The sequence below is a fragment of the Cervus canadensis genome, chromosome 27, assembly GCF_019320065.1.
Source record: "Cervus canadensis isolate Bull #8, Minnesota chromosome 27, ASM1932006v1, whole genome shotgun sequence".
Classification (NCBI taxonomy): Eukaryota; Metazoa; Chordata; class Mammalia; order Artiodactyla; family Cervidae; genus Cervus; species Cervus canadensis.
Window position 1 is genome coordinate 19,382,867 of NC_057412.1, and position 72,089 is coordinate 19,454,955.

At 38.9% G+C, this 72,089-nt stretch overlaps 1 pseudogene; it reads right to left on the reverse strand.

Moving 5' to 3' along the window:
* Window positions 1-22,743: 22,743 nt before the first annotated feature.
* On the reverse strand, window positions 22,744-29,950 carry LOC122428650 (annotated as a pseudogene).
* Window positions 29,951-72,089: the final 42,139 nt, after the last annotated feature.

Below are 72,089 nucleotides of genomic sequence, written 5' to 3' on the forward strand. Positions count from 1 at the left end.
AAATGTGAGTCATAGAATGAACATGAATAAATAGCTGCACTAGAAAAAGATTTTTTCTATTAAAGTACAATTGAAAGAGAACCCTAACAATCTCAGTTTTAATTCAATGCTAATTCCCTGGTGGCTCAGATGGTAAAGAATCTGCCTGCAACGCAGGAGACCTGGTTTGATCCCTGGCTTGGGAAGATCCCCTGGAGAAGGGCATGCCAACCCATTCCAGTATTCTTGCCTGGAGAATTCCATGTACAGAGGAGCCTGGTGGGCTACAGTCCATAGGTTTGCAAAGAGTTGGACATGACTGAGTGACTAAGCACACATGTTCATTCCAGGGTATAAGTGATCTGGTCTTCATTAACTTCTTGCCCTATCTCTGACTTCTCGTTTTTACAACATAGTGATAGTTCTCACAAAATTCTTGTTCTGTCAGGCAGCCCATCTCATTGACACATATTCAAACATAAATGTATGCCCTATTTCTTAGAATGGAGATAAATTTGTAAAACTTTCTTATTGCTTTTCAGTGTTACAGGCATCTGAACCATACTTTGACAAATAAATGGATTTTTGTAACATGGGGGAAATATTGCCCAGTTATTTGAAACTAAATGAGAAATAATCATTAATAACAACTTTAGAAGACAACCACTACCAGTTAGGTATTATATATACATATATATATATATGTACACACACACATATATGTATATTATATATACATATTTATATATTTCTTAAAGTTTATTTTCCTAATGAGGGCATGGCAGCTGGGGATATATGAAATTATGGAATTATTTTTAATTAAGGAAATCCTGTTTGTCAGAGGAATTTGTAAGAATTTTTATTTGTAAGAAAATTTATTTGTAAGAATAAAGACTTAAAATTTCTTTAAATTAAGGTTTATTTAAAGTTGTTTTTTTTTTCCTTTTGAGACCTCAGAGAGCTTTTTCAGACTTCATGAAGCACTTGAAAATTACACCTTTATCCTATAATGTGCTACTGATACTGGTTCTGACTAAACTAGCAATATGTATACTTACCTGAGACACTTTAAAAGTAAAATATGAGTAAAAAGAAGATTTATGGCATATTAACTCTTCTCAAGCAGAGTTATGCCATAATGCAGGCTGTACACCTAGGCAATTTTTCTTTCATCAAAGTCTGTTGTCATTTAAGATTGGAAAAATGCATACAAGGGAGTTCCCATTCAAAGATTCAAAGGATATTTACACTAGTAAGACAGTGGCTGATGTTCAAGTGTAAATAAGAAAAAGAGTCCTTATTGTCAAAAAGCTTATTATCTATGAAAGGTAAAACATAGGTAAATACAAGTGATATTGGTGTGATGATAGGATTATGTTTAGGGTAACAAAGACAGATGAGATCACTTCTAATGTGGAAGGCCAATATGCACTAGATTGAATGTGTGTGTGTGTGTGTGTGTGTGTGTGTGCTCAGTCATGGCTTACTCTTTGCAGCCCCATGGACTGTGCCCACCAGGCTCCTCTGTCCATGGAATTTTCCAGGCAAGAATACTGTAGTGGGTTACCATTTCCTCCTCCAGGGGATGTTCTAGACCCAGGGATCAAATCTGCATCTCTTTTGTCTCCTGCATTGGCAGATGAATTCTTTACTGCTGGTGCCACCTGGGAAGCCCCGTTTGTGTCCCCCAACAAAAAATCTGTATGTTGAAATCCTAATCTCTTATATAATGATTTTAGGAAGCTGGGGACTTTGGGAAGTGACTAGGTATTCAGGGCAGAGCCCTCATAAATTAACTAATCCTCATGTATAGAACTGTGTCCTTATAAAAGAGACCAGAGCACTCTTTTGCCCTCTTTCCACCATAGGAGGACGCAATAAGAAGTCAGCAGTCTGTAACCTAGGGGAGGGCTCTCATCAGAATTCCACCATGTTGTCATTCTGATCTTGGAATTCCAGCCTCTGGGACTGTGAGCAAATAAAGTATTAGGTGTTTATGCCACCCCGTCTATGGTGCTTTGTTTCAGCAGCCAGAACTAACACAGTGATGGCCTCACAGCAGCAGTAACACAAAAATTGTGTCTCAAGCTGGATATAAGTGCTCCCTAGGTAAATGGACAAGGTAGCACAAGCAAAGGCAGAAGCTTGAAGCACTGTGCGCCTTTGGGGAACCCCAAGAGCGCAGGCTGACAGCATCGGGACGGGGGAGGGTAAGACAAGAACAGTGGGAGTTGAGGCTGGGAATGCTGGCCAAGGCCAGAGAGATTGCTGTGTTATGCAGAGAAGTTTGCATTCAGATGGTACTGACGAACTATTTGCAGGGCAGCAATGGAAACGCAGATATAAACAGACTGTGGACACAGAGAGGGCAAGAAGAGGGTGGGGCAAATTGAGAGAACAGTATGGAAACATACACAATACTGTATGTAAAACTGATATCAAGTGGGAATTTGGTGTGTGACATAGGGAGCTCAACCCAGTGCTCTGTGACATCCTAGAAGGGGGGGATGGGGTGGGAGATGGGAGAGGGGTTCAGGAGGGAGGGGACACATGTATACCTGTGGCTGATGGACGTTGATGTATGGCAGGAACCAACTCAATATTATAAAGCAACTATTTTCCAATTAAAAAAAAAATTAAAACAAGACTTTATCTTGTTTGTCACTTATTTTTGATATTTTTAAAACTGTTTTTTGTCCCTTCTCTATGTCAACATGTCTATTCCTGCCCTGGAAACAGGTTCATCTATTTCACCTATAGATTTCACATATTTGCATGACTACATGATATTTATATTTATCTTTCTGACTTACTTCACTCTGTATGACAGACTCTAGGTCCATTCACACCTCTACAAATGACCCAGTTTAATTCCTTTTTATGGCTGAGTAATATTCCAGTATATATTCCATTCATTCATTTGTCGTTGGACATTGAGGCTGTTTCGTGTCCTGGCTATTGCAATTAGAGTGGGACAAATGGAAAGATTAGGATTGACATATATACACTAATGGGGCTTCCCATGTGGCTCAGTGGGAAAGAATCTACTTGACCATTCAAGACACACAGGAGATGCATCTTCCATCCCTGGGTTAGGAAGATCCCCTGGAGGAGGAAATGGCAGCCCACTCCAGTATGCTTGCCTGGAAAATCTCACGGACAGACGAGTCTAGAGGGCTACAGTCCATAGTGTCATTAAGAATCCAATACGACTGAATGAGTACACACACACACAAATATACACTATCACGTGTAAAATAGATAGATAGTGGGAAGATGCTATATAGCACAGGGAGCTCAACTCTGCTCTAAGATGACCTAGATGGGTGGGATAGAGGTGGGATGGGAGGGACGTCCAGGAGGAAGGGGATATATGCATACATATGACTGATTCACTTTATTGTATAGCAGAAATTAACACAACATTGTAAAGCAACTATACTCCAATAAAAAAATAAAAATAAAACTGCTTCTTGAATTGGACCTCCTTTCCTAAGAAATATCATGTGGAAACTCAATATATAAATGTGTGTGTGTATGTATGTGTGTGTATATATATATATATATATTTATATTTATATAACATAATATAATATAATAATGTATATATATATATGTATATGTATATATATATATATATGTATATGTATAACCTCTTGATCTTGACCCAGACTTGCCAGTGAGTGCCCAGGGGTTTCCGGCAGAGGCGTGGGTTGGTGGTGGCTGCTGCAGGATTGGGGCCACTGAGTGTAGCAGTGCATGCATGGGATCTTTTGAAGGAGGTCATCATTATCTTCATATCTTCATTACTCCACCATAGTTTGGCCTCAGGTCAAATAACAGGGAGGGAACACAGCCCCACCCATCAAAAGAAAATTGGATTAAAGATTTACGGAGCATGGCCTCACCCATTAGACCCAGTTTCCCCCTCAATCAGTCTCTCCCATTGGGAAGGTTCCATAAGCCTCTTATCCTTCTCCATCAGAGGGCAGACAAAACGAAAACCACAATCACAGAAAACTAACCAATCTGATCACATGGACCACAGCCTTGTCTAACCCAATGGAACAATGAGCCATGCTGTGTAGGGCCAGCCAAGATGGACAGGCCATGGTGGAGAGTTCTGACAAAACGTGGTCCACTGGAGAAGGGAACGGCAAACCACTTCAGTATTCTTGCCTTGAGAACCCCATGAACAGTACAACAAGACAAAAATATCAGACACTGAAAGATGAACTCCCAGGTCAGTAGGTGCCCAATATGCTGATGGAGATCAGTGGAGAGATAACTCCAGAAAGAATGAAGAGATGGAGCCAATGCAAAAACAACACCCAGCTGTGGATGTGACTGTTGATGGAAGTAAAGCCCAATGCTGTAAAGAGCAATAATATACAGGAACCTGCAATGTTAGATCCATGAATCAAGGTGAATTGGAAGTGGTCAAACAGGAGATGGCAAGGGTGAACACTGACATTTTAGGAATCAGCGAACTAAAATGGACTGGAATGGGTGAATTTAACTCATTTGAACATCATATCTACTACTGTGGGCAAGAATCCCTTAGAAGAAATGAAGTAGCCATCATAGTCAACAAGAGTCCAAATGCAGTACTTGGATGTAGTCTCAAAAATGACAGAATGGTCTCTGTTTGTTTCCAAGGCAAACCATTAAACATCACAGTAATCCAAGTCTATGCCACAACCAGTAATGCTGAAGAAGTTGAAGTTGAATGATTTTATGAAGACCTACAAGACCTTCTATAATTAACACACAAAAAAAGATGTCCTTTTCATTATAGGCAACTGGAATGCAAAAGTAGGAAGTCAAGAAACACCTGGGGTAACAGGCAAATTTGGCCTTGGAGTACAGAATAAAGTGGGGCAAAGGCTAATAGAGTTTTGCCAAGGGAATGTACTGGTCATAGCAAACACCCTCTTTCAACAACACAAGAGAAGACTCTACACATGGTCACCACCAATTGGTCAATACTGAAATCAGATTGATTATATTCTTTGCAGACAAAGATGGAGAAGCTCTACACAGTAAGCAAAAACAAGACCAGGAGCTGAGTGTGGCTCAGTTCATGAACTCCTTATTGCCAAATTCAGACTTAAATTGAAGAAAGTAGGGAAAACCACTAGACCATTTAGGTATAACATAAATCAAATCCCTTACAATTATACAGTGGAAGCGACAAATAGATTCAAGGGATTAGACCTGATAGAGTACCTGAAGAACTATGGACAGAGGTTTGTGACATTGTACAGGAAGCTGTGATCAAGACCATCCCCAAGAAAAAAAAATACAAAAAGCAAAATGGTTGTCTGAGGAAGCCTTACAAATAGTTGTGAAAAGAAGAGAAGTGAAAGGCAAAGGATAAAAGGAAAGATATACCCACTTGAATGCAGAGTTCCAAAGAATAGCAAGGAGAGATAGAAACCCTTCCTCAGCGATCAATGAAAAGAATTAAAGGAAAACAATAGAAATGGAAAGACTAGAGATCTCTTCAAGAAAATTAGAGATACCAAGGGAACATTTCACGCAAAGATGGACACAATAAAGGACAGAAATGCTATGGACCTAGCAGTAGCAGAAGATATTAAGAATAGGGGGCAAGAATACACAGAAGAACTACACAAAAAACATCTTCACAACCCAGATAACCACAATGGTGTGATCACTCACTTAGAGCCAGACATGCTGGAGTTCAAAGTCAAGTGGGCCTTAGGAAGCATCACTACAAACAAAGCTAGTGGAGGTGATGTAATTCCAGTTGAACTATTTCAAATCCTGAAAGATGATGCTGTGAAAGTGCTGCACTCAATATGCCAGCAAATTTGAAAAACTCAGCAGTGGCCACAGGACTGAAAAATGTTAGTTTTCATTCCAATCCCAAGGAAATGCCATGCCAAAGAATATTCAAACTACCACACAGTTGTAATCATCTCACTTGCTAGCAGAGTAATGCTCAAAATTCTTCAAGCCAGACTTCAACAGTACATGAACTGTGAACTTCCATATGTTCAAGCTGAATTTAGATAAGGCAGAGGAACCAGAGATCAAATTGCCAAAATCTGTTGGATCATCAGAAAAGCAAGAGAGTTCCAGAAAAACATCTACTTTTGCTTTCTTGACTATGCCAAAGCCTTTGACTGTGTGGATCACAACAAACTGTGGAAAATTCTTAAAGAGATGGGAATATCAGACCACCTGACCTGCCTCCTGAGAAATCTGTATGCAGGTCAGGAAGCAACAGTTAGAACTGGACATGGAACAAGAGACAGGTTCTAAATAGGGAAAAGAGTATGTCAAGGCTATATATTGTCACCCTGTTTATTTAAATTATATGCAGAGTACATCATGAGAAATGCTGGAGTGGATGTAGCACAAGCTGGAATCAAGATTGCCGGGAGAAATATCAATAACCTCAGATATGCAGATGACACCACCCTTATGGCAGAAAGTGAAGAAGAACTAAAGAGCTTCTTTATGAAAGTGAAAGAGAAGAGTGAAAAAATTGGCCTAAAGTTCAACATTCAGAAAATGAAGATCATGGCATCTGGTCCCATCACTTCATGGCAAATAGACGAGGAAACAACGGAAACAGTGAGAGACTTTATTTTGGGGGGCTCGAAAATCACTGCAGATGGTGACTGCAGTCATGAAATTAAAAGAGACTTGCTCCTTGGAAGAATAGTTATGACCAACTGGAAAGCATATTAAAAAGCAGAGATGTTACTTTGCCAACAAAGTTCTGTCTAGTCAAAGCTATGGTTTTCCCAGTAGTTGTGTAATGATGTGAGAGTTGGACCACAAAGAAAGCTGAGCACTGACGAACTGATAGTTTTGAACTGTGGTGTTGGAGAAAACTCTTGAGAGTCCCTTGGACTGCAAGGAGATCCAACCAGTCCATCCTAAAGGAAATCAGTCCTGAATATTCATTGGAAGGACTGATGTTGAAGCTGAAACTCCAATACTTTGGCCACCTGATATGAAGAACTGACTCATTTGAAAAGACCCTGATGCTGGGAAAGATTGAAGGTGGGAGAAGAAAGGGATGACAGAGGATGAGATGGTTGGATGGCATCACCGTCTCAATGGACATGAGTTTTAGTAGGCTCCACGAGTTGATGATGGACAGGGAAGCCTGGCATGCTGCAGACTCTGCAGTTGCAAAGAGTCAGACACAACTGAGTGACTGATCAGAAGAGATGTGCGGCCTCTTGATTAACTGTATGTGTTGTACCCAGAGTCACTGAAGTATACAAACACCTGCTTCAAATGCTTGTCACATAGATGCATCCTTCCACTGAACAAGCACCTTGTCTTGTGAATGTTGAGGATGGCATGTCCACTCAGTCCTTTGTCAGTAGGATAAGAATTTTATACTTATTTATATAAAAAGAATTTAGTACCACAACAGAGGAGAAAGCAGCACTGGGGAGAAACTTGTTATTTTCTTAACAACAGACATCCTTGCCTCTGGCTAGGAATAGACATGCCTTTGTTTGGCAGGGTCCTGAGAATGAGCTTGGACGCTATAGATTGTAAAACCAGCTGGAAAATGTATGACTCTTTTCTGAACTCTCCAGTCTATGTTTTGCCTAGGTTATTTAAATTTTGAGCTCATGCTGGTAACAATAGAGAAGTTAGACACTATGAGAAAGAAGAACGGAAAGAGAGAAAGAAAGAGAGAAAGAAAAGGAAAGGAAAGCTAGATTGGGAAGAAAGCATTTGAGAAAGAGAGACATGAGTCCTCATGTCTAATGAGGATTTTGCTTAAGTTTCTGCCACGTGGTGTATGATGTAACACATTCTCCCCCTGTTTGCACCATCTCTATAAACCATCCATTTATTATTACTGCTTGGCTGAGTTTTGAGCTCTCTATGAGAGAAAAGTACTAGAAACAGCTTCCAGGTGAGTTAGGAGCTAAGATTGAGGCTGGCCCAAGAAGTCTTTATGAGTGAATTTCATAAACATGAATGATTTACAATTTATCCTTAAATCTGCCTGTTTCTCCCATATTAACTTAGAAGATGCATGTCACCTAAACTCACTGTTAAGATTGGGATGTGTAATTGTGATGTCAACTAGCGTTGTACTGACATGTAATCCCCAACTCTCCCTGTTATCATACTTGATCTCTAAATCATAGCTGCTTCCATCCCTTCCTCCTGCTTATCTGCCTGTGATGCTAAATTAACACCAAGTTTGGACCACTAGGGGTTATTCTGAACATCAGTCCCCTACTTCCTCTTCAGTTCGGTTCAGTTCAGTTGCTCAGTCATGTCTGACTCTTTGCAACCTCATGGACTGCAACAAACCAGGCCTCCCTGTCCATCACCAACTCCTGGAGTTTACTCAAACTCATGTCTATAGAGTTGATGATGCCATCCAACAATCTCATTCTTTGTTATCCCCTTCTTCTCCCACCCTCAATTTTTCCCAGCATCAGGGTCTTTTCCAACGAGTCAGTTCTTCACATCAGGTGGCCAAAGGATTGGAGTTTCAGCTTCAGCATCAGTCCTTCCCAGTCCTGAATATTCAGGACTGATTTCCTTTAGGATGAACTGGTTGGATCTCCTTGCAGTCCAAGGGACTCTCAAGAGTCTTCTCCAACACCACAGTTTCAAAAAAAGTTATTTGGCACTCAGCTTTCTTTAGAGTCCAACTCTCACATCCATATATGACTACTGGAAAAACCATAGCCTTGACTAGATGGATCTTTGTTAACAAAGAATGTCTCTGCTTTTTAATCTGCTGCCTAGGTTGGTCATAACTTTTCTTCCAAGGAGTAAGCATCTTTTAATTTCATTTCAGGAGCTATAAAATTCACCTACCTCAAGAAGTGATTAGAATAGTACTGTTAACATAACCAGTTTATACTTCTCCTGACCAGAAAAGTTCTAGCTTCTTAATTTCCTGTCTTAAATATACTGAGAGTATCAGATGTCATGTTCAAGACAAATGATGAAATAGTCATAGAAGGAGGAGTGTTCAGAAATGCTCAGCTCACTCCTGATAACTCATCTTCAGAGATTACATCTTGCTATCATTCCTCTGGTGAAATGTAAAGGAGCAAGATTTGCAGGTGTTGTTTGTTTTTTACAAGCTCATAAAAAAGAATAGTCAGCCCATGTGTCTAAAGAAGAAAAAAAAAGTCTATTACTGATATATGCGCCACTTGGCAAGCCTGATAGTTAAGAACCCAGATTCAAAAACAATGTTGAAAGAACACACACATCACTCAGAAATCTTGTAGAAAGTCAAATTCTGATTGAGCAGGTCTGGGAAGGGGGCAGAGGGCCTGCATTTTAAATAATATCACCAGTGATACAATTCTGCTACTGATAGCTATGTATCCCACTCTGAGGGCTTCCCACGTGGTGCTAGTGGCAAAGAACCCACCTGCCAATGCAGGAAATGATGTGGATTTGATCCCTGGGTCAGGAAGATCCCCTGCTGGAGGGTATGGCAACTCACTCTAGTATTCTTGCCTGGAGACTCTTATGGACAGAGGAGCCTGGCAAGATACAGTCCTGCCAGGGGTTGCAAAGAACTGGGCATGACAGAAGGGATTTAGCGTACATGCACACATCCCACTTTGAGTAGCAAAATCCTAGAGTCAAAATACATGAGTTCAAGTCCTGGTTCTTGACTTCACCAAGCTGAATAACCTTGGGTAATTTATTGTCTATATCACTTAATTTCCTCCTTTGTAAAGTGGGAATAATAATATTACTTACATATATGAGTTGTTGTGAAAGTTAAAAGACTTCATGTGTAGTAGCACTGAAAAGACTATCTTGCCTTTGGTGGTTGCTCAATAAGTTAAATACTTGGTGAATGAATTACTTAGCAGTAGGATAGAAGTGGGGGAAGGGCCTGTGCTTTTGAACCCAACTCTGTCTTCTTTTTACTTTGGCCAGGCCGTACAATTTGTGGAAGTTTTAGTTCCTCCACCAGGGATTGAACCCAGGCCCTTGGCAGTGAGAACACAGAGTCCTAACCACTGGACCAACAGGGAATTCCCCCAATTCTCTTTTTTTCCCCATAAAATAGTGATAGTAAAAAAAAAATCACATTAAAAAGTTCTTATTGAGGTATAATTGATTTACAAGATTATATTAGTTTCAGGTATGCAGTATAGTGATTCAGTGTTTTTTCCAGATTAACTCCATTAAAAGTTATTACAAGATAATTACTATAATTCCCTGTGCTATATACACGTACTTGTTACCTATCTATTTTATACATAGTGACTTGTACTGCTTAATCTCATATCCCTAATTTGCCCTTCTCTCCTTTGATAATCGCTAGTCTGTTTTCTCTATCTGTAAATCTGTTTATATGTGTCACAATTGAGTCCAATATGTATATTACATTTCTTTTTGCATTTATCCATTGATAGGTATTTGGGTTGCTTCCATATCTCGGCTATTGTAAATAATGCTACTAGGAATGTTAGATGCATGTATCTTTGATATTAGTGTTTTCATTTTTACTGGATATATACCCAGGAGGGGAAAAACTGAAACATATGAGAGTTTTATTTTCAATTTTTTAAGAAACCTCCATTTTGCTTTTTATAGTGGCTGTATCAATTTATAGTCCCTACAAACAGGGTATGAAGGTTCTCCTTTCTCCACATTCTCTCCTACATTTGTTATTTGTGTTCTTTTTGACGATATCCATTCTGACATGTGTGAGGTGATACTTCATTGCTCTAATTTCTCTAATAATTAGTAATGTTGAACATCTTTTCACATGTCTCTTGGCCATCTGTATGTCTTCTTTGGAAAAATGTCTATTCAGGTCTTCGGTCAATTTTTTGATTGGATTCTTTCATTTTTTTGATATTGAGTTGCATAAACTGTTTATGTATTTTGGATATTAACATTTTGTTGGTCATATCATTCGCAAGTATATTTTCCCACTCCAGTAGTTGTTTTTTTGTTTTGTCAAAGGTTTCTTTTTCTGTGCAAAAGGAAAGTTTAACTGGATGCCGTTTATCAGCTTTTGCTTTTGTTTCTTCTGGCTTAGGAGACAGATCCAAAACTCTTTCATGTTTCCTCAAAAGAGTCATCTGCCCTTTCAGCTTCTAACTTCGTATCATTGGTTGCCTTTGAGTCAACTCTGCAGAATCCTAATTCGGGCTTAAAGGAGGAAAATGGGAAGCCTCTGAAGAATGTAATAGAGTCTTTTCTTTACCACCTAAGGGCAGGAAATGGTCAGATTTGTATTGAAGAAAATCACTCTGAGAGCACGTGGGAGGCAGATAGTAGAAGCTGGACAAAACTAGGGCTGGGGAAAGACAGTTACAGATGATTATAATGGGCCAGATGAGAGAAAAAATGAACCTGAGACTAGCGTAGTTGAGAGAGTTGCGAAGAAGGGGGTCAGTAAAAACACCATTAAAGAGGTTGACTTGACAAGACAGGGCATTAAATAGTGGATACAGCTGTTGTTTAGGGAAAAGTATGGGATGGTGTCTTGTTTTCTAGTTTGGGTAAGAAGATAAATCTTGGGAATGATTTGCAAAGATTTGTGAAGGGAGAGGGAATATGTCACAAAGGGTATGAATAAAGCAAAAAGGGAATAAGATGCTAATAGGACTAACTTTGGACACATTGAAAGTGACTGCCGGAGCTAGATAACCACAGGAAATTGGAAATCTAGGTCTGGAGTTGAGGAGACATACATGTTGACCAGACAAATTGGTAAGTCAACAGCATTTGTCTGTTAAGGCCCCTGAAGTGAATGAGTCAACCCAGGGAAGTATGAGATGTAGGAAGAGGTAAATACAAAATGGGGACCATGAGGGAAACTGAGAAGGAAGAACGGAAGAAGAAAGAAAGCCGAAAGAGAGTTCTGGCAGAAAGCCAAGAGAGGCGTGCTTCTCCAGTGAGGGAATGGTCAATAGAGCCAAATCCCACAAAACAACATCTACACCACCAGAAACCAGTTCTCCCTCGTGATTCATTGACTCTGTCAACACCACATCATGATTCTAGTCTCTCAGTGTCAAAGTCCAGTATCTTTCTTTGACTCATCCTGCTTCCTCATTTGCTGTATTTAAGGCACTAAGATTTCCTTCCCATTCCTTGATATCCCTTCCTTTCTCTGTAAGCCTGGTACCATATCTATTCCCTTCACTACTTTACATTTTTTAACTTGAAAGATTGGTTTTGTTTAGAAACAGGAGCCCCTATGTATTAAAGTATCAAGAAATGTGTAGGAATAATAAACACCAAGTTTAGGATAAGAATTACCTCTGCAGTAGGTGGGACTATTATGATTCAGGAAGGGAGCAATTTCAGCTGCACAAATAATGTTCAGTACTTAAGTTGGTAAAGGATAATAGATTTAAGTGTCCTGATATTTAAATAATACAAAAAAAAAGCACCCTAAGAAATGCTTTATAATGACATCACCCTGATATTCAAGTTTCTAAGTTCTCAATTTGGGATCTTACTCCCTGTCTCAACTTACTTCCCACAATTCTTTGCAATATTCTCTTCTGAGTCTGGTTCCTCTCTATGTCATTCAAAAAGGTCAGTGTCTAGTGCATTACTTTGCCTTCTTTTAGTATTAGTGTCCTCCTGTCAGAAGGCCATCTCCAAAATCTTTCCAGTCCTTTTAGCTCAGAAACCTGTGTTGTGGATTTCTCCACTGGACATAAACTTCCCACCTTCTGAAATCTCTTGAGAGAGAGAGAGAGAGTGTGAGAGAGAGAGAGAGAGAGAAAGAAAGAGAGAGACAGAGACATCCTTTATCTATCACTTTCAAGTCTATTTGCATGATTTTTAATTAATTAATTTATTTTAATTGGAGGCTAATTACTTTACAATATCGTGGTGGTTTTTGCCATACACTGACATGAATCAGCCATGGGTGTACATGTGTCCCCCATCCTGAACCCCCCTCCCACCTCCCTCCCCATCACATCCCTCAGGGTCATCCCAGTGCACCAGCCCTGAGCACCCTGCCTCATGCATGGAACCTGGACTGGTGATCTGTTTCACACTTGATAATATACAGGTTTCAATGCTATTCTCTCAAATCATCCCACCCTCGCCTTCTCCCACAGAGTCCAAAAGACTGTTCTTTACATCTGTGTTTCTTTTGCTGTCTCACATATAGGGTCATTATTACCATCTTTCTAAATTCCATATATATGCATTAATAAACTGTATTGGTGTTGTTCTTTCTGACTTACTTCACTCTGATATTTTCATCAATATAATTAAATAACTCTAATCCTGATAACACATTAAAATTACCTGAGGAGTTCTTAAGAAATACTGGGTTGATCCAAACAGTTCATCTGTGTTTTCCCTGAACAAACTTTTTGGCTAACCCAATGTTATTTTCTGGGCTTCTGCTCAAACAAACCTGAATCACAGGATTTAAGAAAAACTTCTAAGGCAATTCTAATAGCACAATTCTAGCATGATCATGCTTTGAAGACAGGGGCCACCTCTTCTTAAATGCCTCTACACTAGTGCAGAACTTCACATCTGAGTATGTGAAATATGTGAATATGAGCTTAAATATCAATTTCATTCAATGCAATCAGGAAAAGCTAATAATCTTAAAAAACTGTTGTGCTATTCTTCTTCTGACATTATAATATATAAAGAAGTCCTCTTAGCAGTAACTTGACCTTCAATAGCTCAGTGTCATGAATATTTGGAAGCAGGTTACCTTAATGTGCACACACGAACAGCTGGACTGAAATTGAACACTGACTGAGTGACGTTAAATACTGGAGTCCGAGGAGGCAAGGCCATAAATAAGAGCTTTTAGTTCCAATGCGTGACAACTGATCCTTAATGCCAGAAAGAATCAAAGTAGCAGTAGACAAGTATAAAAAATATAGCGTGAAGAATGTAGGGCATTTAGTAAAAAGAATCACAGATGTAGAAAACAAATCTATGGTTACCAAGAGGGGAAGTGGGAGGGTGAATTGGGAGATTGGTATTGCCATATATACACTATTGACACTATGTATAAAAATAGATAATAAATGAGAACTTACTGCGTAGCACAGGGAACTCTACTGAACGCTCTGTAATGACCTAATTGGGAAGGAAATATAAAAAAGAGTGGGTATATGTATACATATAACTGATTCACTTTGCTGCACCACAGAAACAAACAAATTATTGTAAAGCAACTATACTCCAATAAAGATTAATTAAAATAAATAAAGTTATAGGTATATTAGAAAAAACTGATAATGCAAAGGAGTTTAAAAAATTGGTCAGGATAATATACAGTAGTGGGATAAATCCTGTTCTAATTCTCCAAATTAAGTCATAAATGTTTATAACTTGTGTGTCACATTGCTCTTTACTAGCAAATGATATTTAAATGCCTAAAGTTGCTTCATCTATGTTAGTTATGTCAAAATGATATGCTTCTATGTATTTGCAATAGTCTGAATGGCAAGAGTTAGGTAATTACTTATAGCACTGGTATACCATCAGAAAAGAGAAGGTATTTTTAACCCAACTTTTCAAAAGGAAACTGAGAAGATATATGAAATAACTTTTAATGTCTCTTCCAACCTTTAGAATCTTTTACTAAACTATTACTATCTATCTGTCTTCAAGCTCACTGATTCTCTCCTCACCATGTCACATCTTCTGATAGACACATTTTTTTGTTTCAGTTGCAGGGTTTCTTGACTTCTTGCATTTTCTTTCAATTTTTTCTTAAATTTCCCACCTCTGTGCTTCCACCTCTCTTGCATATTGTCCACTTTTTCCCATTAGGGCCTTTATCATATTAGTCACAGTTATTTTGTTTCATTAAAAAAAAAAAACTTGGGGGAGGAGCCAAGATGGCAGAGGAATAGGATGGGGAGACCACTCTCTCCCCTACAAATTCACTGAAAGAACAATTGAACCCTGAGCAAATTTCACAAAACAACTTCTGATTGCTAGCAGAGGACATCAGGCGCCCAGAAAAGCAACCCATTGTCTTCGAAAGGAGGTAGGACAAAATATAAAAGATAAAAAGAGAGACAAAAGAGCTAGGGATGGAGACCCGTCCCGGGAAGGGAGTCTTAATAGAGGAAGTTTCCAAACACCAGGAAACCCTGGCACTGGCGGGCCTGGGGGTAGTGTTTGAATCTCGGAGGGCAACCTGACTGGGAGGGGAAGAATAAATAAAACCCACAGATTACGTGCCTAAAAGCAACTCCCAGCAGAAAAGTACCCTAGACGCCCGCATCCGCCACCAGCAAGTGGGGGTGGAACGGAGAGGAGCCGGCGGCATTGCTTAGGGTAAGGACTGGGCCTGAGTGCCCTGAGGACAATCGGAGGGAGCTTTTGTGAGTTACCAACTTAAACTGTGGGATAGCAAAAGAGAAAGAGAAAATTAACCGGCCCGAACGCACTGCCGACTGTTCGCAGAACAAAGGGACCGAGCAAGTCCAGAGAAGAGCTGGCAGGCTGCGGACTGGCCCAGCCCCGCCGGAGGCAGGAGGCAGGAGGCAGGAGGGAGGGGAAAGGGGCAGGCTCGGCCCCAAGGACCGCATCCCCTACCGCTCTGCAAACAGGCCTCCAGTTTCTAATCAAAGACCTCCTGAGATTCTGGATGGTCGACATCCGCCTGGAGGGTCCTGGCGAGACACAGGGCGCACGCACCCGACCGGTGCGGGCGGGTACTGGGGCTGGGGACGCGGAGGGGAGAAGGCGCACGCACCCGACTGGCATGGGCGGAAACTGAGACTGGGATCGGGCAGGGGAGAAGGCGCGTCACACCCAGGGAGAGTGCGCCCGTCAAGCTCCTTGCACCTGAGCCGCTCTGACGGGGAAGGCAAAAAAAGTAGGCACAGGTTTTTGTTCCACGCTTTCGTGGAACACCGGAGGGCTGGAACCGCGCGCAGTGCGGGGGGCGCTCCATATAGAGCAGCCGGGAGCCTGAGCAGCGCAGACGGAGAAAGCAGCGCCAGCCCCTCCCCGCAGCGCCAGCCCCTCCCCACAGCACAACGAAACTAGCTACCTGAACGAGAGACCACCTCTGCCCGCCTGTGCCAGGGCGGAAATTGGGCACTGAAGAGACCGGCAAACAGAAGCCAAATAAACAAAGGGAACCGCTTCAGAAGGGACCGGTGCAACAGATTAAAATCCCTGTAGATAACACTGACTACACCGGAAGGGGCCTGTTGATATCGAGAAGTGTAAGCAGGAGCAAAGAGCTATCTGAAACTGAACCGAACCCACACTGACTGCAACAGCTCCAGAGAAACTCCTAGATATATTTTTACATTTTTTTTTTAAGTAAGAAAAAAAAATTTTTTCTCTTTTTTCTTTTTTCTCTTTTATTTTCTTTTAAAATTCCCTATTACTCCCCCATTACTCCATAACTTTCATTTTCATAGATTTTTATGATTTTTTTAATTAGGAAAATTTTTTTTTCTTGTGTTTTTTTTCTTTTTCTCTTCTATTTTCTATTTTTCTTTTTCTCTTATTTTCTTTTAAAGTCCTCTATTACTCCTCTACTATTCCTTAATTTTCATTTTCATTACACTATAACCTTACCAAAAAAAAAAAAAGAAGCCCTATTTTTAAACCGAAATTCATATATATTTCTAAAATTTTTTTGTGTGTTTTGGTTTTTGTTTTTAATATAGTATTTCTAAGAGTCTAACCTCTACTCTAGATTTTTAATCTTTGTTTTTCAGTATATGATATAAATTGTGGACATTTAAGAATCCAAAATTCAGTTCCCATTTCTATTCAGGAGTGTGTTGATTACTCTGTCCCAATCTTGACTCTCCGTTTTCTACCTCAGAACACCTCTATTTCCTCCTTTCCCCTTCTCTTCCCAATCCAATTCTGTGGATCTTTGTGGGTGTCTGGGCTACGGAGAACACTCTGGGAACAGACAACTGTATAGATCTGTCTCTCTCCTCTTGAATCCCCCCTTTTCTCCTCCTGCTCATCTCTATCTCCCTCCTCCCTCTCCTCTTCTTCATGTAACTCTGTGAACCTCTCTGGGTGTCCCTAATGGCGGAGAATCTTTTTGCCATTAACCTAGAAGTTTTATTATCAGTGCTGTATAGTTGGAGAAGTCCTGAGACTACTGGAAGAATAAAACTGAAATCCAGAGGCAGGAGACTTAAGCCCAAAACCTAAGAACACCAGAAAACTTCTGACTACATGGAACTTTAAGTAATAAGAGACCGTCCAAAAGCCTCCGTACCTACACTGAAACCAACCACCACCCAAGAGCCAATGAGTTTCAGAGCAAGACATACCACACAAATTCTCCAGCAACGCAGGAACATAGCCCTGAATGTCAACATACAGGCTGCCCAAGGTCACACCTAACACATAGACCCATCTCAAAACTCATTTTGGGCACTCCATTGCTCTCCAGAGAGAAGAAATCAAGTTCCACGCACCAGAACACCGACGCAAGCTTCCCTAACCAGGAAACCTTGACAAGCCAATCGTCCAACCCCACCCACTGGGTAAAACCTCCACAATAAAAGGGAACCACAGACCTCCAGAATACAGAAAGCCCACTCCAGACACAGCAATCTAAACAAGATGAAAAGGCAGAGAAATACCCAACAGGTAAAGGAACATGAAAAATGCCCACCAAGTCAAACAAAAGAGGAGGAGATAGGGAAACTACCTGAAAAAAAATTTAGAATAATGATAATAAAAATGATCCAAAATCTTGAAAACAAAATGGAGCTACAGATAAATAGCCTGGAGACAAAGATTGAAAAGATGAAAGAAATCTTTAATAAAGACCTAGAAGAAATAAAAAAGAGTCAATTAAAAATGAATAATGCAATGAATGAGATCAAAAACACTCTGGAGGGAACCAAGAGTAGAACAACAGAGACAGAAGATAGGATAAGTGAGGTAGAAGATAAAATGGTGGAAATAAATGAAGCAGAGAGGAGAAAAGAAAAAAGAATCAAAAGAAATGAGGACAACCTCAGGGACCTCTGGGACAATGTGAAATGCCCCAACATTCGAGTCATAGGAGTCCCAGAAGAAGAAGACAAAAAGAAAGGCCATGAGAAAATACTCGAGGAGATAATAGCTGAAAACTTCCCTAAAATGGGGAAGGAAATAGCCACCCAAGTCAAAGAAACCCAGAGAGTCCCAAACAGGATAAACCCAAGGTGAAACACCCCAAGGCACATATTAATCAAATTAACAAAGATCAAACACAAAAAACAAATATTAAAAGCAGCAAGGGAGAACAACAAATAACACACAAAGGGATTCCCTGATAAGGAAATAGAAGGGAATGGCAGGCATACTTAAAGTGATGAAAGAGAATAACCTAACCTTCTGATTACTGTACTCAGCAAGGATCTCATTCAGATATGAAGGAGAATTCAAAAGCTTTACAGACAAGCAAAAGCTGAGAGAATTCAGCACCACCAAATCAGCTCTTCAACAAATGCTAAAGGATCTTCTCTAGACAGGAAACACAGAAAGGTTGTATAAACGTGAACCCAAAACAACAAAGTAAATGGCAACGCGACCACACCTATCAATAATTACCTTAAATGTAAATGGGTTGAATGCCCCAACCAAAAGACAAAGACTGGCTGAATGGATACAAAAACAAGACCCCTATATATGCTGTCTACAAGAGACCCACCTCAAAACAAGAGACACGTACAGACTAAAAGTGAAGGGCTGGAAAAAAATATTTCAGGCAAACGGAGACCAAAAGAAAGCAGGAGTCGCAATACTCATATCAGATAAAATAGACTTTCAAATAAAGGCTGTGAAAAGAGACAAAGAAGGATACTACATAATGATCAAAGGATCAATCCAAGAAGAAGATATAACAATTATAAATATATATGCACCCAACATTGGAACACTGCAATATGTACGGCAAACGCTAACGAGTATGAAAGAGGAAATTAATAGTAACACAATAATAGTGGGAGACTTTAATACGCCACTCACAACTATGGATAGATCAACTAAACAGAAAATTAACAAGGAAACACAAACCTTAAATAACACAATGGACCAGCTAGACCTAATTGATATCTATAGGACGTTTACCCCAAAACAATCAACTTCATCTTTTTCTCAAGTGCACATGGAACCTTCTCCAGAATAGATCACATCCTGGGCCATAAATCTGGTCTTGGTAAATTCAAAAAAATTGAAATCATTCCAGTCATCTTTTCTGACCACAGTGCAGTAAGATTAGATCTCAATTACAGGAAAAAAATTGTTAAAAATTCAAACATATGGAGGCTAAATAACACGCTTCTGAATAACGAACAACTCAGAAGAAATCAAAAAAGAAATCAAAATATGCATAGAAATGAATGAAAATGAAAACACAACAACCCAAAACCTATGGGACACTGTAAAAGCAGTGCTAAGGGGAAGGTTCATAGCATTACAGGTTTATATCAAGAAACAAGAAAAAAGCCAAATAAATAACCTAACTCTACACCAAAGCAACTAGAGAAGGAAGAAATGAAGAACCCCAGGGTTAGCAGAAGGAAAGACATCTTAGAAATTACGGCAGAAATAAATGCAAAAGAAACTAAAGAGACCATAGCAAAAATCAACAAAGCTAAAAGTTTGTTTTTTGAAAAAATAAACAAAATTGACAAACCATTAGCAAGACTCATTAAGAAACAAAGAGAGAAGAATCAAATTTAAAAAAATTAGAAATGAAAATTGAGAGATCACAACAGACAACACTGAAATACAAAGGATCATAAGAGACTACTACCAGCAGCTCTATGCCAATAAAATGGACAACTTGGAAGAAATGGACAACTTCTTAGAAAAGTATAACTTTCCAAAACTGAACCAGGAAGAAATAGAAGATGTTAACAGAGCCATCACAAGCAAGGAAATCGAAGCTGTGATCAGAAATCTTCCAGCAAACAAAAGCCCAGGACCAGATGGTTTCACAGCTGAATTCTACCAAAAATTTAGAGAAGAGCTAACACCTATCTTACTCAACTCTTCCAGAAAATTGCAGAAGAAGGTAAACTTCCAAACTCATTCTATGAGGCCACCATCACCCTAATTCCAAAACCAGACAAAGATGCCACAAAAAAAGAAAACTACAGGCCAATATCACTGATGAACATAGATGCAAAAATCCTTAACAAAATTCTAGCAAACAGAATCCAACAACATATTAAAAAAATCATACACCATGACCAAGTGGGCTTTATCCCAGGAATGCAAGGATTCTTTAATATCTGCAAATCAATCAATGTAATACACCACATTAACAGATTGAAAGATAAAAACCATATGATTATCTCAATAGATGCAGAGAAAGCCTTTGACAAAATTCAACACCCATTTATGATTAAAACTCTCCAGAAAGCAGGACTAGAAGGAACATACCCGAACATAATAAAAGCTATATATGACAAACCCACAGGAAGCATTACCCTTAATGGTGAAAAATTGAAAGCCTTTCCCCTGAAATCAGGAACAAGACAAGGGTGCTCACTCTCACCACTAATATTCAACGTAGTTTTGGAAGTTTTGGCCACAGCAATCAGAGCAGAAAAAGAAGTAAAACGAATCCAGATAGGAAAAGAAGTGAAACTCTCGCTGTTTGCAGATGACATGATCCTCTACATAGAAAACCCTAAAGACTCTACCTGAAAATTACTAGAGCTAACCAACGAATATAGTAAATTTGCAGGATATAAAATTAACACACAGAAATCCCTTGCATTCCTATACACTAATAATGAGAAAACAGAAAGAGAAATTAAGGAAACAATACCATTCACTATTGCAACCACAAGAATAAAATACTTAGGAGTACATCCACCTAAAGAAACAAAAGATCTATACATAGAAAACTATAAAACACTGATGAAAGAAATCAAAGAGGACACAAACAGATGGAGAAACATACCGTGTTCATGGATTGGAAGAATCAATATTGTCAAAATGGCTATTCTACCCAAAGCAATCTATAGATTCAATGCAATCCCTATTAAGCTACCAACGGTATTTTTCACAGAACTAGAAAAAATAATTTCACAATTTGTTTGGAAATAAAAAAAACCTTGAATAGCCAAAGTAATCGTGAGAAAGAAGAGTGGAACTGAAGGAATCAACCTGCCTGACTTCAGACTCTACTACAAAGCCACAGTCATCAAGACAGTATGGTACTGGCACAAAGACAGAAATATAGATCAATGGAACAGAATAGAAAGCCCAGAGATAAATCCGCGAACCTATGGACACCTTATCTTTGACAAAGGAGGCAAGGATATACAATGGAAAAAAGACAACCTCTTTAACAGGTGGTGCTGGGAAAACTGGTCAACCACTTGTAAAAGAATGAAACTAGAACACTTTCTAACACCATACACAAAAATAAACTCAAAATGGATTAAAGATCTAAATGTAAGACCAGAAACTATAAAATTCCTAGTGGAGAACATAGGCAAAACACTCTCCAACATAAATCACAGCAGGATCCTCTATGACCCACCTCCCAGAATATTGGAAATAAAAGCAAATAAGCAAATGGGACCTAATGAAGCTTAAAAGCTTCTGCATAACAAAGGAAACTATAAGCAAGGTGAAAAGACAGTCCTCAGATTGGGAGAAAATAATAGCAAATGAAGAAACAGACAAAGTATTAATCTCAAAAATATACAAGCAACTCCTGCAGCTCAATTCCAGAAAAATAAATGACCCAATCAAAAAATGGGCCAAAGAACTAAACAGACATTTCTCCAAAGAAGACATACAGATGGCTAACAAACACATGAAAAGATGCTCAACGTCACTCATCATCAGAGAAATGCAAATCAAAACCACAATGAGGTACCATTACACGCCAGTCAGGATGGCTGCTATCCAAAAGTCTACAAGCAATAAATGCTGGAGAGGGTGTGGAGAAAAGGCAACCCTCTTACACCGTGGTGGGAATGCAAACTAGTACAGCCGCTATGGAGAACAGTGTGGAGATTTCTTAAAAAACTGGAAATAGAACTGCCATATGACCCAGCAATCCCACTTCTGGGCATACACACTGAGGAAACCAGATCTCAAAAGAGACACGTGCACCTCAGTGTTCATCGCAGCACTGTTTATAATAGCCAGGACATGGAAGCAACCTAGATGCCCATCAGCAGACGAATGGATAAAGAAGCTGTGGTACATATACACAATGGAATATTACTCATCCATTAAAAAGAATTCATTTGAATCAGTTCTAATAAGATGGATGAAACTGGAGCCCATTATACAGAGTGAAGTAAGCCAGAAAGATAAAGACCATTACAGTATACTAATGCATATATATGGAATTTAGAAAGATGGTAATGATAACCCTATAGGCAAAACAGAAACAGAGACACAGATGTACAGAACAGACTTTTGGATTCTGTGGGAGAAGGCGAGGGTGGGATGTTTCAAGAGAACAGCATCGAAACATGTATATTATCTAGGGTGAAACAGATCATCAACCCAGGTTGGATGCATGAGACAAGTGCTCGGACCTGGTGCATTGGGAAGACCCAGAGGGAATGGGAAGAGAGGGAGGTGGGAAGGGGGAGCAGGATGGGGAATACATGTAAATCCATGGCTGATTCATGTCAATGTATGACAAAAACCACTACAATATTGTAAAGTGATTGGCCTCCAACTGGTAGAAATAAATGAAAAAAAAAAAAAAAAAAACTTGTAGAAATTGCTTATTTTCCATCAATCTTATTTTCACTTTCTGTAGATGAGTCTGTGGACAAAATCAGCTTAAGGCCACTCAGTGGTTGTTCCTCCATGTTCAGTGGTGAGGCAGTGGGAACTGCAGACCAGTCATCAATAGAAAACTGCTGAAAAGGCACACCATGCCTTCAGACCAACCTGCAACCTCAGGTTGAGTAGCAGTAAACTCAGAAACCAGGGCAGTGCATTCATTCTGAAATGTCTCTTTGGTCCCAGCCTTTTCTGCAGCACCCTGCTCATCTTTTTCAATCTCTTTAGGATTTCTGTAGAAGCAGAGATTAGGCATGACCTCTCATGAGTGTACCTGGGAGATGATGCCACGCATACACAGAACTTCCAGGGCAATGTCACCACATCAGACCTGCTGAGTGATCTCCATTGTTGGTGCATGGATGGCCATGTCCACATAGCACAGAGGAGAGTCTGTGTTACACAGAGCAAGAGAAGGCAGGAGATGCCTCTGTGAGAGGTTAGTTGTCAGTATTGGGCTCAGGAACCACCAGACGTGTCAGCTCCAGGCAGCCTGGATCTGGTTCCAAGTTCCAGGAGTGAAGCAGCTAGCAGTGGAAGTCACTCTGCAGCAGCAGCAAACTTCAGCTCCACTCGTGGGTCAGTATTTCCGGATGATATGCCATCGACATCAACTGGGTTTTCAAAGGCAACAATGGCACCCGCGGCCAGCTACTCTCAGGTTTTCTTCAGATTTGTGATGTAGATGCTATGGCTCAGTGAGTAAAGAATCTACTTTCAATGCAGAAGATACAGGAGATGTGGGTTCGATCCCTGGGTCTGGGAGACACCCATGGAAGAAGAAATGGCAACCCACTCTAGTATTCTGGCCTGGAGTATCCCATGGGCAGAAGAACCTGGTGGGCTACAGTCCACAGGGTCCAAAGAGTTGGCCCCGACTGAGCACTCATGCTTGCCATCCCTTGCCTTTTGTGACTATTCCATTTAGGAGTCAGGATTGGTATCACCTAAGTAAGTTTTATGGCAAATAGTGGGGAAACAGTGGAAACAGTGGCTTACTTTATTTTTCTGGGCTCCAAAATCACTGTGGATGGTGATTGCAGCCATGAAATTAAAAGACGCTTACTCCTTGGAAGGAAAGTTATGACCAACCTAGACAGCATATTAAAAAGCAGAGACATTACTTTGTCAACAAACGTTCGTCTAGTCAAGGGTATGGTTTTTCCAGGAGTCATGTATGGATGTGAGAGTTTGACCATAAAGAAAGCTGAGCACTGAAGAATTGATGCTTTTGAACTATGGTGTTGGAGAAGACTCTTGAGAGTCCCTTGGACTGCACGGAGATCCAACCAGTCCATCCTAAAGGAGGTCAGTCCTGGGTGTTCATTGGTAGGTCTGATGTTGAAGCTTAAATCCAATACTTTGGCCACCTGATGCAAAGAGCTGACTCATTTGAAAAGACCCTGATGCTGGAAAAGATTGAGGGCTGGAGGAGAAGGGGATGACAGAGGATGAGACGGTTGGATGGCATCACCGACTCGATGGACATGGGTTTGGGTGGGCTCTGAGAGTTGGTGATGGACAGGGAGGCCTGGTGTGCTGAGGTTCATGGGGTCGCAAAGAGTCGGACACGACTGAGCGACTGAACTGAACTGAACAGAAGTGAGTTTCTGCTGAGAGTAATTTGAGGACATCTTCCTCTTTTATTTTCAGGAAACCAAGGGCTCTGAACGTTGTGAAGGTTTTCCTCTAAATTACAACAGAACCCAGAACAGTGTTGTGTGGATTCCTCTCTGGGTAGCATTTGTTGTTGTTCAGTTGCTCAGTTGTGTCCAACTCTTTGTGACCCCATGAATTGCAGCACTCCAGGCTTCCCTGTCCTATACCATCTCCCAGAGCTTGCTCAAACTCATGTCCATTGAGAAGGTAATGTCATCCAACCGTCTCGTCCTCTGTCATCATCTTCTTCCCCTGCCTTCAATCTTTCCGAGTATCAGGGTCTTTTCTAATGAGTCAGCTCTTCACCTCAGGCAGCATATAAAGAAAGACTAATCACAGTTATTTTCAATTCTGTCTGATAATTCCCAAATCTGTGTCACATCTGACTTGAGTTCTAATGCTTGACCTATGTTCACTTCATACTGTGTTTTTAATTGCCTTTGGAAGGCCTTGTAATTTTTTTGTTGAGAGGTAAATATGATGTGCATGAATAATTAGAATGAGGTAAAGAGGGCTTCGGGATGAAGATTTATGTTAATTTTTGCTGGGGCAATAGTTTCTAGAAGATTCATATTCATCAAACCTCCTTGTTTTGGTTTCCCTCCTGACATTGGGCTTCCCTGAGAATGCCTCTTCAGAGAAAGTCTGCTTTTTGTAGGACTAAGAGATGTAATCCACTGTTTCACTGGAGCTCTCTCTGTTGGTGTGGAAGTATGGCGTGGACAAGGGGAGCATTCTATAATCCTTCAATTAAATTTCAGTGTTTTAATCAGCCTTGTCCTTGAACTGTGACCTTCACAGGTGCTTCTCTGTGATAAAGCTTCACCTACCCGCCCACCTCCATGTACTTCCTTCCTTGGCTGCAGCGTTTCCAACCTATTTTCCTTGAGCCTCTGATCCCTGTTGACTATGTTTTTGTTTTTGTTTTCCCTCTCTAGGTGAACAGCTGACTCATTGAAAAAGACCCTGATGCTGGGAAAGATTGAAGGCAGAAGGAGAAGAGGGCAACAGAGGATGAGATGGTTGGATGGCATCACTGATGCAATGAACATGAACTAGGGCAAACTCCAGGAGATGGTGAAGTACAGTGTGCTGTACTTCAGTACTATACAGTGTACTGTGTGCTGTAGTCCATGCAGTCACGAAGAATCAGACACGACTTGGTGACTGAAAAACATAACAATAGGTAAAACAGGAAGCCTGGGGGGTGGGGGGAGTGGTTGGAGTGGGAGGGATTCCCTTCGACCAACTGGAATTGTTAATGTTCAGTTATTCAGTCGTGTCCAACTCTTTGCGATCTTGTGGACTGCAGCATGCCAGGCTTACCTGACCTTCACCATCTCCCAGAACTTGCTCAAACTCATGTTCATCGAGTCGGTGATGCCATCAAACCATCTCATCCTCTGTTGGCTCCTTCTCCTGCCTTCAATCTTTCCCAGCCTCAGGGTCTTTTCTAATGGGGCAGCTCTTCAGATCAGGTGGCCAAAGTACTGGAGCTTCAGCTTCAGCATCAGTCCTTCCAATGAACATTCAGGACTGATTTCCTTTAGGATGGACTGGTTTGATCTCCTTGCAGTCCAAGGGACTCTCAAGAGTTTTCTCCAATACCACAGTTCAAAAGCATCAATTCTTCAGTGCTCAGCCTTTTTTATAGTCCAACTCTCACATCCATACATGACTACTGGAAAAACCTTCAACTGGGATATGGTTCAGAAAAAAGTCTTTTTGCCAGGAGAATATCCTTTGTTATGGTTAGACTGTTGGTTTATTTCACAGTGATTACTCTTTCCTTCCCGGCAAGAGCCACAGGGATCTTTCTTGGATCTTCACAGTGAGAACCTAGTGGAGATTCAAAAACTCAAAGCGCGTGAAAATGTGGGGGCCCTTGTAAACCGGCAGCCCTAGGAGTTTCTCGCTCTTAATGCTAGTCCATATTCAGTTTCCAGCTGTTCAACAAAATTAGCATTTCAGTGTCCCTACCAGTTTATGGCTCCAGCAGCTTTTGGTCCAGGTCAGCAAGTCTTGCCTGTGTCTCTCTGGATGAATTTGCCTCTTCAGATTTTTGCCTGGCAATTTGTCCTGAAACCTCCGTTCTCTGATGGATTCAAGAGAAGACATGGCTTTTCAGTTGGGTCAGCTTTTTCTTGTTGTAGGGACAGCAGTGGCAACTTCCAAGGTTTTCATCTGTCAGAGTGAACCCAGAAGCCTAACTAAATTATATAGAATTATAGATTTCTAAACTTGTAAGCACACATAGTAATTAAACACAAGGTTTAAAAATGTTCTACTGGAACTAAATATCTTGTCATTGAAAAATAGTTTAAAACATTAGGAAAATTGTCAGTATTTAATATTTGTTGAAGGTTAATGTTTTGATTTTTGTCAGTTTTCACTGTTGACACAGTGATTATTGTCTTTAGTAATTTCATTTATGAAACTGCTGCTTCTCAATTAATAAACATAGCAATAGAAATCACTGCCAATTTCATGAAATCTTCCTCAGAGGTTACATTATTTCTACTCACATTAATCAAGAGTAATGTTTGTTCTTATTTTATTCTGTAGATTTATTTGGGGGATTAATATGTTTATTTGAATAACTCAGGATATCTGGATACTTTGATCAAGTTCAGCATTTCACTATACAGTGAAACTTTATTTATGAAACTACTCACTTTTGTTTCTTAACCTAAAATACTTTAAAAATCACCTTCAGTGTCACAATCTCAGGATTATTCTGATTATTGAAGCTTTTTGGGAATAAAGGGAACGTACTCTTACTGATGGGGTTTAGAACATGCTACCTCCAAATATGGATGCACTCTTGAATAGTGTAAGCTGAAGGAATTTGAGAAATGAAACATGCTAGAAAGACTCTCTGCTCTTCTCCTCTGAAGCAGGTCACAATGACCTCAAGTGAGAGGTGCCCTCTTTTTTTTTAGGAAAATTAATTAATTAACTGATTTTTGGCTGCCCTGTGTCTTTGTTGCTGTGAACAGGCTTTCCCTAGCTGTGGCGAGTGAGGGCTACTCTAACTGTGAGGTTCAGGCTTCTCATTGTGGTGCCTTGTCTTGTAGAGTGCAGTCTCAGGAGTTGTGGTACACAGGCTCCATGGCATGTGGAATCTTCCTGGACCAGGGATTGAACCCATGTCCCCTGCATTGGCAGGTGTATTCTTAACCACTGGACCAACAGGGAAGTCCTAAAGGTGCCCTGTCTATACCAGGAGGTAAGGAGTGTCCTACTTTTTGAATGTGAATGAATAGGTCTTGCTAAGATTCTCCCAGTTTCCTACATTTAGGTCATATCCTTTTCATCTTATGACATATTTCCACAACTTGTCACTCTTCGTCAAATTCAGCATAAAAACATGCAGGTTTATCTGGTTCTTTGGGCCTTTACTTCCTTAGGAGGGCTCTTGTGTCACATAAAACTTACATTTTTAAGCTAAATACATATGTATGCTTTCCTCTAATTAGTCTGCCTTTTGTTACAGAGATCCAGCCAAGAATCTAGAAGGGTAGAAGGAAAATGATATTTTTTTCTTCTAGACATTACAAAGACATTACATTGTTTTCTGTTAGTTTGAGGTACTCACTGACAGATGTTGCAACAAATCATTAAATTTATCCAAGTTTAGATGATTGTTATTTTGGTATATTATAATGAAGGGTTTCCTCATTTGAGTGGCTCTATGTTAATTTGATATCTTGTCTCACTGGTCAGGCCAATTGTGGGTCAGAGATGGGTGTGTGTGTGGTAAGTCATTTCAGCTGTGTCAGACTCTTTACAATCCTATGGACCATAGCCCACCAAGATCCTCTTTGTCCATGGAGATTTTCCGGGCAAGAATAGTGGAGTGTGCTGCCTCCAGGGGATCTTCCCAACTCAGGGATTGAACCCACATCTCCTACATCTCTTGCACTGGCAGGAAGGTTCTTTACCTATACCCTTTGTTTAAGGTTGTGGTTTCAATTGGCCACTTCTAGGAAGCAAGGTTGCCTCTGTGTAACTCAATCACATTGGTGGTTTCTTGAATTGCTCTATAAGTATAGGCTTAAATACACATAAATTTAAATGGGGATATATTCTTAGTTGGGCTTCCCAGGTGGCTCAGTGGTAAAGAATCTGCCTGCAATGTAGGAAACCCGAGTTCCATCCCTGAGTTGGTAAGATCCCCTGGAGGAGGGCATGGTGGCCCATGCCACTGTTCTTGGCTGGAGAATCCCAGGACAGAGGAGCCTGGGGGGACTCGGTTTATAGGTTTGCAAAGAGTTGGACATGACTGAAGTGACTGAGCACACACATACATAATCTTAGTTGAAGTAACCTGAAACCCTGAAATTCTATGGGACAATGAAGAAGGTAAAATTTGAAGCCTAGTTACTTCTGGATGCAGTTCATGAAGAATGGAAACTAGTTGGGATTTCTCACTTTTTCAGTGGAGTGAAATTTACAAAAAAAGGCCTCATTTTTTTTTTTTAATCAGTCTGAATTCCCTGTATAGGTATCTGACTTGTCTAGGAAGAGAGATGTGAAATTTCTCCAAGTCAGTTCAATCTCCTGCTTTCACATAACTATTTCACATATTCTCCTTTCTACCAAAGCTCCCAACAACTCCTCCTTTCTTCTCATTTTTAACTGATGGAGTTATTACTTATTTCATGGAAAAAAATACCAAGCTGCCAACCTTCATCTGTAATCATATACCCTGTATTCCCTCCTGTAGTTAAACGTGATGTCTCTTATCACCTCTCACCTGTTCAAAGCCTTCACTCCTGCAATTGTCCTGACCCAGCAATCCCACTTCTGGGCATACACACTGAGGAAACCAGATCTGAAAGAGACACGTACACCCCAATGTTCATCGCAGCACTGTTTATAATAGCCAGGACATGGAAGCAACCTAGATGCCCATCAGCAGATGAATGGATAAGGAAGCTGTGGTACATATACACCATGGAATATTACTCAGTCGTTAAAAAGAATTCATTTGAACCAGTCCTAATGAGATGGATGAAACTGGAGCCCCTTATACAGAGTGAAGTAAGCCAGAAAGATAAAGAACATTACAGCATACTAACGCATATATATGGAATTTAGAAAGATGGTAACGATAACCCTATATGCAAAACAGAAAAACAGACACAGAAATACAGAACAGACTATTGAACTATGTGGGAGAATGTGAGGGTGGGATATTTCAAAAGAACAGCATGTATACTATCTATGGTGAAACAGATCCCCAGCCCAGGTGGGATGCATGAGACAAGTGCTCGGGCCTGGTGCACTGGGAAGACCCAGAGGAATCGGGTGGAGAGGTAGGTGGGAGGGGGGATCGGGATGGGGAATACGTGTAAATCTATGGCTGATTCATATCAATGTATGACAAAACCCACTGAAATGTTGTGAAGTAATTAGCCTCCAACTAATAAAAAATTAAAAAAAAAAAAAAAAGAAGGGGGAAAAAAGGACAACAAACTCACCTTGATTCCACATCTTCTTCAGCAACATTTTCCATTTCTCTGCTCCCTCTTATAGCCATATCTTTTAAAAACAACTGTCTCTACCCTTTGTCTGTAATTCCTGGTTTGCCTCACTCTCTTGAACCTACTACATTCTGCTTCTTATCTCTTTTTCTCCACAAAAACTGTTCGTTCAAGGTCACCAGTTACCTCTATGCAGCCAAAATCAATAGGCAATTCTCAGTGCTGATATAGCCTTACCTGTAAGCAGCTTTTGTCCCACGACCAGCTTTTGTTATAGATGATCATCCCTTCCTTCTTGAAAGACTTTTCTTCACTCCACGTCAAGACCTTCCTTCCCAGTCTCCTTTTAGGAACTCATTTCTGCTTTACTTTGATAGTCTCTAAGTCACTCTACCCCAGAGAACTTTTTTCCTATGTATATTCACTTTTCATATAATGACATTTAGTTGCATAACTTTTGTGCTATCTTTACATTTTGTCCAAAAATTATAATCTTAATATCTGCCTACTCAACGAACAGTTTCACATGGATATTCACAAGTTCCTCACACAGAGACTCTCCAAAATTGAGCTGTTAATTAAATATTGTCCACCTCAAGTCTCTTTATTGTATATACTTCAGTGTTTTTGTTTGCCAGGTACTAAATGCCAAAAACAGAAAGGGACTTTTTTTATATATATATACAGATTAAGCTTGTCTTTGTTTATTTTTTTTTCGTTTATTTTTATTAGTTGGAGAAAGGTGGTTTTAAAATAATTTTTATAGGTAAAATTTGTTTTTTGAAACATAGTGTGATATAATCTCTCTAGTGTGATCTAAACCTCTTTAGCTTACTTTAAGGTAATGAAAACTAACTAGTATAGGACTGTTTTCTTCCTTTTCTGTTTAAACCAAGAAACACTGATTCTATTTAATCATTTAAAAGATGAGTTGGCTCATGAGTGACAGTAGGTCTGAGGGAAGGAGAGCTTTCTAGAGGAAAAAAAAAGAAAAAGTGCCCTGTGACATGGGAGTTGGGGGAGGGGGCAAAAGTCTGTCCCTGGGGATATGTTCAGAGCTGTGGGCTCCACACTCTGTTAGGGCTTGGCTTCCAGAATTCAGCTCAGTTCAGCCCAGTAGAGCTTTTGGAATTGGCTGCATCTTTATAATAAAAGATGCTTTTTGGGTAGTGGGACAAAAATTAACTTCTGCAGACAAAAGCTTTAACAATGATGCTATCTATAAAGAATATAATCATAATAAGAAAAGGTTCAAGATGGTAGGGGTCACAAAAGCTGAAGCAGTAAGACATCAGCCCCAGCTTCAGGCAGCCCAGTGATCAAATCAAGCCACCACTGCTGCTGGTTCATCCACAGCAGCAACTGTGGCTCACGTGCCAGCTTCTGTCCCTGCTTGGGCTCCCACTTCTGAACTGGTACCCGTTGCACAAGCATTGAGCCTAGCCTCTTCCGAACCCGCACTTATGACTGTAACTAAACAAGAGAAACCTGCACAACTACAAGAGGACCACTCGTGACCACCAGCCCAATACCAACTGCCTGCACGTCAGAGGAGTCTGAGCAAAGCTTACTCACTCATACAGTATCCGTATTTAAGGAGGAAGACACCACACCCTTTACATGAAAATAACTACCAATTAAAAAGTTTCTTGACTGTTAAAGACCCTGCTTAGGTTGAGAAGCATTGCGATTACAGCGTATAGTTACCATGCACAAACATGGTTTCTTGTTTACATTTTTTTGCTTGTTTTTGGTAGTTGCTTGGGTTTCAAAATAATCACTGTGGGCTTGATTTTGATGTGTCCTTTGGGGTAATGTAACTTCTGAGACCAATGAAGACATACAAAGGCCACTTTTCCTCTCAACTTTCCCTCAGCAGAAGTGTGTTTACCAGCAAGTTGTGGGTTCAAACAGTTGTCTTTCTTTTTTAAACCCACAGAATGCTGGTTGAATTAAAAAACAACCAATGGAAATGTTTCAAAACCAGGTTTCTGACATTTATCAGCTTTTTTCCTTTATTACATAAATATGTGTGACAAATAAAGTCATTGATATTATAGTAACTTTGAAAAAGAGACAGAGAACTGTATCCAGCATTTTTTTAAAAAGTCATTAGCATTCTGGTATATTTATTTCCAAATATTTATATCTATACAACTTTTTTTACTTCGTTGTGATCATACCATATATAAAATATATCTTGCTTTTCACCTGTGTTTCCTGCATCATTATAAATGACTTAGGTAATTTAAGTAACTGCACAGAAATCTGTTATGTAGCCAGCATCTTTTATCGCATCAAAAAGATAGGAGCAATCTTTGGAGACCTGAATGATGCACCTGGGAACATATTTTGAAAAATAAAAAAAATAAAAAAAGATTTTCATGACATATTAAAAGTAAAATCTTACTAAGCAAAACAATTTCCTTTTGAATGCCCTTTCAGGTATGTAAATATGATATATAATCTACATATTACCTCTTGTATGTTGTACAGGCAGCTCAAATCTAGCACTCCCTGAATAAAATTCTTAGTTTTCCTCCTAAACCAAATTATGTCCGAGGTTTTTTCACATCAGTAAATGATAGCACTAGTAATACTTATTCTAACTGATTTATGAAAGCACTTTATTAACCCTTTGTCACATATATGTTATAAATGATTTCTCAGAACTAAGCCTTCCCCTAAAATTTGATTCCACAATAAATCATGGAGAAAAGACTTAGTTTGAGCCAGACATAAAAAAAATTCATACAAAATAAGTTAGGATATAATTATTCAATTTCAAAAGAGTCAATGTTTTTGGAACATATTGAATTTATCTGGAACATTAAAAAATCATGACTTTTTACAAAATAGTTGTAAAGTACCAACACATTTCAGGGAATACTTCGATTAGGCAAAATACCATTTATCTTTAATGCGATTGCTGCACTTCTGTCGAATTTAAGTCAAATTATAAACACTGATATACCATTTGACTATTGTGTCTCCATCGACAGGGACATGTCTATATAAGCAAGTTTCTATAGCTTATGTGGAATAACTCTCTAACCATCAGAGTATTGCTGCATTGTCCAAGTCCAGGGTCTCCATTTATTCCCACTCCATTCCTTGTGCAAGACACTCTGCAGTTCTAATAGCTCCGACTATTTGATTTTTTCAACCTGTAGAGACTTTGCTTTGGCCAGATCTGTAATAAACACTTATTTTTCTTAAGAAAATAAACAATTTCGAAACCACTCTTTGTGTGGATAGAGGGCTGTGGTAGAGCCTTGAAAGTAGTAAAATGTTTCTCAATATCAGAAAAATATGCTTGACTTTTTTAAAGGATGTTTTCAATTAAAAAAAATTAGCTTCAGTCATTGGAGAGGAAATGCAATGGCAGTTTATTTGATGTTGATAATTTAATTTTTCCTTCTGTAAAATTGCTCTGATTTTTAAAAAGCATGAAGTTCCTAACCACAAGTACTTTCTATCCTCTTCTCTCCACTGCACTGTCCTACATTCTTGCACAGAATTTTTCAAATCAAGTTGGCATATTTGCTTTCCTACAACAGCAGTTACAGAAATGTCTGGGAGAAAATGTGTCTGGGGACAAGCACAAGCCATCATATTTCCCACACTCTATTCCTTATAACAAAGCTATTTGTAATCTTCATAGACTCCACTTAGTTTCCTAATTACAATGTCAACTTTCTGAAACAATACTTGAATGTTTGAAGCAAACTTTTAAAGTTGAATCCTATTGAAGTGAATTCTAAGACATACTTATGTATTTTTTCAACAAGGAATCTATTTCATTGAATAAACTTTTAATATATATATATTATATATATATATATATGTAAACGTATATTAGGGCATCTATTATTAGTGGAGAAGTGGAAGAAAAGGAATCTAAAAGGAGATGGAGGTTTGACTAGAGAAGCAGGGGATCAGAATCTTGTCACCCCTGAAGAGGAAGAAAGAAAGGTTTTCTAGAAAGAAGTTTGTCACAGTATCCGATGTGTCAGAGTTCAGAAAATTAGTGACTAAAAGCACGATTTGATTTTAACAGAAAAATTTGATACCTTCAACGAAAGCAGTTTTAGGCAGGTTTGCAGGGAACATTTGGAACTCAGCTAAGAGTTGGAGGTAAATAGGACTTTAGAAAGTAAAAAGATGTTAGAAAATCTAGTGTAGATGAAATTTGACAAGGAAGGAAAGAGAAAGGAAGAAGTAACAGAATGGCGATGTGGGCTGGGATAGAGATTTACAAAATTACTAAACCTGGGAGACACTAGAGAACTTATTTAAGAACATAAAGGAAAGGTCTAGAGAAAGAATGAAGATTCAAGTGAGAAAAAGGATAACCCATAGACCCTTAGATGGTAGGAGTGGATAGGACCAGGAGGGCTTCATTTCTATAAGGAGAGAAATTCTACACCATTGCAACAGAAGTGAGGAAGAATTATTGGGTGACAAAGATAAAACTGGAGTCTATCCCTTGTATCTATATTAGGAGGGCACATTTGTATACATTCCTATTTGCTGCTTCTGAAAGGTCCAACTTCCTCCCTCCACATACACACGTTTCCTAGCCATATTGCCATACACAACTCAGACATCATTTCTGGAAAGCTTTCCTTGGCAAGTGCAGTCTGCTTTGGAAGCTTCTCCTCGGGCTCCCAGATGCTGCCTGTGCATTGCTCTAGGCTTACTCTGCCGTCTAATAGGCATTTATTTGTTAGTCTTCCCCACTGGACTGCATACACAGTTTGAAGGTAGAGGCATATTTTATTTGCCTTTGTTGCTCGGAGCCTAATGCCTTTGAGGAATTTTATATTTGTGCAACAATGACCAATTCCATTCAGATGGAATTTATTGTCATGAACGTACCTCCTCTGAACACTGTGAGAGGCAGGGTGTGAGAAAAGAGGTGAGTTTCCTGTTACTCTCTTGCTGTGAATTTGTGCTCCTGGCTTGACTCACCATTCTTTCTTATCATCTCCTCCCTGTAGTTATCGTTCTGAGCTTGGCTTTATTCCAGGCCCCATGACCATGACCCCCCCCCCCTTTCTTTTTCCATTCTAAATAGTCACCCTAAGCAATACGTTTTTCATTCCATGTAGGGTTTAATGGAAAAATGCAAAAATATGCTGGAAAGGAATCCATGCCATGTGAGGTATTGAAAACAATCATGAAAAGCAGTTGAAAGTCTCATTTACAATTAATTCTGACTATAGCGGAACTCTGACTGGATATCTTTCTCATGAGAACATGGCCTGCCACCCTTCCCAGGAACTGCCCAGTCCTTATCTCTCTCTGGAATTCCTTCTTGACTTTTCTCCCCAGGCTGTGCACTCACTCCTCCCTACCAGGATTAAGGGAGGTAGAACGATGTTCCTTCCAAGGGGTCCATGTCTTAATCCTCAGAACCTGTGAATATGTAATGTGGCAAAGGGGAATTAAAGTTTCAAATCATCTGACCTTCAAACAGAGAGTAGCCGGGATTATTTAGGTGAATCCGGTGTAACCATAAGTCTCTTTATTTTATTTTTTTTAAATAATTTTATTTATTATTTATTTTTTTTATAGGTACTGTGCTGGCTCTTTTTTGCTACAAGGGCTTTTCTCAAGTTGTGGCAAGCGGAGAGGCTACTCTCTAGTTGTGGTGGGCGGGCTTATATTGCAGTGGTTTCCCTTGTTGCAAAGCACAGACTCTAGGGTGCAAGGGCTTCATTAGTTGAGGCACATGGGCTCAGTAGTTGTGGCTCTCAAGCCCTAGAAGCACAGGCTTAATAGTTGTGGTGCATGGGTTTCGCTCCCCCACGGCATGTGGGATCTTCCTGGACCAAGGATTGAACCTGTGTCTCCTGCATTGGCAGGCAATTCTTTGCCACCGAGCCTCTAGGGAACCCTCCCTGCCCCTCCAAGTCTCATTAAAAGGGAAGAGGAGACAGCAATGTCAGTAAGACTCCACTGATCATTACTGTCTTTGAAGATGAAACGGGCCACAATCAAAGAATGCTGGAGACCCCTGGATGCTGGAAAGGGCAAGAGGATGCCTTCTTCCCTGGAAACTCTAGAAAGGGGGTCAGCCCTCCTGACATCCTGACCTGTGCTTGTTTTCCAACTTACAGAACTTTAAAATAATAAAATTGTGTTGTTGTCAACCATTGTTTGTAATAATTTTTGCAGCAACAAATACAGGGACCAAGATAGCAAAATTCAAATTCATTTTGATGTGAAACATCTTAATTCTTTTGACTCAAAATTTGCTCCAGCCCAAGCTCTGGAATTTTACTTTGCCAAATCAAAGAAAACGCTGACAAATTTTGCTTCACAAAATAGCTGTCTATCCCTAAGACGTTTGAAAAAGAGCCCTCTCATGCTCAAGGCCTCTTATCATATTTATGATGCTATTATTTCTACCACAAATACACTGTTTAATGTATGACTCCAGAAATAATATTATTCCTCTACCAGGAAGGCATTAAAATATGTTTGTATATATTTCACTGTTCATTTTAAATAGGGACGTAAAAGTAAAGTGATTTTTTGAAGGGAAGGGAGAAGAAAAACTTGAAAAATAGGACTTTTTAAATTTTGATTTGCCAAACTCTTCTAAGTTGACTCTTACCACTCAATGTTAAATAGCCACTTATTGAAAGAGCAGAATATTAATACTTAATGAACTTGAACAAAAAAATCATACAATTTAACCCTTTCAGTTATTCAAATAGAGCTTCCTACACTGGACATGAATGGTATTCTAAAGCAATCCTTCTCAAACTTTAATGAGTAAATGAATCACATGGAGATCTAGTTAAAAGGCAGACTCTAACTCAGTAGATTTGGGAGGGAGGGGGCTGAGATTCTGAGGTTCTAGTTTTCTTTTTTTTAGAAAAAAAGAAATTTTATTTTTAAAATAAATTAAAAAAATTTTTTTTTCTAAGTCTCCAGGAGAAGCCTTGTCTTTGGCCCCACTTTCAACATGCTGCAAGAAAAACAGCACCACAAATCTGATGCTGTTACCTAGATATAAAATTTACCAACTTCCATTAACAATGCCTTCTAATCCCACCTCCCCTAAGCTCCATCTCCTGCCCTTCTCTTCAGTCCTATCTTATTCCAGGTTCTCTTCCTTATTGTGTCATTTCCAGCCACACTGTTATCATGTCATTCCTTTCAATGTTCCATTTTCCCTTCCACCTCAGGCCTGTATTCATGATCTTCTCTCCCCATAAATACATCTCTCCCCAAACTCCTCACTTAGATTCTTAACTGTTTTTCCAATCTCAGCTCAAAAGTCACCTTATTGTCAAAGCCTTCTTTGACCTTTTAGACTAAGTCACATGTCCTTGCCACACACTGTCATAAGCTTCTTTATATGCACTTATCACAGTTCATAATTATATATGTGGGTGATTGTTGATCACATTTTTTCTCCCTAGATGACTATATGTTCCATGAGGGCAGGTCTATGTGTTCCCCACCCTCCTCCATTAATTGAACCCACACTGCCTAACACAGTAGAAAAAAATATTAATGAAAGAATAAGTACGAAATTTCCTTTTTTTAATGCACTAACTTAGCTAACATTAGAATCAGGGAGGTATTTTCTAACAGAAAAATGGTTGATTTAGAAATGAAATTTTGGAACAATATTTTTTGAGTCACTGATGACAGATAATATGTTAAGCTAATCACTTCTTACCTATGTGTTAGTTGTTCAGTCAGGTCTGACTCTTGTGACCCCACGGACTGTAGCCCGCCAGGCTCCTCTGTCCATGGCATTCTCCTGGCAAGAATACTTGAGTGGGGTGCCATTTCCTTCTCCAGGGAATGGAGATCCCTTCCTGACCTTGGGATCAAACCCGGGTCTCCTGCATTGCAGGAGGACTCTTTACTGTCTGAGCCACAAGGAAAGCCCGTGTTTACCTATATAATCTATTCATTTATCCATCACCAGGGACTATGCATGGTCTGGGAATATGTATCCAGCTGGGCCCCTCTCCTTGGGCAGCTGAACTTAGCACATGTTCCTTGTTGACTGTGCGATGCTTCAGTGCCCTTAGGGAGGCTTGTGCACAGTTTTCAGTTTTGTCTGAACCTATGATGACAATGGAGACTATGCAGTCAGGGTGTGGTTAGCATGTGACTTGTCTTTTCCCGGATGGAGACCTGTATGGCCTGCCTGCTCTGGGTTTTAAACAACACCCTGACTAAATATTATTCTACTGCAGTGAAGCAAGACATCGCCTTTTGCCATCTCCTCCTCTCCACTAAATGTTGTTTGCAAATTCAACAATGATCAGAATCTGTGTTATGTAAATACTCAAAGAAAAATAACACTACACCCTTCATAACACTAGAGCAATAGCAGTTCCATTGTAGCTGGACTTGAATACAAAGCAGACATTTTGATGTTTTCTCTAAACTCCCAAATAGAATGTTACCTCTATATTTTTTTAATTTTAAAAGAAATAAAAATAGTGACATAAAAACTGATGATTCCCATCTTAGTTTTAAAGAAATTTTTTGTTTATGTAGAGCTAAGAGGCAGTCTATGAGACATCAGGGCTTCAAACAAAGCAATAGTTTCTAGCCAGAAGAAAAAATAAAGGATACTAATTTTGAAGATTCATTCAGAAAACAAATATTTATTGAGTTCTGATTTTACTCCAGGCATCTTCTTATGACAAATGTCCTCATACTCATGCAAATAATGTTTTCATAAGCAGAAATACTGGAGTGGGTTGCTGTTTCCTTCTCCAGGGGATCTTCCCCACCCAGGGGTCAAACCCAGCTCTCCTGCATTGCAGGTGGATTCCTTACCAACTGAGCCATGAGGGAAGCCTGAGATAATGCTAGATAGTAATAAATATTATGAAGACAATGCAGAAAGTATCAGGATAGAGTTAAGTGGAAGACTGACCCAAAAAGGGAATGTTTGAGTTGAGACTTGAATCCTGGGAAGAAGAATGCCTTACAAAGTGCTGAAGGAAGGGCAGAGAGACAAGGGTGCAGGCGACTTAAAATAGAAAACATGATGGCATCTCAGAGGAACAGAAAGAGTTAGATGGCCCAAAGTCAAAGAGGAAGATTGTGCCCAGATTATGCAAGTCCAATTTCTAATTGCAACTGGAAATCATAGGAAAATATTGAGTAGGAGTGATGTAAAGTTTAAAAAATTACTCTGCATAATATTCCATTGTATATATGTACCATGTCTTCCTCATCCATTCCTCTGTTAATGGATGCTTCCGTGGGTGGCTCAGCTGGTAAAGAATCTGCCTGCAATGCGGGAGACCTGGGTTCGATCCCTGGGTTGGGAAAATCCCATGGAGGAGGGCATGGCAACCCACTTCAGTATCCTTGCCTGGAGAATCCCCAAGGACAGAGGAGTCTGGTGGGGGCCAGCCTATGGTGTCGCAAAGAGTCAGACACAGCTGAGCGACAAAGCACAGCTGTTGATGGACATTTAGGTGCTTCCAAGTTCTGGTTATTGTAAACAGTGCTTTAATGAACATTGGGGTACATGTGTCTTTCTGAATTATGGTTTTCTCTGGGCATATGTCCAGGAGTGGAATTGCTGTGTCATACCTAGTTCTAATGCTTAGTTTTTAAGGACCCTCTATACTATTCTCCGTAGTGACTCTTCCAGTTTACATTCTCACCAATAGTGTAGAAGGGTTCCTTTTTCTCCACACACTCTTCAGCATTTATTGTTTATAAACTTTTTGATGAAGGCCATTCTGACCAGTGTGAGGTGATACCTCATTGTAGTTTTTATTTGCAGTTCTCTAATAATTAGTGATGTTGCAATCTTTTCATGTGACTCTTTGCTATTCATATGTCTCCTTTGGAGAAATGTCTATTTAGATCTTCTGCCCATTTTTTGAGGTTTTTTTTTTTTTGGTATTGAGCTGAATGAGCTGTTTGTATATTTTGGAGATTAATTTCTTGCCAGGGACTGGGAGGTGGGGAGGAAAAATGGGAAGTTAATGTTTAATGGGGACAGAGTTTCAGTTTGGGAAAGTGAAAAACTTGGGAGATGGATGATGGAGAGTTGCACAACAATGTGAATGTACTTTGGGCTAACTGTACAGTTAAATATGGCTAAAATAGTATGTTTTATATCATGTGACTTTTAACACAATAAAAAAGTTAAAAAAGTTACTTTGGTGCTAATAGAAAATAAAGTATAATTTTACCAGAGAGGAAGGAGAGAGATCAATTCAGTTGTGGCATTAGACCAAGGAAGAGCTGGTAGAAGCTTGAATCAGAGCAATAACCATAAAACTGGAGTGAAGTTCTTGGACTCAAGATGCAACTCTGTGCACAACCACTGCAAATAAATTCTAGTTCAGCAGGTGTCATGCATAGAAAATTCTCTATAAGGCAAATGCCATTCTCCACAGGCCATTTTATGAAAGCATGCTATAGTTGTGACTAAAGTAGTAGGCTATTTCACTTATAGTTTAAGTTAACAAACAGTACTAAGATCATGGCATCTGGTCCCATCACTTCGTGGCAAATAGATGGGGAAACAGTGGAAACAGTGGCTGACTTTATTTTTGGGGGCTCCAAAATCACTGCAGATGGTGATTTTAGCCATTAAATTAAAAGACACTTGCTCTTTGGAGGAAAAGTTATGACCAACCTAGACAGCGTGTTAAAAAGCAGAGACATTACTTTGCCAACAAAGGTCCATCTAGTCAAGGCTATGGTTTTTCCAGTGGTCATGTATGGATGTGAGAGTTGGACCGTAAAGAAAGCTGAGCACCAAAGAATTGATGCTTTTGAACTATGGTGTTGGAGAAGACTCTTGAAAGTCCCTTGGACTGCAAGGAGATCCAACCAGTCCATCTCAGAGGAAATCAGTCCTGAATATTCTTTGGAAGAACTGATGTTGAAGCTGAAACTTCAATGTTTTGGCCACCTGATGCAAAGAACTGACTCACTAGAAAAGACCCTGATGATGGGAAGGATTGAGGGCCGGAGGAGAAGGGGACAACAGAGGATGAGATGGTTGGATGGCATCACCGACTCAATGGACATGAGTTTGAGTAAACTCCAGGAGTTGGTGATAGACAGGGAGACCTGGCGTGCTGTGGTTCATGGGGTCACAAGGAGTCGGACATGACTGAGTGACTGAACTGAACTGAATTGAACTTTGAGTTCAGCCAATATTTTGGAGTCAGTCAACCATCATTCCAATATTTGCCTGTAGCTATTAATAGGTCAGTCAAGACATTGTAAAGGGAGAAGCGTGATTCTAGCCAAACTTTTTGAAAACATATATCCTATTCTTAATGAAATACAATGACAATAATGCCTTATCAAATCACTCATTGAACGAGTTTGAGCAAACTCCAGGAGATAGTGAAAGACAGGGAAGTCTGGTGTGCTGCAGTCCATGGGGTCACAAGGAGTCTGGCAAGACTTAGTGACTGGACAAGAGCAGCAACCATGTAAATAATACTTAGAAAACAGAATAGCTTTTTAGTTATTATTTCACCCTTTGTCCAAACTGTTTTCCAAAATACTTGTAGACAACTGCACCTTCTTTCTTACATTGCATAAACCAGTGCTTCAGTGTACAACAATCACCTGTATAACATGGTTAACCCTTCAATGCTAGCTTTAATTTGAGCCTGTTTCACTTTCATGACAAAAGACATTGTTGCTTCGTCACTCAGTCATGTCTCTTTGCAACCCCATGGACTGCAGCATGCCAGGCTTCCCTGTTCTTCATTATCTCCTAGAGTATGCCCAAACTCATGTTCATTCAGTTCAGTTCAGTTCAGTCACTCAGTCGTGTCTGACTCTTTGCAACCCCGTGAATCACAGCATGCCAGGCCTCCCTGTCCATCACCAACTCCCAGAGTTTACTCATGTCCATTGAGTTGGTGATGCCATCCAGCCATCTCCTCCTCTCTCATCCCCTTCTCCTCCTGCCCCCAATCCTTCCCAGCATCAGGGTCCTTTCCAATGAGTCAACTCTTTGCATGAGGTGGCCAAAGTATTGTAGTTTCAGCTTCAGCATCAGTCCTTCCAATGAACACCCAGGACTCATCTCCTTTAGAATGGACTGGTTGGATCTCCTTGCAGTCCAAGGGACTCTCAAGAGTCTTCTCCAACACCACAGTTCAAAAGCATCAAATTTTTGGCTCTCAGCTTTCTTCACAGTCCAACTCTTACATCCATACCTGACCACTGGAAAAACCATAGCCTTGACTAGACGGACCTTTGTTGGCAAAGTAATGTCTCTGCTTTTTAATATGCTATCTAGGTTGGTCATAACTTTCCTTCCAAGGAGTAAGAGTCTTTTAAGTTCGTAACTGCAATCATCATCTGCAGTGATTTTGGAGCCCCTCAAAATAAAGTCTGACACTGTTTCCACTGTTTCCCCATCTATTTGCCATGAAATGATGGGACCAGATGCCATGATCTTAGTTTTCTGAATGTTGACCTTTAAGCCAACTTCATGTTCATTAGAGTTGTTAATCATCAGAGTATAATACATGAATGGGGGGTGGTGCTAATGGTAAAGAACCTGCCTGCCAAGGCAGGAGATGCAGGAGACCTGGTTTCAATCCCTGGGTGGGAAGATTCCCTGGAGGAAGGCAAGGCAACCCACTCCCGTATTCTTGCCTGGAGAATCCCCATGGACAGAGGAGCCTGGTGCGCTATGGTTCAGAGGGTCGCAAAGAGATGGACGTGACTGAAGTGACTTAGCACACATGCATAACACATCAATACTTCGTTGATTTATTAAATTAATACATTACCATTGTATTAGATGGGGCTGAGTTTATAAGACTATTAAAGAAAATTGCAAGTAACTTTAGTAGAAGTAAATGATGTTTAAAGAGCAATAATTTCCAAATGATGTTTTCCAGTAAGTGTAATTCTCATGAAATAACTATTTTATATATGTAAGAAATTATATTTATATTCAGAGTCATAACCATACGGTATCAAATAGTATGATTTATTCATTTTCAAAAGTATGTCAAACTTTCTGTTCTTCATTTTTAAATAAGAAACTTTGCATTCCTGAAGATATATACTCTTTATCCATTGTTATTTTTGGTTTCTGAAACTGTAACACACAGAAAGTTTAACTCACAGACACAGAATGTTTTTATTAACTGTATTTAATGAAAAATATTTCTGGTTTAATCTTTCCACCTTTGAACCAGGAGTGAAAACTGAAACTAATATTTGCGAAAAAAAATGAGTTACTTCTCCCCAGTTATTTTCTGAGCTTTACTACCCATAAAAGCAAAGAGTTTCCAGTGAAGGCTAGAGGGTGGGTGGAATAGTAAGATCAGTTCTCTTCTGTTGTTCTTATAATTAAAAATATTCCTAAGCATATATATACTTCCTAGAGGAGTGTATAATTACCTTCTGGAGGCATCTCATTCTCTTTTCTCTATTAAAACTCAACATATGCAGTAATAATTTTAATTAAAAATAATAGTATATAAAATATTCCATGAACAGTAAGAGTCACAGTACTTATGAATGAAACAGGGCTAATATACATCATTTAAAGTCTAAAGAGAACTTATGCCTCTAGACTATTAGCCTGGTCTCCTGATTCTGAACACTTTTCAACTGACTTTTTGTTGCCTTGTGATTTCCAGCAATTTGAAACCTAGAAATGGTAGGTTTCATGGTAATCACAGTAACAAATGAAAATATAACTCTGGGAAAGAGCTCCCAAGTTCCTTAGAGAATTAAAGGTGGAGTTTGTGCTGAACTCAGTAACTAAGAGAGAGAGAGGACTATAGCCAAGTGCTTTGGGAAAAAATGTTCACTTTTAAAGAACATCAGTTATTGATATTATGCAAGGGAATCCTAAACATTGCTTTTCTGGCAAATTATATTTTTATATAATTGCAAAAAGTGTAAAACTATAAGACTCATATGAATAGCTCCTGTATGTTCTTGACCTCGATTGAACAACTGCTTACCATCAGCACCACTGACTTTATCATTCTGTATATCTACCTATCTCTCTATCTATCAATCTTTTCTGAACTTTTTGAGGATAAATTGAAGATACCTTGCTGCTTGTCGCATCATCTGGGTGCCTCTTTAGGTCAAGGTTTCTCATGAGTGAGACTCTAGTTAAGCTGATGACTAGGATGCAGCCTCATGGGAAGCCTCAACCCCTGCTCCATTCAACACAGGGGTTACAGAGATGAGTAAGAGGAGAGGTACAGTCCTCTACTTTTTATTTTTTGACACTTCTCACACATGAGAATTCTGGAGGAGGGCATGGCAACCCACTCCAATATTCTTGCTGGAGAATCCCATGAACAGAGGAGCCTGGTGGGCTATAGTCCATAGGGTCACAAAGAGTCAGACACGACTGAAGTGACTGAGCACCCATACACATCTGAGAAATAAAGCTATCTAAAAAATTATAGTTTTGCTTTCTCATTTATAGTAAACAAATTAACCCTTTCAGAAAGAAAATATAATTTTTCTATTTACAAATAGCTTCAAAATTTATAAAAAAACAACTAATTGCCAACTATAGATGGTATGGTCTGGTAGGTACTAGGATACGAATTAAAGTCTGGAGACACAAACTTTCAATCCTGTATGATTCTGTTACCCCTTTTTCTCTCTTCTTAATTGGAGTGAAGAACAAATATGTTTTGAAGGATTACTTGGTTTCTGAAAGGATTTCATTCAATGTGTTCAAGACAGCCTGATACCTGTGGTTAAATCTAACTACAGATGAATACAGAAGGAAAAATGCTTCCTACACTTGAGAAAATGTATCTATGTGTGTTAGAAGCTCCCTTAGTTGCCTGAGTTGTTGTCTTTGAACAGGAACAAAATGGATCATGAGTGAAACATGACTCAGCTTAATTTACTAAAACCAGAAAGGGACTCAAATTTGACTTCTTTAGCTGATATCTCCAGGGGAAGCTGTAACATGAATGATAGAGAATCACTCCTTTGTGAATGTTTCAATGTTTTTGAGATAAAAGAATGGGCTAGATGGCAGGGGGAGGCATCAATGGATATGCTAAAGGGAAAAATATTTTTATTCAGTATAAATAAAACATATTTTCATTTTGTTATGCCTTTGATTTAACTTAATCTAGAAAAAAACAAAGTAGCACTAGATCACCTAAAAATATCTACAATTAGTAAACAAAGTCTGAATTTAACTTAATTTGTCACAGAATGATCAATGTTACTAAGCGCTATAAATGCAGTAATACTAAAACTCAATATTGACTTAAGCAGTTAGCATATCAATTAGCTGTGTTTCAAAAGCAGACTTCCAAATTGGCAATTTGGAACAAAGAAATTATTGCTTTATTGTAAACATTTTAGTTTCCAGACTGGCCTACAAAACCTGTTTAATATAAGGTTATGTCAAGATACTATATTTGTAGTAAATATACTGATGAAAACACTTTTATACTTTCTGTGATTATTATGATATAAAGCATGAATGGGAAAATATTTTTTTTCTTTTTTTTATTTGATATTCTAGTATTTGAGGACTACATTTAAGTGAGCAAAAATGGATGAAGTCTTTTTATAAATTCTGAAGGACGCTTACTTTCAAAGACTTAGAATTTAAAGAAGCCAGTCTTTTTTCTCCTTCCCTCTCCCTCTCTCTCTTTTCCTCTCTTCCTTTCTTCTAACCTTTTTTTTTTTTCCCTTTTTGAGAAAACCTATTGCTCAGTCATCGTGTCCGACTCTTTGTGACCCTGTGGACTGTAGCCCGTCAGGGTACTCTGTCCATTTAGGCTATTTCCCAGGCAAGAATACTGGAGTGGGTTGCCATTTCATTCTCCAGGGGATGTTCCTGATCCAGGAATTGAACCCGTATCTCTTGTGGCTCCTGCATTGGCAGGTGGATTTTTTACTGCTGCATCACCTGGGAAACTATGACTTGTGAGCTGAGTATTCTAACTGATACTAATACTCTTGGTAGGAATGTGTCTTTTTGATTATATTTGTTATATTTCTCCTTATTAACTCATTCTGTGGTAACTGGGTTGTAGTGTTCAAATGGTCTCTGCTTCCTTCAGAGTCCTATTTCCATCTTAGATGGGAAAGAATTTTCTCTTGAGTTTTAGTCCATTTGATTTATCTTTTACTATTTTACTTAGATTTCATCTCAGTGTTCCCTCCAAACAGGTCATCATTATTTCTTTTTTTAAAATTATTTTATTTTTAAAATTTAAATTACATAAAATGCTTACGAAGGCATTCAACTCTCATAAACTACTTTATGAAGTTTCTTAAATTCAGAGGAATTGAAGATGTCTAATACAGCAATGTGTGGAATTTTAGATTTAATGTCAAAGAGATTCAGTAAGCATTAGAAAGTAAACATAATTCTTATAAATATTTACTCACTTATTTTTGGATAAACCAATCCATTAATTACACAGAGCTACCTGCGTCATTTTTCTGTCTGAAAGTACCTCCTGTTTGGCAGGCACTTCTTGTTCCCTCCATCTTCAACACTTCACCTACTGCTGTGGGTTCAGTTGTGTACCCCCAGATCTATATCCATTTGGCCCCAGAATGAGGCCTTATTTTGGAAACAGAGTCTATGCAGATGTACTTAAGATAAAGTCATACTGGATTAGGGAGAGCCCTAAATCCAATGGTCAGTGTCCTTAGAAAAAGAATGAAATCTGGACACAGACACAGAGGAAAAGTCATGAGCTGCTGGAGGCAGAGATGGAGGTGGTGCAGCTCCAAGCCAGGTGTGCCGAGGATTTCTGGAAATTTAACAATAACAGTTTGATAAACTAATAGATATATTTTTTTAATCATGCTCATTATGTTTAACAGGAAGTTGGCTGAAGTAATCACATAAAATCATGCCTAACTGAATTTGAGAAAACATATCTAAACATATTACCTTTGTAGAATAAGGCATACATCAAATAATCTAAGAAATGGATGTTTAATACCAGTAGTTTTTAAAAGTCCAAGTGTTATTTTGAACTTTTGTCCTTTACTGGTAAATTTTGCTGCAGACTCCTGATGTGAAATTTTATAATGTAGATTATATAAATTTATTTTGTAATATAAGCTTATATAATATTATTGTGTTTATTGTATATTAACTAAATACTGACTGAACACTGGATGAAATAATACAGTATTTCACACATCAGTATCCTTGATTAATACAGTAACAAAACTCATTTTTTTTGTGAAAAGCAACAGAATTTGCTTTGACATTTTCAAGGGACTCAAATTTCCGGTAAGAAAATCATAACTAGCTAGTGTTAAGACACTTAAAAGTGGAATGCATGTATGCAAAGTATGTGTCACTGTGAACTAGCAAGTTCATTCTAGTTGTTTGGCAGAAGAACATCTGTCAATGCTATGTCATCAACAACTTGATTACATCAAGGTGGGCTGAAATTCAGGGGGTACATTGTTTTGCTGGTACACCTCACCTAAGTTATGAGATACGTGGTAATGTCTTGGTCACCTCAGCCTTTTCGCTGGACTGCCATGTCTTCTGGTACTCTTTTTCAATGCTTTGGCCTTTATCCACTTTAATTGGTCATTTTTCGTACTATGTGTGTGTGCTCAGTAGTTCAGTCTTGTCCGACCCTTTGCGACCTCATGAACTGTAGTCTGCCAGGCTCCCCTGTCCATGGAATTTTTCAGGCAAGAATATTGGAGCGGGTTGCCATTCCCTCCTCCAGTGGATTGTCCCAGCCCAGGGATAGAACCCATACCTCTTGCATCTCCTGCATTGGCAGGCGGATTCTTTACCACTGCGCCACCTAGAAAGCCCCTATGGTGTACCAGTTATTAAATATTTTTACACCATTCCTGAATCAAAGTGCCAATAGCATTCGTAGGTTTGGTATATTCTACACTGGTTTGTTTTCAATGAAAAGTTCACATTATTAATAAATACAATTCCTACTTCAGACATATTTGACTTAGCTGGTCTCTTGTACTTTGACAGCTCTTCCACATTACTGATGTAAAAATTATTTTGTCCATCTCTGAAAGGTGTGGGTAGATGGAGGTCAAGCAGCTCTCCCTAAACCTCCCCTGACAATGCTAACCTGTTCTCTATAAAGCAGATTAATGGCAGGCATCCCAAAACATTCCAACACTCATCGCACAAACAGGTAGAGTAACTCTGTCAGGATTGCAGTTGGGCAATTCTGCTCTTTACATAAACAGTTACTGATTCCCTCTTTGGAAAGAGCTCTGTTATGGCTGCTTTGGGAATGAAATCACCAGCTACTCAGCTCACAGCAGGAGCTGCTGCTGCTCCTCCAAGTCTGACATTGCCAGTGACAGCAAAAACTCCAGTCCTCCCACTGCCCCTCAAATACTCCATTCTGTCCTACTTCACTCTCTCTCCTTTATCTTCCTCCATCTTACCATCCCCTACCCAGACTGTTAAGATAACAGGAGTTCAGTGAATGGAAGAAAAAACAAGGGGAAAGTGAGGAAGATGTGATTAGCAGATCTATGAAAGCATGTATCTCTGGCTTCACTTTTTATTGAAATAAAATTCTTCAGCACACATCCACCCACTCTCCTCATCTGATTCCACTTCCTGCGTTCAGCCCCTTAAATTCTCATATCTTGTGCTTATTACGACATAAAGGAGAAACATTTTCCCAATTTGAAAATTTCATGATTCCAAGTAAGTATAAGTTTTCCCCCCAACTAATGGAATGAATAAATCCCTGTGCTCTCTGGTCAGGTCATGACAGGACTCTATAGATTAACATTATAATTACTTTGGGGAGGCTGATAGTTCAATCTGTTTGCATTATCTAAACACACCAGAACTACTTGAAACACAGGAAGTTCAAAACACAGCCAGTGGAGTGGGTGGGTAGAAAAAATGAGCCTTCACAGTTAAACAAAATGAATGAACCACATGGACATGGATGTGTTGACTAGAGCATGATCATTGCATTGGAGTGCCTTCTGGCCCCATCTGAGTTTTCAGTGCTGCCAGTAGAGTATCAATGGAGTAACAATCATATCCTGAAAATGTCTTGGCTGATATCCATTTTGAAATAGAGAGGTCAGAGAGGAGACTGCCAGGCTTGGGAGGGAACAAGAATTCTTCCCAAAAGTGATCAAAATATATTTCAGGAAGAAAAAGTGAGTATTAGAAAACAGACATGATGCTCCAGGAGATGACGTAGGCCACTGGGGGCAGCTGGGCACTAAAAACTATGAAATGTGTTGTGCCAGAATATCTGAGTCGAGAGGCCTAGCGGTCCAGCATTCCATAGGCCTGAGATTCCAGAACAGTAGCAGCTAATCCCCGTTCAATCCCCTTGAAATTTCATCTCTGTATAATCCACAACCTACTCTCAAATGCTTTCCATCAACATTTGACGTAGGAAGCTATAAATTATCCATGAAGATGCAGGTTTGTATGTGTGTACAGTGTTTGCTGATTTCTTCAGGATGTCTTGATCCCATAAACCGGAGTTAATTTAGTAAGTGGGTATTAATAATGTGAAGCAATGCATGGTGTGCTGCGGTCCAATGGTGAAGCCTGAAAGGTCACTTCAGGAATAGCATTATTAATTTTCAGAATACTCATGAGGGAAATAAATGATCGGCTAATTATATCTTATTGGGGTAATAATTCACAACTAAGTTGACATGCTTTTAAAAATCACGTTATCTGAATCAGAGTTATTGATATGTGTGCATATACATCTGTGTGCAGTATTTCAAGGTCTCAGAAGGAAAAATGTGTTATCCTAGCTCTAGTTTATTGGCATAAAAATAAAGTCATCAATTTCTAAGTATTTAAGATAAATTTCTGTTTCAAATCTATAGGATTTTACTTTCATTTAATAATGAACTTCAGCATTTAAGGTTTTATTTCAACAATAATATTTGAAATGAGATGAGAAAAAGGGAGCTTTACTTTTAACTAGACTATACATGAATCATAATCACTGGCAATGTAGAGACATATTAATTCAATAATAATTATTTCTAGATTCATCTAAGTTACATAATTATCATTTTTTTGAAATTAAAGCACAAGTGAAGAAGTCATTGTCAGTGACTCATCTTTGAACACATTCTAACAGCAAATGCAAATTAAATGAGAACTTGTAAATCTAAAAAGGCACTGAATCACCAACCATTGTAAAAATTTCAAAATCATATGTGCTTTACCAAATAATCTCATCCAGGGAGTGAAACCCAAGACAAACAAAAAGGACAAAAAGAAGACTTTTTCAATAAATAATTTTGAGCAATCATTTTTCAGTTAAACAATACTGATTACTTGCTCAGATTTATTTTGAAGTCTTCTTTTTACTTCAAAAACTAAATTTCAGTGGGCTTAGGGGACAAAGAGAAGCTGAATTATAGTCCTCCCACTCCTGGCAGATATTTTTAAAATTACTCAGCTATGAAGAGTATTTAGAAAAAGCCTTTCTACTTGTTTTTTCATTCTGTTGGTTGCCGTGTAGAATTATAGATTATGGTCTGCTGTTAAAATGTTGGGCTAGGAATAATTTTTTCTAATTATTTATTTATCTTTAAAATAAAGAACTCAATCAGTCCATCATATAACATGTATGTATACATTGCTTTCTATAATTTGAAAGCTCATTTTTCTCTATATATTATTTTAGCCTCACATTATTTCTTTGAGTCTAAATAAGATATTGTAAACATTAGACTTCAGGTCTGCTAAATCCCATCATCTAATTAAACTCTCTTTTAGTTAGGTGACTTGATAAGCTTGAAGATTATTTTCTATTGTTCTTTTTAGAAATTGAGGTAGTCAAAACCTTATATTCACAGTTGCTATGAGATTTGCACAGTACTCATTTTTTAAACTTGCAATTTATAGAACAAATGAAATTCATTTGGATCAATGCTATGTTGAGTAATATAAAGTAGTGAAAAAGATTTAAACCCTGTCTGAATGATTATACATCAAATGAGTTAAGGGAATAAGAATATCACATAAGATATTCAGAGATGATACTGAGAACAAAATCTGGTGCTAATTTACAGCTTTAGTTTTATTATAAAAAATTTGCATTTACAAAAAAGGATTTAAAAAATAAAGTATGTGAGTGATATTGTATGATTTAAAAAGGAAATAAATCCATTTAGAACCTAATCTGGACTTGAGTATCAGAATTTGTAATGTTCCTGTGAGTTTGTTTTAAAAAATACAGGGAAGAAGTTGAGAAGATTTTCTCTTTTCCTTCTTAATAGGAAGCACACATTTTAAAGCTTACTTTCAACTATTTTCATTTTAACAGTTTTGCCTGTCTACCATCCTTCCATCTACCCTTGCCATTTGTGTATTGTTTATTAATGCTTTAGTTCTTTTGAAAGTTTTTGTTTTATCTTAAGAGGAATATTTATTTCTCTGTTAGCTTAAAATGTGAATTTGGAAAAGGAAAAAATTCCCCAGGAAATAAAGACACTCAAATTACCATTATCCAGAGACAGCCATTTGATTTTTGACATAGGCTTCATATATTGTTGTTGTTCAGTCGCTAAGTCGTGTCTGACTCCTTGGGACCTCATGGACTGCAGAATGCCAGGCTTTCCTTTCCTCCACTATGTATTTTTCAAATTGAGATAATATTCCATAGTATTTTGTAACTTCTGGTTATGAAACAGCCATTATAAGTAAAATAAATAATCATTTAAATAAAATAAATAGTCATTTAAAACTACTAAAAAGTGAACATTTCCAAATATATCAGGATGCTTGGTATATCACCATTGCTCCAGGTCGACTGTTTGAGACATTCCATTTCTTTCATTCAGTAAATGATTAACGGGATCAATTTCAGGACATAACTTTCTCACCTTTATTATAGACATATGTTACTTTTCACTAGATGGGTTTTATCTTGTAAGTTTTAACTGGGTAAATTTTTTATGGATGTTTGATAACAAAAATACAAATAATGCCTTTGCACAACAAACACTTATAGAGGCAGTGTGGTATTACTGGGGAGAATTTCAAAAGCACACCTGTGATATCAAGTTACTCCTCCTAGTACATTAGTCCATGTGTAATATTAGACATGGAATAACTTCAAAATTCAGTTTTCCTCCTCTGTTAAATGGGCATAGCATTACTTATCCCAGTGGGTTTTTATGAGGAGTTCATATCACTTGACAGTGGAATCACTTTGTAAATACATTGAATATGCTTTATTGGGATAAAATATCCATCTGATTTTCTTCCAGTAGCCCTTTCTGCACTGCAGAGCCTGAAAGACCAAAGTCCATCATACCCAGTCTCTCTGGTATCTATCAGTTCAGTTCAGTTCAGTTCAGTTCAGTTGCTCAGTCGTGTCCAACTCTCTGCGACCCCATGAACCGCAGCACACCAGGCCTCCTTGTCCATCACCAACTGCCGGAGTCTACCCAAACCCATGTCCATTGAGTCAGTGATGCCATCTAACCATCTCATTCTCTGTCGTCCCCTTCTCCTGCCCTCAATCTCTCCTAGCATCAGGGTTTTCAAATGAGTCAGCTCTTTGCATCAGGTGGCCAAAATCTTGGAGTTTCAGCTTCAACATCAGTCCTTCCAATGAACAGCCAGGAATGATCTCCTTTAGGATGGACTGGCTGGATCTCCTCACAGTACAAGGGACTCTCAAGAGTCTTCTCCAACATGACAATTCAAAAGCATCAATTCTTTGGTGCTCAGCTTTCTTTATAGTCCAACTCTCACATTCATACATGACTCCTGGAAAAAACCATAGCTTTGACTAGATGTACCTTTGTTGACAAAGTAATGTCTCTGCTTTTTAATATGCTGTCTAGGTTGGTCATAACTTTCCTTCCAGGAGAAAGCGTCTTTTAATTTTATGGCTGCGATCACCATCTGCAGTGAGTTTGGAGCTCAAAAAACTAAAGTCAGCCACTCTTTCCTCATTTATTTGCCATGAAGGGATGGGACTGGATGCCATGATCTTAGTTTTCTGAATGTTGAGCTTTAAGCCAACTTTTTCACTCTCCTCTTTCACTTTCATCAAGAGGCTCTCTAGTTCTTTTTCACTTTCTGCCATAAGGGTGGTGTCATATGCATATCTGAGGTTACTGATATTTCTACCAACAATCTTGATTCCAGCTTGTCATTTCTCATGATGTACTCTGCATGTAAGTTACATAAGCAGGGTGACAATATACAGCCTTGACGTACTCCTTTTCCTATTTGGAACCAGGCTGCTGTTCCATGTCCAGTTCTAACTGTTGCTTCCTGACCTGCATGTAGGTTTCTCAAGAGGCAGGTCAGGTGGTCTGGTATTCCCATCTCTTTCAGAATTTTCCACAGTTTATTGTGATCCACACAGTCAAAGGCTTTGGCATAGTCAATAAAGCAGAAATAGATATTTTTCTGGAACTCTCTTGCTTTGTTGATGATCGAGATGTTGGCAATTTGATCTCTAGTTCTTCTGCCTTTTCTAAAACCAGCTTGAACATCTGGAAGTTCACTGTTCACGTACTGTTGAAGCCTGGCTTGGAGGATTTTGAGGATTACTTTAGTAGTGGGTGAGATGAGTGCAATTGTGTGGTAGTTTGACATTCTTTGGCATTGCCTTTCTTTGGAATTGGAATGAAAACTGACCTTTTCCAGTCCTGTGGCCACTGCTGAGTTTTCCAAATTTGCTGACATATTGACTGCAGCACTTTCACAGCATCATCTATTACGATTTGAAATAGCTCAACTGGAATTCCATCACCTCCACTAGCTTTGCTCATAGTGATGCTTTCTAAGGCCCACTTGACGTCACATTCAAGGATGTCTGGCTGTAGGTGAGTGTGAGTGATTACACCATCATGATTAAATGGGTCGTGAAGATCTTTTTTGTATAGTTCTTCTGTGCATTTTCTCTACCTCTTCTTAATATCATCTGCTTCTGTTAGGTCCATACCATTTCTGTCTTTTATTGAGCCCATCTTTGCATAAAATGTTCCCTTGGTATCTCTAATTATCTTGAAGACATCTCTAGTCTTTCCCATTCTATTGTTTTCCTTTATTTCTTTGCATTGATCACTGAAGAAGGCTTTCTTATCCCTCCTTGCTATTCTTTGGAACTCTGCATTCAAGTGGGAATATCTTTCCTTTTCTCCTTTGCTTTCCACTTCTCTTCTTTTCACAGCTATTTGTAAGGCCTCCTCAGACAACCATTTTGCCTTTTTGCATTTCTTTTCCATGGGGATGGTCTTTATCCCTGTCTCCTGTACAATGTCATGAACCTCTGTCCACAGTTCATCAGGCACTCTGTCTATCAGATCTAGTCCCTTAAATCTATTTCTCACTTCCACTGTATAGTCATAAGGGATTTGATTTAGGTCATACCTGAATGGTCTAGTGGTTTTCCCTACTTTCTTCAATTTAAGTCTGAATTGGCAATAAGGAGTTCATGATCTGAGCCACAGTCAGCTCCCAGTCTTGTCTTTGCTGACTGTATAGAGCTTCTCCATCTTTGGCTGCAAAGAATATAATCAATCTGATTTCGGTGTTGACCATCTGGTGATGTCCATGTGTAGAGTCTTCTCTTGTGTTGTTGGAAGAAGGTGTTTGCTATGACCAGTGTGTTCTCTTGGCAAAACTCTATTAGCCTTTGCCCTGCTTCATTCTGTATTCCAAGGCCAAACTTGCCTGTTACTCCAGGTGTTTCTCGACTTCCTACTTTTGCATTCCAGTCCCCTATAATGAAAAGGACAACTTTTTTGGGTGTTAGTTCTAATAGGTCTTGTAGGTCTTCATAGAACCGTTCTACTTCAGCTTCTTCAGCGTTACTGGTTGGGGCATAGGCTTCAGTTACCGTGACGTTGAATCAATTGCCTTGGAAACGATCAAAATCATTCTGTCATTTTTGAGATTGCATCCAAGTACTGCATTTTGGCCTCTTTTGTTGACTATGATGGCTTCCATTTCTTCTAAGGGATTCCTGCCCACATTAGTAGATATAATGGTCATCTGAGTTAAATTCACCCATTCCAGTCCATCTTAGTTCACTGATTCCTAGAATGTCAACATTCACTCTTGCCATCTCCTGTTTGACCACATCCAATTTGCCTTGATTCGTGGACCTAACATTCCAGGTTCCTATGCAATATTGCTCTTTACAGCATTGGACCTTGCTTCTATCACCAGTCCCATCCACAACTGGGTATTGTTTTTGCTTTGGCTCCATCCCTTCATTCTTTCTGGAGTTATTTCTCCACTGATCTCCAGTAGCATATTGGGCACCTACCGACCTGGGGAGTTCCTCTTTCAGTATCCTATCATTTTGCCTTTTCATACTGTTCGTGGGGTTCTCAAGGCAAGAATCCTGAAGTGGTTTGCCATTCCCTTCTCCTGTGGACCACATTCTGTCAGATCTCTCCACCATGACCTGGCCCTCTTGGGTGACCCCACATGGCATGGCTTAGTTTCATTGAGTTAGACACGACTGTGGTCCTGTGAACAGATTGGCTAGTTTTCTGTGATTATGGTTTTAGTGTGTCTGCCCTCTGATGCCCTTTCTCAGCGCCTACCGTCTTACTTGGGTTTCTCTTACCTTTGACGTGGGGTATCTCTTCACGGCTGCTCCAGCAAACCACAGCCACTGCTCCTTAAACTTCTTAAACCCCCCAAATTGGGAGTCCCAATGTGAGTGATAAGGAAGGAGACAGATGGCTGATATAGACAATAAATAACTAATTTTTTAAAATAAAGGAAGGAGACATTAATGAATTACATGGGGGAAAAAAAAAACATGGACTATTTCAGGATCTCAATTCTATAGCTTAGTTTATGGATGACTTTGTTTAGTCGCTGAGTCATGTTGGACTGTTTTGTAGCCCACCAGGCTCCTTGGTCCATGGGATTTCCCAGGCAAGAATATTGGAGGAGGCTGTCATTTCCACCTCCAGGGAATCTACCTGACCCAGGAATCAAACTCGCATCTTCTGCATTGGCAGGCAAGTTCTTTATTTCTGAGCCACCAGGAAGCTCACAGCTTAGTTCATGCTTACACAGAGATAGATTCAAGAAAAATAGATGAGACCATCATTGGATCGCTAGCATTTTGGCATTGCTTATACTTGATGATATTAGTCAGGATTCAATTTAGCAGTTGGAATCACACTGGATACTTTAAGCAGGAAAGCAATCAAATGAAGGGATTATATAAATTGGTCAGAAGAACTGAAAGTGGGGTTTGAAGATCAGGTCTCCAGATCCGACTTGCCATAGTCAGGAAAGCAGGGAAGCAGAAATCACTGATCAAAGCACTGAGTTATAAAAAATAATCATGGTTATTTTGCTCCAACGATTTAAAAAAAAAAAAAAAAAAAAAAACCCACTACCAGAGCAACTCTCACAGATCCCGGGAAACTGGTGTTAAAACATTGGCCCCCAGAGACCAGCTGCCTTCTCCAGCGCACTTTCCTCCTGACAACTTTAACTCCACTCCTCAAGTATGTCCAGCAGTAGAACAAAATGTAAAGCAAGCAGGAGATGTCTGTAGCTCACCCCCACTTCCTAGGATCTGGCATCTATGTTGGGGCAACTTATTTTATGAGAGAACCATAGATACCAATACCTACCCCACGTCCAAGGTAAGGAGCAGCGGCTCCACTTTGATGGAGCCGCTGTGAAGAGATACCCCACGTCCAAGGTAAGAGAAACCTAAGTAAGATGGTAGGCGCTGAGAGAAGGCATCAGAGGGCAGACAGACTGAAAGCACTACCACAGAAAACAAGCCAATCTGATCACAGGACCACAGTCGTGTCTAACTCAATGAAACTAAGCCATGCCATGTGGGGCCACCCAAGACGGTGAGGTTACAGTGGAGAGGTCTGACAAATGTGGTCCACAGGAGAAGGGAATGGCAAACCACTTCAGGATTCTTGCCTTGAGAGCACCACGAACAGTATGGAAAGGCAAAATGATAGGATACTGAAAGAGGAACTCCCCAGGTCGGTAGGTGCCCAATATGCTACTGGAGATCAGTGGAGAAATAACTCCAGAAAGAATGAAGGGATGGAGCCAAAGCAAAAACAATACCCAGTTGTGGATGGGACTGGTGATAGAAGCAAGGTCCAATGCTGTAAAGAGCAATATTGCATAGGAACCTGGAATGTTAGGTCCACGAATCAAGGCAAATTGGATGTGGTCAAACAGGAGATGGCAAGAGTGAATGTTGACATTCTAGGAATCAGTGAACTAAGATGGACTGGAATGGGTGAATTTAACTCAGATGACCATTATATCTACTAATGTGGGCAGGAATCCCTTAGAAGAAATGGAAGCCATCATAGTCAACAAAAGAGGCCAAAATGCAGTACTTGGATGCAATCTCAAAAATGACAGAATGATTTTGATCGTTTCCAAGGCAATTGATTCAACGTCACGGTAACTGAAGCCTATGCCCCAACCAGTAACGCTGAAGAAGCTGAAGTAGAACGGTTCTATGAAGACCTACAAGACCTATTAGAACTAACACCCAAAAAAGTTGTCCTTTTCATTATAGGGGACTGGAATGCAAAAGTAGGAAGTCGAGAAACACCTGGAGTAACAGGCAAGTTTGGCCTTGGAATACAGAATGAAGCAGGGCAAAGGCTAATAGAGTTTTGCCAAGAGAACACACTGGTCATAGCAAACACCTTCTTCCAACAACACAAGAGAAGACTCTACACATGGACATCACCAGATGGTCAACACCGAAATCAGATTGATTATATTCTTTGCAGCCAAAGATGGAGAAGCTCTATACAGTCAGCAAAGACAAGACTGGGAGCTGACTGTGGCTCAGATCATGAACTCCTTATTGCCAATTCAGACTTAAATTGAAGAAAGTAGGGAAAACCACTAGACCATTCAGGTATGACCTAAATCAAATCCCTTATGACTATACAGTGGAAGTGAGAAATAGATTTAAGGGACTAGATCTGATAGACAGAGTGCCTGATGAACTGTGGACAGAGGTTCATGACATTGTACAGGAGACAGGGATAAAGACCATCCCCATGGAAAAGAAATGCAAAAAGGCAAAATGGTTGTCTGAGGAGGCCTTACAAATAGCTGTGAAAAGAAGAGAAGTGAAAAGCAAAGGAGAAAAGGAAAGATATTCCCACTTGAATGCAGAGTTCCAAAGAATAGCAAGAAGAGATAAGAAAGCCTTCCTCAGCGATCAGTGCAACGAAATAAAGGAAAACAACAGAATGGGAAAGACTAGAAATGTCTTCAAGAAAATTAGAGATACCAAGGGAACATTTTATGCAAAGATGGGCTCAATAAAAGACAGAAATGGTATGGACCTAACAGAAGCAGATGATATTAAGACGAGGTGGCAAGAACACACAGAAGAACTGTACAAAAAATAACTTCACGACCCAGATAATCATGATGGTGTGATCACTCACCTAGAGCCAGACATCCTGGAATGTGAAATCTTAGAAAGCCTTAGAAAGCATCACTATGAGCAAAGCTAGTGGAGGTGATGGAATTCCAGTTGAGCTATTTCAATTCCTGAAAGATGATGCTGTGAAAGTGCTGCACTGAATATGCAAGCAAATTTGGAAAACAGCAGTGGCCACAGGACTGGAAAAGGTCAGTTTCATTCCAATCCCAAAGAATACTCAAACTATCACACAATTGCACTCATCTCACCCACTACTAAAGTAATGCTCAAAATCCTCCAAGCCAGGCTCAGCAATACGTGAACCCTGTACTTCCAGATGTTCAAGCTGGTTTTAGAAAAGGCAGAAGAACCAGAGATCAAATTGCCAACATCTGCTGGATCATCAACAAAGCAAGAGAGTTCCAGAAAAACATCTATTTCTGCTTTATTGACTATGCCAAAGCCTTTGACTGTGTGGATCACAATAAACTGTGGAAAATTCTGAAAGAGATGGGAATACCAGACCACCTGACCTGCCTCTTGAGAAACCTGTATGCAGGTCACGAAGCAACAGTTAGAACTGGACATGGAACAGCAGCCTGGTTCCAAACAGGAAAAGGAGTACATCAAGGCTGTATATTGCCACCCTGCTTATTTAACTTCTATGCAGAGTACATCATGAGAAACGCTGGGCTGGAAGAAGCACAAGCTGGAATCAAGATTGCTGGGAGAAATATCAATAACCTCAGATATGCAGATGCCACCACCCTTATGGCAGAAAGTGAAGAGGAACTAAAAAGCCTCTTGATGAAAGTGAAAGAGGAGAGTGAAAAAGTTGGCTTAAAATTCTGCATTCAGAAAACTAAGATCATGATGTCTGGTCCCATCACTTCATGGGAAATAGATGGGGGAATAGTGGAAGCAGTGTCAGATTTTATTTTTGGGGGCTCCAAGATCATTGTAGATAGTGATTGCAGCCAGGAAATTAAAAGATGCTTACTCCTGGAAGGAAAGTTATGACCAACCTAGATAGCATATTAAAAAGCAGAGACATTACTTTGCCAACAAATGTCTATCTAGTCAAGGCTATGGCTTTTCCAGTGGTCATGTATGGATGTGAGAGTTGGACTGTGAAGAAAGCTGAGCACTGAAAAATTGATGCTTTTGAACTGTGGTGTTGGAGAAGACTCTTGAGAGTCCCTTGGACTGCAAGGAGATCCAACCAGTCCATCCTAAAGGAGATCAGTCCTGGGTGTTTATTGGAAGGACTGATGCTGAAGCTCAAACTCCAATACTTTGGCCACTCATGCGAAGAGTTGACTCTTTGGAAAGGACCCTGATGGTGGGAGGGCTTGGGGGCAGGAGGAGAAGGATGAGGATGAGATGGCTGGATGGCATCGCCTACTCGATGGACGTGAGTATGAGTAAACTCTGGGAGTTGATGATGGACAGGGAGGCCTGGCATGCTGCGATTCATGGGGTCGCAAAGAGTCGGACACGACTGAGCGACTGTACTGAACTGAACTGAAGAAGTTTCACTGAATTTCATTCTTGCTTGGGAGTCATTGATTGACCTTAATGATTTATGAAATAATTCTCATTTCTAGGCTGAAGTTTTAACCATCCCCCATTCATGTTATTAAATCCAAGGAATAAAACAGAGAGGATGGTTTCTGAAATAATTTTTGACATCCAACCAGATTGACCTTTTCTCATCCTGTACGTTGTTAAGAGGCTTAGAATTCTCAGATGACAACCCACAAGGACAATGAAGACAGGGAAGACTATTAGCCTTGTCATTTGTGAGCTGGACTGAAAGACATACTTACCAGCATGTATAAATGAAGTGCAGCACACAGTGAAATAGATTATTTAGAATATCCATTTCTTCCCAAAGAAAAAAGACGTACAGATAATCTAAGCTGGGTGTATTTCAAAGTACTGTGCCATGCTTCTGGGCATTAGGGTGTGTCTAGTAGCTATGTCAATGTGTATCATTTATTAAAGAAGAATGCATCAATATTGCCATTCTGTATACTCAATAAACCAGCAGATGATGTGTGACAATTTCTTCAAGGTGACATCAAGAACATTCTGTGGAATCCTGTGTTTCCTTCGACACCAATACATTAGGGCATATTTTCATTTGCAAAGTGAAAAGAAAACCAGACATTTGATTGACTTCTTGCATAGAGATAAGTAAATGTTCAGGACACATTTAAATTTGTCTCAATAACTGTCTGAAGTGTACTGAAAATCATAGAACAGAGTTCAAAAAGCAAGAAAAAAAGGTTAATATGCGGGAAAAATGCTGATCATTATACTTTAATCTGCTTCCCCTGTAGCTCAGATGGTAAGATGTAGGAAATGCAGGAAACTTGGGTTTGATTCCTGGGTCAGGAAGAACCACTGAAGAAAGGGATTTCAACCCACTCCAGTATTCTTGCCTGGAGAATCCCATGACCGAAGAGCCTGGCAGGTTACAGTCCATGGGGTCTTAAAGAGTCAGACACGACTGAGTGACTAACACTTCACTTCACTTCACACTTTAATCTGGGGCTTCCCTGGTGGCTCAGACAGTAAAGAATCTGCCTGCAATGAAGGAGACCTGAGTTTGATCCCTGGGTTGGGAAGATCCCCAGGAGAAAGTAACGGCAACCCACTCTAGTATTTTGGCCTAATTAATTCCAAGGACAGAGAAGCCTGGCCAGCTACACTCCATTGGGTCACAAAGAGTTGGACGCTACTGAGAGACTAACACACACACACACAAACACACATTAAGCTAGCATGTTTTATGCATATCATGTTATTGAGTCAGTTGAGTTTGAGGATAAGTTGAAGACAGATTTTAGATACACTCTTTTCTCTAGAGCAAGCTAGGACAGCATGCATGCAATAACAGCACTATCTGTATTTTGAGATAGTGTAATGTGTTTAACTTAAGAAATGCTTAAATTCTGCTGTTAGTACTGTGGGATCGCAAAGAGTTGGACACAACTTAATGACTGAACAACAACAACATCTATTAGAAAGCTAAAACCTAGAATTGCCAACACATGCATATTAAACACAAAAATACTACTGCTTTGCAATGATAAAAGATTGTCTGAGAGATTAAAGAATTTTTTTTTTAAACTAGAGAGAGCAAAGAATAAAAAATAGCAATTCCTTTTGTGGTGTCAGCAATGTAGAATGTAGAGAGAGATATAGAAGGAGGGAAAGACAAGGGGCTGCTTTGGTTTAACAATAACCTAATTATTGTGGTGTTAATAATACTACTAGCTAAGCGTTTTGAATGCTTTGTTACTCAGTTTCCCAGATACCTGTGAACTACTGTATATGAATTAGATATCTAATTTAATCATGACACCAACTTGATGAAAGCAAGTACTATTGTAATAAACATTTTATAGGCTTGTTGATGTTAAGAAATTTGCCCAAATTCAAGCTGCTCATTGTTCATGAACTTGGGGAAAAGAAGCAATATCTTTGGCTTAAGAGCTAGTTATAAACTCTGTTCTAGACCTGAATTCCTAATGTCCTCTTGATATGTTGCTATCATGGTGAGTGAAAAGTGAGGAGAGTGTCCTTTTATTTAGTTAATTTGGACAACTAAAATCTTGTATGCATTTGAGCATGAAAAGAAAATAAATCCATAGTATCATTAGGAAAAACATCACATTTATGTATAGTAACACCCCAAACAAAAATCCCAATTTGACATACTAAACTTGAAAGTGGTTTAAAAAGAAGCCCCTGTGTAGTCTGTAATGGATAAACTCTGCCAGTGAATAATACTCATCACTGAAATCATCACCATAATATAACGTGTTGAGGCGTGATGCTCGGTACATTCACGTTCATTATCTCAGCTAAGGATAACAGGTTTCAGGCAGTGGAAAAACAAGTGCAGGATGGGGATGAAGAAGTGCCTTGCATGGGGAGATTGAAAAGAAACAATAATAAAACCGACTAAAGTCAGTCTGCTTTTTATTATCACCAGGCACCAGCCTCTCCAAACAATGTCAGTGCTCAAATACTCCTGCTAGAAAAGGATCCTTTGGTCTACATTCTAAACAATTGCTGTGGTAACTTTTGTGTTTTAATAACTTGTATGAAAACTTCAAATTGGCGTGTTTTTAGTTACCCTTTAATGAGCATTATATTTTAAGTGGAAATAACTTGGCAAAATTCTCTGGATATGGTTGCCTCCTCTCACACAGATGGGTACAAACACACACACACACACACAGACTCAGGTATACAATTTCATTCTTGTACTTTAAGTTTGCAGCGGTTGAGTCTCATTTGAGTTTTCTTTGGGAGCAGTTTCTCCTCTAATACCTGTGAGGGTTCCTATATTTAAACAGTGGGTCGAAGTAAATGATGACAGCACATTGTAAATGTGAAGAAATAGAACTTATTTTACTTCTAGGGTTCTATGTTACCACTTGTAGTTTTTACTCATATTTAAATTTTAAAACAGTGAAAAAGTATGAACTTCAAAGAGGAATATTTTTATTGAGGAATAATTGACATATGACTTTATATTAGCGTCAGGTGTATAACATAACGATTCCATATTTACATATATTGTGACATAATTACCACGATAAATCTAGTTCACATCCATCAGTCACCCTAATAGTCACAAAATTTGTCTTCTTGTGATGAGAATTTTTAAGACAGATTCTCTTAGCAAGTTTCAAATATGCAGTACAGCATTATTAACTATAGTCTCAATGGTATAACTATATGACTTTTTTTTTTAAAATATGGTCATTCTTTATTTTTCTTTTCCATTTATTTTTATTAGTTGGAGGCTAATTACTTTACAATATTGTAGTGATTTTTGTCATACATTGACATGGATCAGCCATGGATTTACATGTATTCCCCATCCCGATCCCCCCTCCCACCTACCTCTCCACCCGATTCCTCTGGGTCTTCCCAGTGCACCAGGCCCGAGCACTTGTCTCATGCATCCAGTCTGAGCTGGTGATCTGTTTCACCCTAGATAATATACATGTTTTGATGCTGTTCTCTCAAAACATCCCACCTTCGCCTTCTCCCACAGAGTTCAAAATTCTGTTCTGTACATCTGTGTCTCTTTTTCTGTTTTGCATATAGGGTTATCGTTACCATTTTTCTAAATTCCATATATATGCATTAGTATACTGTAATGGTCTTTATCTTTCTGGCTTACTTCACTCTGTATAATGGGCTCTAGTTTCATCCATCTCATTAGAACTGATTCAAATGAATTCTTTTTAACGGCTGAGTAATATTCTATTGTGTATATGTACCACAGCTTCCTTATCCATTCATCTGCTGATGGGCATCTAGGTTGCTTCCATGTCCTGGCTATTATAAACAGTGCTGCGATGAACATTGGGGTGCACGTGTCTCTTTCAGATCTGGTTTCCTCAGTGTGTATGCCCAGAAGTGGGATTGCTGGGTCATATGGCAGTTCTATTTCCAGTTTTTTAAGAAATCTCCACACTGTTCTCCATAGCGGCTGTACTAGTTTGCATTCCCACCAACAGTGTAAGAGGGTTCCCTTTTCTCCACACCCTCTCCAGCATTTATTGCTTGTAGATTTTTGGATAGCAGCCATCCTGACTGGCGTGTAATGGTACCTCATTGTGGTTTTGATTTGCATTTCTTTGATAATGAGTGATGTTGAGCATCTTTTCATGCGTTTGTTAGCCATCTGTATGTCTTCTTTGGAGAAATGTCTGATTAGTTCTTTGGCCCATTTTTTATAGCTGAAAGTTTATACATTTTGACCACCTTCAGCCATTTTGCACACCCTCCGTCCTTTGCCTCTGGCAGCCACCAATCTGTTCTCTGTACCTCTGTTTTTTTCCTTTGTTTTTAGATTCCAAACAAGAGAATTCATATGTCATTTGTCTTCCTCCATTTGGGATACTTTATTCAGCGTAATGCCCTCAAAGTCATTCACCTTGTTGTACCTGGTATGAGTTCCTTCTTTCTTATGGCTGATAATATTCCACTGTATATAGATACCACATCTCTTTATACATTCATATATTGAGGGACACAGGTTGTTTCTTTATAAATGATGCTGAAATTAACAGAAGGGCACATACAGCTTTTCAAATTAGTGTTTTCATTTTCTTTTCATAAGAACCCAGAAGTGGGATTGCCGGATTATAAGGGAGTTCTAGTTTTAATTTTTTGAGTAATATCTGTACTGTTTTCATGGTGGTGACACCGGTTTACGTTCCTGCCAATTGTGCACAAAGGTACCCTTTTCCCGCCTCCTCACCAACACTTGTCATTTCTTGTCTTTTTCATAATAGCCATTCTAACATGTATGAGGTGGAATCTTATTGTGCATTTGATTTGCATTCCCCTGATGATTAGTGATGCTGAGTACATTTTCATGTGCCTCTTGGCCATTTGCATTTCCTCTTTGGAAAAATGTTTATTCACATCCTCTGTTCATTTTAAAATCAGATTGTTTATTTACTATTGAGTTGTATACACACGTTATGTGTATTAGCCCATTATCAGATATCTGATTTGCAAATATCTTCTGTTCAGTGGGTTATATGTTCATTTTGTTAATGGTTTCCTTCACTGTACATAAGCTTTTCAGTTTGAGACAGTCCTACTTGTTTATTTTTGCTTTGTTACCTTTATTTTTGGTGTCAAATCTGAATAATCATCTTGTATAACTGGACTTACTATTTCCTGCAGCCTTATTCTTACTTCTAGAATTGTAAGATTCTTGAATACATTTGAATTTGTGACTTCTGAAAGTATTCTATTGGTTTTCAATCATAAGTTTCCCATTTTTCTAATGATACTAATGAGACCATATTAAAGGAGTCTGGGTAAAGCTACAGACAATGCCTGGTATCTCTCTGGGCCTTAAGATCTTGCCAGTGCAAAGGGTTAAGTAATTTACTTACAAAGAACAATGCTTTTCTTCAAGTTTGTTTTGGACAATTAAAAACAAAATAGTAGGAACTTAAAACAATCAATGGACAAAACCCAAGGTCAAAGTATGTCTAAGTAGCTGCTGCTAGTTCAACTGACATCAGAAACTAGCAGAAGTACCTTCTTGTTAGTCACAGGTGAATCTGCTATCTTATATTTGTGGGACTTGAGATCTGGCATGGCTACCTATGTCTGTAGATGTCTATGAACAAGTCGAGTCAGGGCTTCTCAGGTGGTTCAGTGGTAAAGAATCTGCCTGACAATGCAGGAGGTGCGGGAGATGTGGGTTTGATCCCTGGGTAGGGAGGATTCCCTGGAGAAGGAAGTGGCAACCCACTCCAGTATTCCTTCTTGGGAAATCCCATGGACAGAGGAGCTTGGAGGGTAACGGTCCATGGGGGTCACAAAGAATCAGATACAACTGAGTGACTGAGCACACACATGCATGTCACTTCACCTACCAGAATTCCAGTTTTATCTGTAAAAGGGACATGAAGAATTCCTATTTCATAAAGCTGTTTTAGGTCTTAAATGAGCTAACATGAAAAAGTAATTGATTCTTATTAGCCACTCATTAAAAACCATTCAAAATATAGCATCATAATGCATGTTGAATTATTTTAAGATGCAATTGACTTATTTTGAAACCTCAAATTGACTTATAACTTCCATTTGTATAATTCAATTTAAATAGCATTATGTCTCTTTAAACATTACTATAGCTTTTCATAAGATTATCTATTTTTCATTTTTGGCACTATATTCAATTAAAATTTTATTTGACAATTGATAACAAATCAGGGTAGGAAAAATTTCTATCTACATTGAATTTGTGAGATGAAAAATTATAAATTAAAAAAGCCTTTGAAGTTCTACTTACCAAATATTGCTTTTGAGACAATTTTCTATTTTAATTTTCCTTTTATTAAAACGTTTATTTTCTTAAGTCATTTTGTGGTTAGTTTATTTTGAACTTACTTCAGATATTTCACAATTTATGTATGGAAAAACAAGTTTTACCATGTCTAGTTATTATTTGATTTACAGAAAATCTAATACTGAAGTGGTCCCCTATTCAATATCAGTAAATTTAAACACACCAGTTGAAATGGGGAAACAGATATAATTATGCAGACAAATTCATCCTTCCCTATCCTACAGAAGTACCAAAGAGATACTGTTACCTAGATTTTGAACAAAATGTTTCATGGTGCAAATCCTTGGATAATTGCATCAATTTAGTGTAGGAGGAAATCTGAGGGAGGATACGTTCCAAAAATAAATGAAAACTTGTAAAATACAATTGTTTTACTCTAACATAAGCTTCCCTGCTGGCTCACTCAGGAAAGAGTCTGCTTACAATGTGGGAGATCCTGGTTTGATCCCTGGGTGGGGAAAATTCCCTGGAGAAGGAAATGGCAACCCACTCCAGTATTCTTGCCTGGAGAATTCCATGGACAGAGGAGCCTGGTTGGGCTACAGTTCATGGGATCATAACAAGTCAGATATGAGAGAGTGACTAATACTTTCACTTTACTCTAACATAAAGCTCTTGGGAATATAAATTCATACTACCACTTGTAGACAGCATTTTGGCAATACTTATCAAAATGTAAAATTTTAAAATTCTGCTTTGATTTAAAAATTCAACTTGAAGGCATTTATTCTACAGATTTCTCCCACATGAAATGTTGCATGAGCAAAGATATTCATTATATCTTTGGATATAACGAAGAGGGCTAAAGTCCATGAAGTTTCCTAGAGTCAGACATGACTGAGCACACACACATGTATCCGTGAAACTTGTTTAAAGAAATGTTATCTTTTTAGCATCTTTAGTGTTTACAGTATAAATATTTAACATATCATAATCTAGCTTAAATCAGTATTATATTACTTCATATGTAGTATGAGAACTTTACCAGAGTATATTTCCATTTCTCCTCTCCCAGCCCTTGAACCTTTGTCATATATTTTGTTTTTCTATCCTTAGTGGAATGCCATACTCCATGACGTATTTAATGGAATGATTGCAACAGTTAAAAACAATGAGGAACCATTTTATGAATTACGTGGGCTATGTTCCAAAATGTACTGTTAAATTTAAAAAAGTAAACAACAATATATAGCCTCCATATGCACGTGCATGTGTGTGCACAGAACTATTTACATATACGCTTACAGAGTAAAACCCATCTTGGAAAATGTTGAAATGGTTTAGTAATTGGTCATAGTTCCTGTGGGGAGAGGAAATGGAGAACGTGCATCTTTTTCAATTTGTACCTCACTTTTGCATTTTCTAGTAAAACAAATAAATATGTAAATAAGTAAATGGAGGTAGACAAAGAGGGTCGACACTGGACTGGGAAATATTACTGGAAGTCTCTGCGATCAGATACTTGACTGTATCAATATCTGAGTCATGAAAATTGTAGATGGTAAACAGAAGAGGAGGAGCTGACATGAAGCACTGAAGACTGAGCTTGGTTTTATGAATATTACATCTGAAAACACAGCTTCAAAGAAGTGAATTTAGAGCATAAAAGACATGAAGAAATGGGTTTGAGATAATATTTTAAAGTCACTTATATGTAGATATTAATTGAAACGTGACAGTGAAGAAGTTCATCCAGACTGTATAGTGAAGAAGGAAGGAAGGGAAAGATAGAATTCTGTAACTGATAAAATAAGAGATGCCACATGAAAGAGGACAATAAAGGACCGAAATGGCACGGACCCCACAGAAGCAGAAGATATTAAGAAGAGGTGGCAAGAATACGCAGAAGAACCATACAAAAAAGATCTTCATGATCCAGATAACCACGATGGTGTGATCACTCACCTAGAGCCAGACATCCTGGAATGTGAAGTCAAGTGGGCCTTAGGAATCATCACTGCGAACAAAGCTAGTGCAGTGACGGAATTCCAGTTGAGCTATTTCAAATCCTGAAAGATGATGCTGTGAAAGTGCTGCACTCAATATGCCAGCAAATTTGGAGAACACAGCAATGGCCACAGGACTGGAAAAGGTCAGTTTGCATTCCAATTCCAAAGAAAGGCAATGCCAAAGAATGTTCAAACTACCACACAATTGCATTCTTTTCACACACTAGCAAAGTAATGCTCAAAATTCCCCAAGCCAGGCTTCAACAGTAAGTGAACTGTGAACTTCCAGATGTTCAAGTTGTATTTAGAAAGGGCAGAGGAACCAGAAATCAAGTTGCTAACATCTTTTGGACCATCAAAAAAATCAAGAGAATTCCAGAAAAATATCTGGGTTGAGCTGCCTGTGTTGAGCAAATTCAGCAAATTCCCACTGGCTATCTATTTTACTTGTGGTAATATATATGTTTCCATGCTATCCTCTCAATTCATCCCACCCTTTCCTTCTCCCACTATGTCCAGAAGTCTGTTTTCTATGTCTGTGTCTCCACTGCGATGCTGCAAATAGGTCCATAAGTACCGTCTTTCTAGATTCCATATGCATGTGTTAATATGCAAATTTGTCTTTCTCTTTCTGACTTACTTCACTCTGTATAATAGGCATGCCCACCCTTTTTTCTATTCTCACCTGACATCTAGGTGGGATTTTAATGTCTGTGATGATTTTTAAAAATATATGTTTCAAACTTTCATAGATAGATGTTACATGTTAATTTATACTATATGTAATATGTAAATGTTAGTGTATGTGTGCATGTAAATATGCTGGCTGTTAAGTTGGTATATGTATGCATATATATATATATATTCCTTTTAAACCAACTTAAAACCAAAATACTGTAAAAAAAAAATCTGTTTGTTTCTTATCCATGAACAGACTGTGGTCAGGACATGACCAGGAGTGTCATTTAGTTGGAAAACACTGACAGCTGAAAACAAGTGATAGGTTCTTTTTGAACGTTTTAAAGATATCTGTTGAGCTTCCCTGGTGACTGAGATGGTAAAGAATCTGCCTGCAATGCGGGAGACCGAGGTCTGACCCCAGGGTTGGGAAGAGCCCCTGAAGAAGGGAATAGTAACCCACTCCAGTATTCTTGCCTTGAGAATTTCATGGTCAGAGGAGCCTGGAAGGTTACAGACCAAGGGGTCGCAAAGAATTGGACATGACTGAATGACTTTCACACGCACACACACCAAGATATCCGTCATGCTTTTTATATGGGTCAACTAGAAAAAATATATGTGCCAAAGAATCCAGCCTCGTGAAGCCCACCACTTTCCCCGTCACTGCACCTAAAGTAAACGGGCTTTGTCCTGATGCATAACCTTCCTTTTTCTGCAAAAAGGAGAAGAAATGACAAAGAATATGACTTAGCTACTTGTGGAAGTTGAAATCAGTGATTTTCAATGGTATAAATCTGGCTTGTTCTCTACCAATTGCCTAAATAAAGAGTGGGAAACCAAAAGATCTCTGCCTTTTAGTACTTGGTTAATTCTTGCAGATAATTTTGCTGACCTCAGCATTAAACCTAAGATGAAAATATTTACAAACCACAGCTTGATTAAGGCCAAAAGTGGTGAAAATAAATGATTGTACTGAGATTATATATATTCCCTAGGCACTAAATTTATCAGAAATAAGAAAGCTGCCTAGCCTATCTTCAAAGAGCCAAATTGCATTTCTGTACTTTTCAGTGTATCTTAGCAACCCACAGAGCAGAATCTGTATCCTTGAGTGAAGAGAAGATTCATACTCCCATATACTATGTTTTACAAAAGCATTAAAATTCATGATTTTCTATTATATATCTGGATGAGATAGTCCTCAAAAATATCAGAAAGCCATTTAATTGTATTATATTTCATGGGGAAAGGTACTTTAGTTTTTTTTTTTTTTTTGTTTATACAATTTACATAATATTTTAGAGGGATGAATCAAAGTTTTTACTACAGAGCTTATATATAATTACTGAGTATAAACAGGCATTTGTAAAGATAAGGATGTCTGTATTGTTTATGTAACTCTATCTTTAGAGATAACAATTTTTAGGGAAGTTAAGTATCTTGGTTTTTCCAGTCGTTAAGTACAGATATGAGAGTTGGACCATAAAGAAGGCTAAGCACCAAAGAATTGATGCTTTCAAATTGTGGTGCTGGAGAAGACTCTTGAGAGTCCCTTGGGCAGCAAGGAGATCAAGCCAGTCAATCCTAAGGAGATCAGCTCTGAATATTCATTGGAAGGACTGATGCTGAAGCTGAAGCTCCACTACTTTGGCCAATTGATGTGAAGAGCCAACCCATTGCAAGAGACCCTGATGCTGGGAACGACTGAAGGCAAAAGGATAAGGGGGTAGCAGAGGATGAGATGGTTAGATGGCATCACTGACTCAACGGATATGAATTTGAGCAAATTACGGGAGATAGTGGAGAACAGGGGATGCTGGTGTGCTGCAGTCCACGGGGTCACAAAGAGTTGGACATAAGTGACTGAAAAACAAGAATAATATCTTGGGATAAACATTATTAGTGCTTATTCATTCATATAATTCAATTCATTGTGTATTTATTGAGAATCTATTGTGTGCCATGCATGGTGCAAAGAACTTAAGAAATTCAGGTAAAAATGGCAGTTTCTGTCTCAGGCACTAACTTTCTAAAGGAGAAAACAAAAAGAAAAAAAGATTGTGCAGTGTAATGATAGCAATGATAAAGATGTGTCCTGGGATATTGTATGCATAAAAGTACAAACACAATAGATACACAGGTTTACAAAAAAAGAAAAAAGAAAAAAAATCCTTTTATCACGGAATATAAATTTTGAGCTATTTCACCCTAAACACTTACAGCACATAAACATTTTACTTGTAAGGTGGGATAAAAAAAATGCCACACTTATCTTGATTTCTCCTTAATAGATATTTGGGTAATTTTCCCCCTTTGTAGAGCTGTCACTGATATTGCAGTGTATTTTTTGCATATTTTACCTTGGCCTTAAATTGTGCTAAATTGTCTTATAATATGTTTGTCCCATGGGAGGGCAAAACAGATACCTGAAATTGAGAGGCTCTTTTTAACTGATGAAAACAGAGTCATAAAATAATTTACCTTGATTCCTTTTTCCTATAGTTTAAATGCTGTCTTGTTGTCCTTGTGTGATTGAACATTTTTTCCCCCAGAATTCTTTTTAGTTTTAAAAACTCTGTCTATGGCATGAGTTGTTGATCTAAGTAGACCATGTCCCTTCCTCCAGATCTTTTATTATCATTTATAAATTATTCTTAAAACACTTTCTTAATAGTTTTCAACCTTTTCTCAGCAATTGTTTGTAAATATTAAAAGAATAAATTATCCAGCATTTTATAAACCACATCCACGTTTCTCAATATACTGTTTACTTTTCCTTACCATGGAACAAACAGGGAAATTTTTGAATAGTTGAGAATTTTCCAAATGACATGATTCAAATCATGTATAATCCTAAAAATTAGTCCAATTTGTGTATAACACTAATAATTACAGCAAGTCATGAATAAGTTTGGGTTTCCCAGGTAATTTTAGTGGTAAAGAATCTGCCTGCCAATGCAGGAGATGCAAGAGAAGCAGGTTCGATCTCTGGGTTGGGAAGATCATCTGGAGTAGGAAGTGGCAACCTGTTCCAGTATTCTTGCATGGAAACTTCCATGGCCAGAGGAACCATGGCCCGAGGAAGGACAGTCCATGGGGCCACAAAGAGCTGGACACGACTAAGCGACTGAACATACACACATGATTAAGAGGCATCATTGATTTCATGAGGTTTTACTGTGTTACATGTTTTCTCTGATGCTGTATTGTTTCTAATTTTGTTCCAATAATCTGGAGCTCTTATATGTATTCTGTTTTCTCC